The sequence below is a fragment of the Crocodylus siamensis genome, chromosome 1 (genome assembly GCF_052110815.1).
Source record: "Crocodylus siamensis isolate JL-2025a chromosome 1, ASM5211081v1, whole genome shotgun sequence".
NCBI classification, from domain to species: domain Eukaryota; kingdom Metazoa; phylum Chordata; order Crocodylia; family Crocodylidae; genus Crocodylus; species Crocodylus siamensis.
In genome coordinates this window covers 240767712-240839800 of record NC_143395.1, presented here as the reverse complement: position 1 = coordinate 240839800, position 72089 = coordinate 240767712, and the positions used below count along the sequence as shown (strand labels likewise).

General features: G+C 42.9%; 1 long non-coding RNA gene across 1 annotated transcript; it reads left to right on the top strand.

The window, feature by feature from the left end:
• The first annotated feature begins 53958 nt into the window (after window positions 1-53958).
• Window positions 53959-66031, top strand: LOC149874313 (uncharacterized). Its single transcript, XR_016440053.1, has 3 exons — window positions 53959-54004; window positions 60874-60990; window positions 65917-66031. It is a non-coding gene; the product is annotated as an uncharacterized LOC149874313 (long non-coding RNA).
• The last annotated feature ends 6058 nt before the right edge of the window (window positions 66032-72089 follow it).

Here is a 72089-nt window from a genome sequence, read left to right as displayed (position 1 = left end):
ATGTGCACTGCCCTTGTCTCCTAGGAGTTGGTTTTGATTAAAAATAATATTCCAAAGGGTGAAACTTCCTCTCTCTCCAGGCCAAGGAATAATTACTATCTGATGTGTTTCAGCAACAAAAGTTTAAAAATCACAAGCTAAAAATGACCAAAAATAAGAAGCTATGGAAAAGAGTCAAGTATCTAGTCAGTTAAGATTTGAAAAGATAATCTCAAATAAGAAAGAAAAAATCATGTAAATTCTTCTCAAAAAGTTTGAGAGATTGAGAAGAAAATGAAGGAAAGCGAACTGTAGAAAATTATTCTAGATAGAAACTTATTCTATTAGCAGATGAAGAAATCAGTGATATCTAATTATTGGAGAGGCAGGAAGGCAGGCAGTGAGGGGACAGGTGGTATGGAGAGGTCCAAGAGCTTAACCCTTGCTTCTGCTTGCCCCCCCTCCCCCGCCCCGCTACCTCTGCCCGACCTCCTGCAGTCTTGGGCCTTCTCTTCCCCCTCCACCTTTGCTCCCCATCCTGTCTGTCCCCTCCCTTCTCAGACTCTGCTTCCCCCACCCTGCCCAATCTCTACTCCTCCCTCCCTCCCCAGCCTCTGCTCTCCATTTTCCCCTGCCTCCTTATCCTTGCTCCATGTCAGCAGACTGCATCTATATTTTAGCCTGGGCCACAGAGAACAGCCCCAGCCCAGTCTCCATAGCAGCCATGTGCTATAGGGCAAGGCAGGGACCATGCTCAATGCCCTAGGCTGTAGAGTGGATGGAGGCTGCCAGCATTAAACAAGACTAAGGGTAAGATGAGGGGGAAGAGGAGCAGGCAGGGCAATAGAAACTTCATGGTAGGGAGAGGGGCTGGAGCCTGAGCCACAACAGACACCTGCCTCCCCCCCACTGCTCTCATACTCAATTTTAAAATAAGGGGCTTTTTTCCCGTGTGGAGGACCCCCCTCCCCTCATCTTAGAACTGAATAAATATAGTATGTAGCAAATATCTTGCTGACAGAATTTATGTTAAAAAGTTGTCTGGTACACTTGGAAAAACTGAAACCAAAGAAGTCATCAGTTCCAGATTATATGCTATTTGGGTATTAATGGAGTCAGTTAATGAACTTAATTTAAAAAGTGACAGTTATTTCCAAAAAGTCATGAAAATTGTGGCAGTACCATTATGAAAAGGAAATGAGTTAGTATTTATGTATATTGGCAATTACCCAATGACAAACATAATTTCATTCTATAGTTACTAATTCTTTATAGAATAGTAAAAGCAAAATCTATTTATACTGTTATGGCACATTATCACAAGCATAATTAAAGTTTCACCTGTATATTTATGTTAAGAGGAGTTAGGGAATTGGCTTCAAAAGTTTGTTGCTATTTATGAATTTTCGTGAAATGTCAAGGGTGTTTTGAAAGACACAATCCAAATGCAAGTCTAATTTTAACTATTTTTTTAAGTGTTCACTGATCAAAAAAAATGTTAATATAATTTCTTCTTTCACAGAAATAGAATTGGAAGGGAGTTCCTGGGCCATCAAATCCAGTCCCTTGCTTTTGAAGAAACTGTGAAATATATGATTGATTTGGGACAGATGCTTGTAAAAAAGTTTTATCGTCAAGTTTAAAGTTGGTATGAACTTTTAGAAATGTTGATACAATATTACTGATTGTGCCGGCTATTGTGACATACAATATATCAGATACACTACTTACTTAGTTATAGTGAATTGCAGAAGACTTGAATGAGAATTTGAATTGCTGTGACTTCTTAAGCTTACCGGTGGTCCCCCTAGTCAGGAAAATTCAGTTTTTCCAAGTGTACCCAACTGACAGACTGCTGATAGCTTAGCCTTGCAAATAAATTTATGAGTCTACTAACTCTGAACTACCAAACATAGCTATTTTTTTTTTACTTCAAGCTGAACAGAGATCCTTCAGAACAACAGTGTTTTGAGGGTTGGGTAGCTTTTCCCTACTTTGTTCTTTCCAATTTTTTTCAAGGAATTGGGCAGGTGTGTACAAGGTATGTCATACACATTTAGAATAAGTTACAAAATGAATGCACGCAATAACGTGTCTCTGGAGTGTAAATACTCCCTTTTTAGGCAAACTGAAGGACATTGATCCAATTGATAGGATGCGAATGGGAAGGTAAGAAGCAATATTTTCAGTGTTTCTTCCATTCTGTAGAAACTTCTCTGCGGCTGTTCCTTGGGGCAGTGATTCTAGCAATACATAGAGATTGGGGGATTTTGCTCTCCAAACTGTTTACTTATGGGCTTCATGGCTAGCAACATTTACTCAGCCCTTCAATAGTGAAATAGGATTCTGCCCTTAAGGTCTTCTGTAAACCAGGGCCATATATACAGAGGCTTAATTAATGGAATGGCCCTGCTTTACAGAAGTCCTTAAGGGCAGAATCCTATTTCACTTTTTGTTCTCAGATGGAAGTTTTCCAGCTACATTAGTGGCATTTTTTGCACTTACACACAGTTTGTGATTCTACTCCCCTTTGCAGTTGGACGTGAGGGCAGCTCCTGTGCTTTAACCTGGTAGTCTTTTGGTTTTGGCACCTGTCCAAGAAGCAAGAGAGCCAGGTTATAGGTTCCTATACAGTGGGTTTGGATCTGCATCTTTAGTACTTGGTAGCCCAGTGCCATTGCAGATTCTAGGAACACTTCCTCCAGCCCCACTGCTGCATGTTCCACTGTGAGTATACATCAGGTAGATTTTATTTACCTTCAGTTGACTGGTCAAGCCAACTGATAGTGGGGACAAATGCAAGAGTGCATAAATCTAGTTTCCCTGAAAACCTACATCTTTATACATACACTGTTCTTTGAACCATCCAATCACAGACTATACACATACACACAGCTTGGTAACCCCTTACTATGTTAGGGCATTAGCTTTTTTTCTGTTTTCTACATTCCTTGGATATCTTGTTAACTTCAGTCAGCCAGGAAGGCACACCTGTATTGGAATAGTTTTGACAAGAGTCAATAGAGGGTATATGCATTTCATAGTTTCATAGTTTCTAGGGTTGGAAGGGACCTGAGTAGATCATCTAGTCCGACCCTCTGCCATGGCAGGAAAGATTACTGGGGTCAAACAACCCTAGCAAGGTATTCATCTAACCTCCTCTTAAAGACCCCCAGAGTAGGAGCCTACACCACTTCTCTTGGAAGTTGGTTCCAGATCCTAGCCACCCTGACCGTGAAGTAGCGCTTCCTGATATCTAGCCTAAATCTACCCTCTGCCAGCTTGTGACCGTTATTCCTGGTTAGTCCTGGCAGTGCTCGGGGGAACAGGGACTTCCCCACTGCCTGCTGGTCCCCTCTGACTAGTTTGTAACAGGCCACTAGATCCCCCCTCAGCCTTCTCTTGTGGAGGCTGAACAGGTTCAGGTCCTGTAGCGTCTCCTTGTAGGGCCTGCCCTGCTGCCCCCGATCATGCAAGTGGCCCTCCTCTGGACCCTCTCCATGTTGTCCACATCCCTCTTGAAGTGTCAGAATTATTGATTCTTAACTACTTTATACCTTTAGGCAACTTGTAGACCTTCTAGGTTGTTCACTACTTGTTATATTCCAAGGTGAGTTTGACCACCAAGTGAGCCTTAATTTTGGGTATATTAGCCTTTTTTGTTGTTTGAAGGGGACTTAGCTCCTGTCCCAGAGCACAGATTACACATTATCAAGGCCCATCTCCAGCCATCTTCTAAACTGAGCTCTAAGTAGTCAAGAAAGGAAGAAAAAGAACATGCTTTTTAGCTCAGAAAAATTGGTGCCTTTCTAGAATAATCCTGGGTTCTAGCATGAATCTTTGTCCCTAATGGGTCAGAAATTCCTGGTACTCAATACTTACCATACATTTTGTCCAGTAAATGCTAAATACAAGTTGTGGTGGCTGATCTTCAAGAGAGGGGCTGAAGAGGGGAATAGATAATGTTTGACCTATGGCCTGGTCATTCGAGTACAGTTCTGTGAAGTCAGAAAGTTGTGAGAAAGGTGGGACTATAATTTGGTTTCTTGCTTTCTAGACAAATACTCTAACCACTCAAGTGTCAGGCTGAAAAATAAGACAGTCCTTCTCCACCTCCATCTAAAACCTGGTAGTCATGGGTTTTTGCAAGGTGGAATGTTGTGACTTAGGCTCATCCAAGTACAGGTGGAGAGAGTTGCATACTTGCACCGTTAGTGTGTAATCTACCTAGCGTACTCAGTCGCTGTGTGGACACTTACATACCTACACTGCACAGGGAATTGCAAAGTGTGCATGAATGCCAAAAATGATACTTTTGCATCTGGAATACTGCTATCTGGGCAAGTAAAATGAAATAGAATTCTACCCAGAGGGATCCATTAATTCTATGGATTTAGCCTCTGCCACTTGCACAGTAAGGTGAATATCACCTGTGCCTGGAAGAAATCCATTAACTCAGAAGTATAGCCAAAGAGTTTCCAGTCTGCTATATAAGATATTCCTCATAGAGGACTATAAACCCCTAAATGGACATGTTGTAAACAAAGTGTAACACAATCATGTATTAAGTGATGAAAAGGAATAGTGGAATATCAGGACAATATTCTAACTACTAGTTGTATTAGGTAATTCCATAGGCTCCCAAGAGAAATGGAGGAGGCCATTTCATTTGAATTATTTATAACTGAACTAGAAAAAAACCCACAAGCAAATATGTCATAAGAAACACTCCAAAGTTTGTAAGGAGAATCTACAAATTTACCATATATAATAAAGTGAGTCCATGATTCCTAAAGATTGTTTTTTTGCCATTTTTGAGGTAAAATGTATTGATTCATTAAAGCAAGAAAAGCACCCAGCACACTTTTTCAGTCATATAATCAGATCTTCTTCCCGAAGAGTTAATTCCTACCCACTGCAAGGCAGTAGGCGATTTGTATTTTCTTTTCCTCATGTTTCAGAATGGCTCTTGCTGGTACGGATGCTTCCAGATTGGCACTTCTGCTGAACATACTCAGCAGCTTGCCCCAGCTTTTGCTTATATGTAGGCCATTTGAATATGTTGTGGCTCTTACCAAGAGGCCTTTTCTGCAAATGTTTACCCATATGCTATCAAAATGAATTCAGTGAGACTACTTGTGTAAGGAATATTCATATGAGTAATGGTTTTAAAGATGATACTACAAATGCTTTCCTCAACCTTCATGTTCAGATTGACTAATCAAGAACTGGCTTCTTAGGTGTCTTCACCAGATAACACAAAACCATCAATGTCATTGGTATTAGGGGTAAAGTTCTCAGCAGTGCAATAAGTCTGAAAAAGTATATCTAAAGTATAAGTAGATGTATCTAAGAAAGCCTGAATGTTCTCTTAGAGGAACAGGGGGTCCCTTTCCTTTTAAACGCTCTCCCCATACTTGCATGCTGCAAGCCTTTTAGTTTATGATGAATACTATTAAAGTGAGAGATGAGACATTTGAAGGTAAGATCAGAAATAGAAGGGTCAAATTGTTTACCTTAACAGGAAGGTCAACATAGGGTGACAGCCTGGTCTCTCTTATGTCAGCTGGAGTTTTGTCATTGTCTTCTATCAGGTTGGGAATTCAGCAGTAATATTTACATACAGCTATAGATTTAGACACTTTAGGATATTAGTTTCAGTATTCAACAAAATGCACTTGTGATTGTTGCAAACAAAACATATTGAAGAAGCAAATGCAATATACTGGACCTATATTACTATGCTTTTATGTAACCATATTTCATTCTGTTGTGTTCTAGTGCAGAAGCTGTCAACCTTTTTGGACTCGAGGCACCAATGACCCCTTCTTGGGCTCAAGGCATCTCCTCCATAACTTTTGTAAATTGAATGGCACCCAATGAAAAAAATGAATACAGGCAACCCCTGCTTAGTGCTCTTAATTGGTTCCTGAAAAACCGAGTGTTAAGTGAAATGAGCATTATGCAAAACCAAAAGTTTTTGATGACCCAAGATGGTGACTGCAAGTGTTTTTAATGACCCAAGATGCTGACTGTGAACATTATAATGAAACTCACTGAGTGCTAAATGAAATCAGGTATCAATTTAAAATGAGTGTTATAGCAAAATAGTGTTAAGTGAAACAGCATTGAGCAGGGGTTGCCTGTATATATATTATACTGCTTACTTCCTTACACAAGGGCTAGGCACTAGGGATGGAAAATTGCCTAGGCAGGGACAAGTCACCATACTTCACCATAAAGTGCTGTACAGCAGCGTAGCACATTGCTACATCACTGTAGGGTGATGTGTAGATATGCCCTGTATCTTCAATATCCACAGGCAGGAGGTTGGCTATATGTTTTGTATTATGATGTTCTTCTAACAGCATGCCAGAGCATTGATTCAGCACTGACAGGTTGAAGAAATTTGTTGCTTGCTTATTCACATCTGAAGTAAATTATTGAATCAGGGCTTTGATATCTAAATGAAGGCCTTATTCCATGCTTTATCTTCATGCACTGAGAGTTCTCTTTGGGGATGAGAGGACTATGTAGTCCTAATTGCATACCTTCATTCTTTCACCTTAAATAAAAAACTAAATTTGATATTTTTCATAGAATAAGCTTCATACTTTTGCTGTGACTGTTGTAGACCTTAAGGGAATGACAAACTAAAGGAGCTTGTTTGTGAAATATGAAGGGGGAAAACAGGCCAGAGATCTTCCCTTCTTTTTCAGGGTGCACAGAAGAGCTCAGGAGCCTTAGTACTAAGAAAACTTTATGCAGGCTATCTGGTATCTTTGGTAAAAATGAGAAAGCAGAGGTTGAGATTTAGATTTTCCAAGGAGTCTGCTAATTCTGGGTGTCTCTTTTTCTGAGTGACCAGTCTGAGACACTAAACATTTATTTGTTGGAAGTGCTGAGTACTCATTTAAGTTGACAAGTGTTATGGGTATTCAAAATCTTTGAAAGTCAGGCTTATATCTGAAATTGGGTTACCAAAAATGATGGGAATGTTTGAAAAAAATCCCCTCAGTAGATTGTCTGTAGCTACCCAGTAAATCAGTGATCAAACATGCTTATTAAGTGAATGTTAAGGTAGGTAGTAGGGCTGGATTGCCTGTAGGACCTTGTCAACTTGTATATCACATTTCTGACAGAAAATGTTGTAACCATTACAGTTACAAGTAACATCTAAGATTATTGAAATGAAGAGATGATTGCAATGGAAGTGCTCTTTGTTAGTTTACTCAATACACTTGTCAGTATTGTGAATACTGTTACTTTCAGTATTTCCTTTTAATATTCAATTAATCACTTTTTCTCACCTGAAAACAAAAGGAAACAACAACCAAATGTCAAAAGAGAAAAATAGAGGACAGAAAAAATAAGAATGTCTAAACAAATACATTTACAGAATTATAAAGAAAGATATTCACTTATAATTCAGTTTGTCAGTATCCTTCCTTCTCCATATTTCTGGTAATTCCAGAAAATAACCATCATCATACCACTATCAGCAAAAACAGGGGCACAGCATCTCGGTCTCCCCTTCTGTTTAGTCGGCTTCAAAGCCGCATTTTCCCACCTAAATAGAAAAGGAATTAGAAAGGAATAAAGGATGATATAAATTGTCACTGAGTAATTTTCCTTTGTGATTTATAGACCACTTCTCCAATCTTTTGGATGTTTCTAGACAATCAGAAGAGGTAGCCAGCAGACCCATAAAGGAGGTGAGAGTAGCAGAGTGGTTTATTTCAAAAGAGCTAAGCCTTTTTTCTGAATCAATGCCCACTAAGTAGTGTCTGTTAAAGGTGTGAGGTAAATTTCCTTCATGGTAACATTAATTCTGTTGTCTCAGAAAGAAAGAAATTCCCCAGATAAGCTATACTTTTCACTAGCAGAGATGAAATATAGCCTATCTTTCTGCAAATCAGAAAATACACAGTTCTTTTTAATAGTTAACAGAAGCAGAAAAGCTTTCCACGCCGGTCCTTAGAAGCCATGGAGAATGGCAGGCGGATTCCATTGAGTGGTAGTACTGTATCTATATTAATTTATCTCAATAAGGACAGGGATTTGAACATTTTAGCATTTGGGGACTGAAAGCAAACAAATAAGGATAGGTGACACCCCAACTCTGGTACAAGAGTGTCAGGCTCCAGTGCACTAAATTGAAAGACATACTGTAGGGAATAAATTAAAGGGGTTCCTTGGATAGCACTTATAATATTATTGATGTGCTGAGGAAAATACAGGCTGATACATCAGTGGTAAAGAGAGGTTTATGGTGGGAAGGCCATTGAACTGTCTGCTCTGAGAGGCAAGCACAGCAAAGAAATGTAGAGAAAAACATAATTTCATATTTAACTAAGAGAGACTAATCTCCCTGGGGTTCAGCAGAAAGCTGTAGGGGAATTTAGCAATGAGGCACAGGTGAAAGGAAAGCTAAAACCCAGAAACTGATAGAAAAGCACTCAAATAGATATGTTTTCTTTTATTTCCTTAAGCTGCTATGCTTGGGTACAAAAAGGGAAGGAAAACTTTATTTTATAGCGTAGGGAATGAGAGAAAAGCCCTGTCTAATGAATGAAACAAGAGTTACATTTCAGGAAAAAAAATAATAAAAAAATCATAGCATTCTGCTTTTGCATTCTTTCATAGGGAAGAGATGAGAAGGCCTAACTCCCATGATCCCATGCTTAAAATTTTCTGAAGGAAAGGAGAGACTGTAAAGGAGGACAGGCACTGAAGGCTCCCCTGCCATCATCACAATCCATAAGAAAAAGATCTAAGCAAGTGGGGTCAGGCCAGTATACGGCCACATCCAGTGCACAGCATTGGGCCACTCATCTTGCCTGCTGAGCTGGATGCCACTGATTTAGGGGAACAGTATGAAAAACAGGGCACATGCAGAGTGATCCAATCCCTCTTATACACTCATGTTGCCAGCAAACATAGGTTTAGGGATGTCTTGACCTGTGTTACATACCTGACTGTGCCTAAAAGCTGTATTGGACCTACCCTCTATTGATTTACCCAGTCCCCTTTTTTGATCTAGTTTTACCAGTGGCCCACAATGTCCTGTAGTACTAAGTTCCACTAGGTATTTATGCCTTTTGTAAAGTAATTCCTTTTCTGTGTTTTAAATTTAAAACCTTATGATTTTCATGGGGTGAGCCCTAGTTTTGGATATTATAAACTATTCACAACTATAGTGAATCTTAGTTCCCTATTTAGTTTTAATAAAGCAGAAATGATTTTGTAGAGTTCTATCATATGTCCCCCGTCAGTTGTTTCTCTCCCAGAGTGAAGAATCCTACTCTTCCCATAGCTCTTCTCATATGGAAGCCTTTCCAGATCCAGTTTCCATACCCTGCCCAATTTGACTTAATTTGGAAAGGCACAACTGATATATCCTTAACCACAATACAGTAGTATGAACATGCTGAATTGTTATATCTTTAGATTTTTCTCAATTTCAGATTGCAGCAACATTTTATACACTGAAGTTAAAGTGTTCTCATGAAGATTAGATTGGCCTATATCACAAGATTAAGGTTGATCCAATCTAATCAGCCTATAGCACTGAGGTATATGAAATGACTGATGAATAAAACAACTGATAAACCCTGGAATTAAATTCTAAACAGCACTGAGGACAAAAATAAAACTTTACTTGGCTTGAACAATTCTCATTGGACTTAAAATTTCCATTTGAATAAAAAATATTCTATAGAGAGAATTGCTATGGAATGTCAGTTGTATTGAGCTCAAGTGCATTTTCAAAAAGAAATGTCCAAGTATAAAAAAATTTAAAGCCAAATCCTGCTGCCATTGCAGGCAAGGCTGACATTTTCAGTGCCTTCAGCAGGATTTCTAATGAAACTCATATCTTGACATCATTTATTAAAAATTTTGGAAGGAATATTTTTTTCATACAGGCTGTAATCTGACATCTTTAGCATATACCTTATTTTATTATATAAGTTAGAGAGAAGGACTTATTTTATCCAGGAAAAATAAAACATAACAAATTCTTCATCTTTAGCTATAAATGAAGGGGGAAGTTAATATTGTTTTCTGGGTTATAATTGATAGATACTAACTTCAAGAGAACAACTTGAAACTGCTGGTACAAAGCTGATAAAAATACAGCTAGGAATGTATCATATTCTCTATATACCCTATCCCCTGAGAGATGTACATACATTTTTAATAGGGACTATAAGTATCATAGTGTCTGCAGCATTGCACAATACCTGGCTATGGCTAAATATATCTCTTAGAAAAGTATGTATTTTGAAAAACTAGATGTGTGAACAATATACAAAAAATGATCAATACAATGGCTTTAGAGTGAATCATATTTAGTTTGAGATAATATTTGTCACTTAGAAACTTCAGCCATTTGGTATAGGAACAGTAGAAATAGACTTGAAAAAGACTTGAATAGACTTCTGACATTTTACTGGTAGGACTGGAAGATATATTATGTATCAGATTATCAGCGAAAAGGTTACAATCATAAATAGCAACTTCTAGTAGCTATTTTTTTCATTAGATATGTCTACGTGTGCATTTAGGTATGGCTTAATTTACTGTGCATTAAGCTAATACACAGTAAATTAATTTGGGTAGGTGGCTACATGTTCAGTGACCTGGCACTAAATTTAGTGCCAGGTTCATCCAGCCTAGCCATGTGCCCCTGTGGCTACTGGGGGCAGCTTCGGCTTCTGGCCCCAGCTGCCAGCACTTGGCAGCCATCTTTAAAACACAGCCCTGCACTGTGTTCTCTGGACAGCTGGTACCTGTGCTCAGATGAGCAGTAGGCACACAGAGTGACAGCACATGGCAGCTCTGTTCATGCTCCCTCTGTGTTCCTGAGCTATGGCTGCCACAGCCCATGGCCCTGCCAAGTGACAAACACGGTCTCCTGATCTTGCTAGCCACCTTAGTTGTCCTGCTGGCACAGTGCAGTTACCATCACCTGGCCCATGGGCATCTCACTTTGCCCAGCTCCCCCAAACACAGTGACCGCCTGACTGACTGCTGCTTGCCCTGCCAGGGCCTCCACCACTGTGCAGTTCCTCCCAGATCCCCCTCCATTGCCCTTCTGGGTCTACAGCTTTATCGCTTCTGGGCCCACCATAGCAACCAGGACTAGTGGCAGTGCCTGGTGCGACACAACTGGGACGATGAGCAGTGGGTCAACACCTTCAGGATGACTTGGGCCACCTTCACCAATCTCTTCTGCCAGCTCCAGCCCCACCTGGAGTGCCAAGACACTGGCATGCACCTGGACTTCCCTGCCAAAATGACCCTGCACCTGGCTTCCTCCCCACCCCTCTGCCCCTGGCACTGCTTAAGCTGGCCATGCCTGCTAGCCTATACTATGTGGGTCACTTGTTCAGAGTGGGCAAGGCCACCACTGGGGAGATCATTTTGGAGATGTGCAGTGCCCTCCAGGACATGCTGGTGGATACTGTTCTCTGCATCTGTGACCACAGATGTGGAGGACAGTGGTGGTCACAGAGTACCATGCACTGGCATTCTCTCAGTGTATCAGTGCCCTGGAAAGGACACATATCCCAGTGACCTGCCCACCCCCTGGAGACTGGCCCTATTATAGCTGTAGGAGGTTCCACTCTATGGTCCTACAGGTGGTTGTAGATCACCAAGGGACCTTCACCCATGTGAGTGCCAGCTGGGCAGGCAGCATGCATGATGCCCACCTGTTCAGGAACTCTGGACTGGGCATGCTGGTGGAGAGCAGGTGCTTCATGCTGGGAGTGAAGGACCTGCAGATAGGTGCTGTCATCAGCCCACCCTTGCTCACTGAGGACCCAGCATACCCATTTCTGCTGTGGCTGATGAGGCCCTACACTGGACACCTGGACCAGACCCACACCCTTGTTGAGTGCACCTTTGGCTGCCTCCAAGGTCACTGGTGCGACCTCACTGCCCACCTCAAAGTGGCCAAGAACAACTTCCCCTAGTTAATTGTCACAGCTTGTGTTCCACACAATATTTGTGAAGCCTGGGAAGAGTTGTTCCAGGAGGCCTGGGTAAGGAGGCATGCCAGGCAGGGATGGCCTGGTGGTGGGAGCATGAGCTGCGGTGGCAGCGGCAGTAGTGGGTTTCCCCCAGTGAGAACCCAGACAAAGCGCATACCCACCAGCAGAAGCCAGGTCACTGGGAGTGGGAGGCTCTTGCAGACCACCTCATGAAGCACTCTCCCCTCTTGCCTGCCTGCACTGCCACTCACACACTCCCTGCCGACCACCAGCACCACTTTCATGCCAGGCACATATTGAAACAAGAAAGCTTTATTCTCCTCACAACAACCATTTTCATCCCTCCCCCCTCATGCAGAACCCCCTTTGTCCTTCCCTCCCCAACACACTGAATGCTCTCCCCTTCAAACAACAGAGCCCCTCACCCTTCTTTTTCCAACAGAGTCCCTTCACCACCCTTCCCACTCACCAACAATAAAGAAACTCTCTTCCCAGTTTGAAACCTATGTACAAAAGTCTGCATCTGTCTTAGTGGCCCGGAGTGGTGGTCTGTAGTGTGGGGGTGCCTATGGGGCAAAGTCCGGGGGCAAACAGCCAGTAACCCCACCTCTCACCATTCCCCCCTGGGCCTGGGGGCTACAGCAACCATGGTGGGTGGCAGCTTGCCCATAGGTAATGGTCGCCAGTGCTCCTCTGGAGTGGGTGGCTCCCACTCCAGCTGCTGGAGTCCAGAAACAGTAGGAACAGTGTCCAGGTCTGGTGCCACTCCAGGCACCTCCAGCACATCTGCAGGGGCATAGGTGGAGGCAGGGGCTGGACCAGGGACTCCTGTGGGCAGGAGGCGCCAGAGGATCTCCTCCCATGCCCAAGCAGGGGCCTGCTACAGTGTGGTGGGCAGGTACAGTGGGCCCTGTGGGGCTAGAGCTGGGGGTGGCAATGCACACCACCGCCAGGCCCAAGACATGTCCATTGGTGATAATGGTGGTCATTATCAATGGCCTTCATTGCCTGGACCTGGATGGCATTTTGCTGCCTGAGGAGCTGGAGGTGCTCCCGATTCAGGGCCAGGAGCTTTGCCTGGAACGCCCTCTCTGTTGGTCCCACACGTCCTCCTGAGTAGTCTCCTGGGTGATATACTCTGCAGGCTACCTCTTCTGGTGGGCCAGGTCCTCCTCCTACCAGGCCTGAGCCTGCTTCTCAACCACAGCCACCAGCTGCTGAAGCAGGAGGGTCCTCTCTTGTGTGCACTAATAGCACAGTTGGTGCATGTAGAGGGCTCCAGCACTGGGTGGCAGCGACCCTGATCCAGCATCTCTGCTGGGGATGGTGGTCTCTCCCCCACATCCAGATACTGACCTTGCAGAGAAAAGAGACAGAAGGCTTTTGTGACAGTTTGTGACAATTAAGAGATAAGAAGCTCTGCACCAAGGACCATGCACTACCTGGCCTCAGATCAGGGGTCAACTGTGCATGGATGCCTGGGGACCATGGTAGGTTGCATGGGTGCCCAGGCAGCTGCCAGCCAATTCCCCCATCCCTGTGCACTCTCCTTGGGCCAGTGGCCCTCTGGGTGCTGGGTGCAGGCAGCCTGCATTCCCCACCCCGTTCCTAGGGCAGGAGAAGCCAGGCTGCTGGCAGCACCTGCTGCTGCAGCTGCAGAACCCACTCACCCCACACCCTTTCCCCTGGAGGCCAACTGCTCTGCTGTGCTGCCACCCAGCCCATGATGCCCAGGCTCAGAGGGCATGGGACTCCTGGACAACTGGGACAGGGAGCTGGTTATGACCCCTCCCTCCCCACTGGGGGCTTCTCTGGGGAGGCTCTTTCAGGTTAGCTTCCCAGCACGCTGCCACCGCATCCTGAGAATGCCCCCGCTGTGTGGGGGTCCCATCGGTGCACAATGAGCTTTGTGTAGACTGAGGGGTGCCCAACCCCACTATGTCCTGCTGCCATTGATCCTCCTGGTGCCCCTGGCACATGTGCTCTCTTGGTTTGGGTCCCTGAGCTATGATGGTTCAGGGAGCAAGTTCAGGCTGCTTTGCAAAATCCACTGCCAGCTGAAGGCCTACCCGTGGTAATACTACATGTACCTGCCCCCCCACTGCTGAGGAGGGCATTGCCACCATCATTGACACTTTCTTTGGGGTGTGAGGCCTAGGCCCACCCAGCTGTGGGGGACATGGGATGCTCAATAAAGTTTCAAACTGTGTCCTGCCTTAATGTAGCTAGAATTTCACACAGATCCCCCCAAATATATATTTTTTTAACATAACATAACATAGTTAAATTATTCTAACATTTTTCAATCAGTAGTTACAGAAAGAAAAGTTATCTGAGCTATTATTGCTTTAAACATATATACCTGTAAGATACTAACATTTTTAGTCAGGATCCAATAAACCAATGCATCATGAGCTTAAACTTAAGCACATTGATAGTGTCATTGAAGCAAATGGGATTGCTCATGCTTAAGGATGAGCACGTGGTTAAATGATTTGTTGTATTGGTTTAAGAGTGCTTAGCACCTTCCAAGGTGTAGCTACCCTTTAGCTACTAAAATGTAAAAAGAACAGAAAACAGTAATGCATATTGAGTTATTTTTCTAGTTAAATGATTTGACCAATCTCATATTGGATTTTTGTCTGGATTGCCTCAGTCTACATTTGCATTATGGATTTTTATTCCTATTTGTGTTAAATGGATATGTAATATTCTCATAACTGTAGCAATCAACTCCCAAGCTCACTTATTTTGGTTTATAGTTCGGTATTATAGCAGAATGTGAAGCAAATATTTTGCTGTAATGGTTATGCTAATTGACTTTTAATGTTATTTTACTTTCTAGTTACTCACTAGTAATCTCCAAAGTTTAATAAAGCTCAAAACATTTAATTTTATTGCCTTGAACTATTGATTATCTGTTTAACACTAAGAAGAGTGTGATTTGCTACTTTTGCCATACTGATTGAATGAATTATCTTACACAAATAAGAGATGTGCACTAGAAGAAGGAATTCTAATTCAGTGAAAAATATAACTTGTATGCATTACTCATGACTATTTTACAAAAAACACACAAACCTTGAATCTCAGTCTTGCAAAGGAAAGAAATTTTATTGCTTCACAACTGAACTAGACAGTCCCTCGGGCATTACGCCACCATTTAGGTTTCTACTTCTTGATTTTATTGCCAACATAAGCTTATTTAAAGGAACGAATAACAGTGTCTTTACTTTAAAGAAGAAGAGAAATATTAAGAACAATATTTAAAAAAATAGAATTACCAAGAGGTTTTTATCTTTTTTTTTTTTAGAAGTCATAGTTTATTGTATAAAGAACCCCCCCCCCAAAGAATGTTAACAATCCTAATACAATAAACAAAAAATACAAAGGTAAATACTATATAAAGCTATAGGCTTACTGCCTATTCTTGTTAAGAAAATCCAGAAAAAGAACTGAAGAAAAGGGAAAAGTGAAATGAACCACTGGAGTTTTTCAGAACAAAGAAATAGTATAAGGACATGTTTCAGAGTATAATTGCATGAATCTCAAGCATTATTTCTTTGTTCATCAGTATTGATGCATTTTCTGTAAATCAAATGATTACAAAAATGATTAATGAGCATCAAGTCCATGAAATTCTACCCTTCATTTATGTTATTTTTCAAGAGCTGCTATATTAACATTTTTTCTGTAATGTATCAAGTCTTGAGGTATACTTAATTCTTACTGTAAGAGATATCAGTGAGCTCATAGGAACATCATTGTTATGAGTCAGTAACTGCTATTTAGGACTCAGTGAGTTGGAAAAACATCAACATTCTCTTATGTTAATTCTTAAGTACAGCACTTTCCAGCGTTTGTAATATTAGTAAGATATGACTTTGGCTTGGGGTATTCTCCATATCTCTAACACATACCTGTGTAAAGAATGTTATTCTTACAAAGCTTTTTTTGGTGTTTTATTCTACTATGGTCAAGATTCCTGTTTTCTGGTAGGGAAAGAGCAGGGAAGATAAGACCATTGCTAGTGCCTCAGAATACCTTCAGCATCCTGTTTGTTCCCAGTTATGACTGAATAACCCAGACTGTTTAAATCTTAACCAAAGTGTTGGTTTTGCCAATAAATTAGACCAGACCTTAAGTCACAGTATCAATAATTGGTGATCTTTCCAGTGTGTAAGTATAACATATAATACTTAGACTTCAAACAGACAGAGTGTAGGTATTGCTATTTTAAAATGACTCATGCTAGGGAATTATGATTAAGTACTGTTGGGAGGCCTGACTCGAGAGAAAAAATAAGATTTCCATGTCACATGTGTAGTAATGTCTTGGTTCCTTATGGATATTCATACACTGTCCTTCTCTTACCTGTAAGAAATATTTCAGCATGTGCCTAATTTCTTAAGTATAAATGAGGAAGGAAAAGGATCTTAGTACCAAAAGTGTGATAACAGCCCACTTCCCAATCTCAGGTGAGACTGCGGTGAGAACTCCTAGAAAGGAGTTGTAGGAGAGGGTTATATAATACCTTTCCCATGCCAAATTGGATAGTTGCTGAAAAAAAGGAAATATGCTACTTTCAGTAGGGAGATGGGGGGAGAGGAGAAGAGCACACATTGGAGTCCCTTATCTTTTAGTGGGTTTCACTGTTTCTCTTTGCTTAGCTGGGGAACTAGGATGGAAGCTGACTAACTCTCTCATTCCCCAATCCTTGACAATTTAGACTGTTCGACACTCCTATCATTTGTAGATGCCCCAGCTTTCCTTTCGGTAGTAATAGGAAGTAAATCTGAAATCTTTGCAGGTCAAAGTCCTTCATAGCTTTATCTTCCTTACCACTGAAGAAGCCTTTGGCAATTAAAAAATGAACTGAGTCCTGGTAGGCTGTGGGATCTCCTTTGGGCTATTAATAATATCACAAGAATCAAGTACTGGACCCAGTTAAAAACCCAATATATTAGATGGCAGACAGGACCTACCACCTAAATTCCATTCCAGTATATTTTATTGACCTGAATATTGTTAGTAAGGTGTTTGATTTAGTTACCACTTAGCTTTCAATACAATGGAATAAAGCCAAATATGATCTCTATTGTTTGTACTCATTTTTTATGGTACAGTATGCATTGGTGTTAGAAAAACAAAAATTTCAGCTACACTTTCTTATAGGTTAATTGAGGACAAAATGTTTACTAGCCAGATGAAAAGTCAAGTCATATATCAGTGTGTAACTGGAGTATTGCAGCTTCCCTTACCCTTTCTAATACTTTAATTTTCTCTGCCTTTTCCACAAATGGTGCTGGTATCCATTCCCATACTCAGATATATGAATTTATAGAAGGGATATCAAATTGGAACTAAAAACTATTGCAGGCACATATTTTTCTTTTGATTCTCAGCAATACTTTCTTGCTCTATCCTTTGTATTTAAATTCCCTTCTATTTAGAATGCCTGCTTTCGGCAAGTCCAGTCAGAGCATCTGACAAAGTAACTGTTGCTTATGAAAGCTTATGTTTCTCTGAACCTGCTAGTCTCCAAGGGCATTTATACACATACTTTTTTTCCAGCAACATGCTGGAGATCCACTGCTTCAGAGCAGACTTTATTAATCAACTTAATCGAGTCTGCTCTGCATGTGAGCTGAAGCAACCTGCAGTGCGCTGCATACAGTTGTATAAGTGGCAAAATGGACATCAGTGTATAGGAAATGATGGTGGTACACTTTTGAACTAAAGCACCTCCAAGGTATTTTAGTTCAAAAGCACACTGCTGCCATATTCTCAGTGATGATGTGCATTTCACCGCTTATACAGTTGCATGCGTTGCAGTACCAGGTGCTTTTCAAAGCTCTTGGTGCTGCGATGCGCACATGTGTAAAACGCCTCAAGATGCCACCTACCCTGCATTCTGTCTGACTTCAGACTAACACGACTAACTTCCTTTTTGTATAGCTGTACTGTAAAGGAAGACAACCCAATGCACATTCCTGCTTCCTTCACTGCTTAATAGAAGCACTGATGTGAAAACACAGATCATACTGACACACATGTTGTGTCAGTTGAAGGATCTGTATATGTATCTGTATCTGGCAATTCAGGTATCTGTAACCAGAGGCTTCTGTTATTTTAAGGGGAGACTGCAGCAAACCAAGTTTGCTGTGTGGAGCAGACAGCTGAGCCAAGGCCAGCGGCTAGAAAGCAAGCAGGCCAGAAACAATAGGAATAGGAGCTTCACAGGGAGTGAGCAGCCTGGAACTAACTGTGCTGCAATACGTATGTGGCAGGTTTGCCAACAGGTGCCCTGCATGCCAGTTTTCAGAGAGGTTTAAAGTGATTGGTGGGGGCATTTCCCCTCCCCAACAATAGGTGATGGAAGGGGAAAGGCTTGCCCCACCAAGGCAAGGTGAAGAAATGGACCAGAGAGGGGACTAATTCTGCCTCTCTCTGATTGGTCCATTTTTAATTTGGGGTTGGAGCCTCCAAAAAGGATAAAAAGACAGCGTGTCTGGCATACAGATGGCTTCAATGAGGGACAGTGAAGACAGCTGTGAAAAGCTGGCTGGGTCGACCACCAGGGTGCAGTGGTTGTTCCAGAAATGCTCAAAAGTCACCTCGTCAGATGGGGAGCAGCAAGCGGCTGTGTTGCCAGCCCTGCCATGAAGAGAGCATGGTGATGGTGCACAGTTTGCTGCATGGAGGCCCTGGCTCTGCACAAGGCAGCTTGGGTGTCTAACCCCTGCATGAGGCTGGGCAAACGATGTGCAGGTCAATACTCAGAGGGTCTCGGAGTGGGCTGAAACCCCAGTGCTGCATGTGGCATCTTGGGTCTCCAACCCTTTCACAAGGCAGGGCAAACAGTGCACAGATCAGTGCACAGAAGGCCTAGGAATGTGTCAAAACCCTGGCACTGCATGTGTCAGCTCAGGTCTCTCATCCCTGCATGAGGCAGGGCAAGTAGCATACAGGTCAGTACATGGAGGGTCCCAGTATGGGCCAGGACAATGTTGCGGCACAGGGCTGCTTGGGTCTCCAACGCTCCTGCACAGAGGCTATGGGCATCATAGGCTGCTCCAGTTTGGAAGCAGGCCATCACTGCACATGATGGTGCACAGTGCATTGAGCAGGCTGACCAGCAAGGAGAGCACCCACAAAGTGACTGAGGTCTCTGCAGAGGGAGGAGACACTCCACCAGTGAGATGAGAAGAGCCTCAGTGAGTCCTGGAAGTCATGAGTTGCCCAGGAAGGGGATTCCCAGATGGGAGGAGGGCCCTTCCCTCAGTGACGAACAGCTGGGAAATATCCAAAAAGGTAAACGGGGGTTTAAGGGATTAGGGTCCTGATCAACAAGGTTATTTAAATAAGATTAAAGGGTGAGGATGAGATATTGGGGCATTCTTTTTCTGCTTTCCTCAACTGGGGCCCATTTTCCCAGGGCACCAACATTGCATCAGTGCAGCTTGCTGCCCTCTTCACTCTCTTTGGGCTCTGATTCCCATGTTTTGTAAAACTTGCGCCTCATAATTTCATAGTTGGTAGGGTCAGAACAGACCTAAGCAGATCATCAAGTCTGACCCCCCTGCCATGGGCAGGAAAGGATGCTGGGGTCAAATGACCCCGACTAGGTGATTGTCTAGCCTTCTTTTGAAGACCCCCAGGGTAGGGGCAAGCACCACCTTGATTGGAAGTTGGTTCCAGCTCCTAGCTGCCCTGACCATTAAGTAGCGCCTCCTGATGTCCAGCCTGAATCTACTCTCAGTCAGCTTATGGCCATTATTCCATGTTACTTCTGGTAGTGCTTGGGGGGAGCAGGGACTCTCCCATTGCCTGATGGTGCCCCTTAGCAAGTTTGTACATGGCCACCAGATCCCCTCTCAGCCTTCTTTTGTGGAGGCTGAACAGGTTCAGGTCCCATGCCTCTCCTCATAGAGCCTACCCTGTTGCCCTCTGATCTCTCCTTTGGACCCTCTTGATGCTGAAGTGCAGAGCCCAGAACTGGATGCACACATTTCAACTGCAGCCCGACCAATGTCACATAAAGGGGCAGGATCATCTCCTTGGACCTGCTCGTGATACATCTATGGATGTATGAACAGACATTTACCTTTGATTTAGGAAATGCAGTCACATGCCTTAAGTGACTCAGGCCAGATGCCAGGAGGCACCAGAGCACAGCTCTTCAGCTGTGCATTCACTTCCTTTTCCTGATGCCAGGTCTTGCTATAGTATATCAGTACTTATCCAGACTCACAAGTTTGAGACTCTCTCTAGGCTTGCATGAAAGACTTGACTTACCTGTAAACAGGTATTTGGTCATTAGGTCTAGGGGGTCCTTCAGATATCATGCTAGCCATATCTCTGCCTTTGACATTAATGACAGCAGAAACTGCTTAGTCAACCATGGTAGTCCAATGTGATGGACCTTTCATCTTTTTTACATTAAATGGACATTACACAAAATCCAAATTCTTGCTCTTTATAAACAAAAAATAAATAGATTTTTTTACTACATACGAAATGTTATGCAAACTATCAGTGATTCTGTGTCTTGAAAGGAAAATCAACAGTTTTGCTTCCAGTTTGTCATTGTCTTTTGAACATTAGAATAGACTTTTGAACATTAGAATAGACAATCTATTGATTTATATTGTTGTTTTGTTGCATGTCTTTCATCTGCTATAGTTTTAAGAGAATCTAGAGCAAAGATAGATTACTTTGTTAAATTTTAAAAATAAAGTCTTTCATATGAATATGAAACTTCATTCATAATTTATAATTAAGGTTGCCTAAGAGTGAGTGAGTGTGTGTGTGTGTGTGTGTGTGTGTATAGATAGATTGATTGATGAAAACTTTAAAAGGCTTAGCCTGTCCATCTGTGTATCTGTCTGTAACACTCTTGGGGGTGGGGAGAGTGGCTCCAGCCAATGTTGCATCAAGATTGCCTGTCAAGAATGACAGGTGGTGTGGGCAGGGATGGAGCACTGCCACCCACCACCCCATCCCGCCACTGCCTCCTGGGGTAGGGAGTGTGGCATGGGGCCAGATGTCGGACAGTGGGAGGAGTTGGCATGGGACTGGATGTGGAACAGTGGCACCATGGGGTGGTGCATAGCAGCAGCCACCCCCACATGCAAACTTCCCCCAGCCCCACTCCTGAGAGGTGGTGGTGGGTGGTGGTGCTCTGTCCCCAACTCAGTCCCCCCATTATTCTTGATATGCAATTTGCTAGTGTAGTTACTAAAAATCAAGGAAATTACCTGTTAAACCATGTTGCTATCCATATCAGATCAACCCCATAGGTCAGTGTAGGAGATGGGAAACATGGTAGAGTTCAGGCAGCTTTCCTGCAGCCAAGCTGATTTGGAGCTGGAAGATTAGCTCTAGGTGCCAAGAGCATGCCAGAATCTAGGGTGTGATCATTGTATCAGCTTCCATTCTTTGCTGCCACCACTTGACAAAACTGGGGATAATTTACATTCCAAAACATTTTTGTCAGACTTCTCTAAAAACATTTCTTGGCTCACCGTCCAAAAATACTACTGCTTCAGATACTCTGAGATTAGATACTGTTTTTGGGGAGTCTTCAGGGTGGGACAGAAAAGTTTGGTATTTAAATATCCCAATCCTCCTGAAAGGGACCTTTATTAAAGTTCTTAACTAAAAGGTCTACTCAGTTTTCTTAATAGTTTCATTGTTGACTAGTTGCCCCAGATTTGGGATCCCAATTCTATCCTTAAGTTTCAAAAGACTGTCATCTCTATCACACTTATCTGGAAAGTGTATTAAAAATGGCTGGTAAGCTGTTACTAACCAAATAGAGGGTAAACTGTTTAATTGCATCTGACTCTGAGCCAAAACCAAGATGACTATGACCTCAATCATTAAGATCCAGTATGCTGATGATGCTTTAATGTGTGCTTGCTTGGAAGCAGGTCTTTAGGCAATCATCAGTGTCTTTACAAAGGCATACAAGAAAATGGAACTGACACTTACCATTCAGAAAACTAACGTCCATCAACAAGCTCTTAATGAGTTCTGGTAATTCAGATTTATGGTGAAGATGTGGAAGATACTGAGTATTTCCTGTACTTCAGAATCCATCTCTTCCAGAAGGCTGACATCAACTTATAAGTGCAAATGTAGCCTTTAGCTGCCTGAGAAAATGCATGTTCAAAGATTGTGACATCAGATTCGAAACCAAGCTCATGGTTTATCAAGCAGTCATGATCCCCATCTTACTGAATAAAAGAATCCAGAGCCCCTCACCCCACATGGAAACACATGATGAATTGTAATACAGTTGATCCCAGATTGGCTTCATTAGCGATCTTTGGACCCACTGATAAAGCAATCATTGAAGACAATCATCCTTGACTGCAAGAGATTGCTGATATATACTATATATTTCTATATCTTTTATATCTATTGCTGTCCTTTTGGGCCAGGTCAACTCTCAGGATCTCAATATTGCATTGTTAGGTGGGAGGGTGTGACAACTACACATACACACACACAAAAATCAATTAGGTGCACACACACACTCTAGATGCATGCACCCCCACCAGATATGCACACACACACTACCAACTCAGGCACATACACATCCAAAATTACCAGCCTAGGCACACACATACCTATCACCAATTCAAGCACCTATATACTATTGTAACCTGGGTGGTGGCCCAATAGTTCCCACCCCTGCCCAATATTAGGGATGGTGTGGTGAGAAAGGGGCCGAGCTTCTGGCCAGCACCAAATTACTTTTCAGTCGGCCACTACTCCCCACAGAGCAGCCCATGGTCCCAAGAAGGTCTGACATTTAATTGACTTAACTATTTACACTTTATTTAAAAAACAAGAATAATAGGAAAGGTTATTTACAAGTGAACTTAAATGGCATAACCAAAATCACAAAACAAACCAGAATGCATTAGTCAACCCCTGAGTCAAGCACCACATGTAGGGTAACTGGCAGCTTTCAGGCACTGCTGAGATGCTACCTCAAGGAAGCAAGGTGCTCACTCCCAGCAGCTCCAACAGGGTTCCCAATTATCAACAGACTGCAACAGGTTAAACTCTTCTGGTCTGCATCAATCAAATTGTATCAAACCCCAACCCCCCAAAGAGGCTGAAGTCTGAGCATCCATGGCAACCAAAAAGGAAAGCAACAAGCAACAGAGTAGGCTCCTGCAGCAATCAGCATGTCCCAAGCTCAAAACTTAGGGACTCCATCCGCTGACAGTCAGCTGCAGAATAAAGGACAGGACTGAGTCCCCTCTGGGGCAGCCAGTGGCAGAGGGTCAGCAGCACAGGCAGCTCCCAGGGGTCATTGCTCTAAACCCTTGCTCCAGTTGACTGGCCGGACACCCCACATGCCTTGCAGCTTGCAAATCCCGCTCCAAGCACTGATCTGTGCCCAGAGCTCCCAGGGACCCTTGTCCTGGCAGTCTGCTGCTCCTCAGGATCCCAATACCATGCCTACTGCTGTCCCACTTCCCCAGTAAGGGGGAAGGTAAGGGTTTTCCTCAACTCATCGGCCCAGCTCCCTGCTCCAGATCAGAATGCTGCCTGTGCTCCTGGCTACTGCTTCTTCTCTGCAGTGGAGTTGGGAGCTAACTGCCACCCCTAGCCTCCAGGATGCCCAGCATGTCCAGCACACTGCGATGGGTCTTGGGGCACCAGCTCTCAGCCCCAAGCCCTGGCCACTGCTCCTTCTCTGCTGCAGGGCTGAAGACATGGCTGACTGCCACTGCCTTCTTCTCCCAGGGCCTTCAAGGTTCTTCAGAGGGGTCTCTCTGCTCCCTCTGCTAGGTCAGCTCACCCCAGCTTTTCTTAGGCCTCCTGCATTGTTCCCCGAAGTCACTGCCAGGAGCTCACCACGCCAGTTTGGCTGCTGCTTTTATCCCCTCTGGCAGTCCCTCCCTGGCTTGCAAACTGGCCAACCAGGGCTCAGGGTGACTGCCCTGCCAACTCTGGCCATGCCCCTTCCATGTGAATGAAGAGATTGAAAACCCCTTCTTTCAATTGGCTTCTCCTTTTCCATAGTGCAGGGCTCCCCTGCTGCACCCTTGGGGTCGCTCAGAGTTCATCGGCACTGTTTCTAGCCCACAATATGTATCTCAAACCAATCTGGTAATCCCACATTGGCAGTCTGTTACACTATACACACCAAAAGTTAGACAAAAATCAATTTTCCATACCCAATACACATACACAGATCACTAATTCATATATCACACACACAATGACATATATGTATATTCATCAGTTCACACACAAACCACCCACCTACATATACACACAGGTGAGTTCCTAACTTCAGTGGTGTGGGGTGTATGTGTGTGCTTAAGGTACTTGAAAAACCTGGGGTGCTTGGTGACTTTGGGAGGGGAATCAAGGGTCAAAGATCTCCAGAAGGAGGGAGATGGATGGGGGTTAAAATGAGACAGTGGAAGTGCCAGGAGTGAAAGTTTCTGGGGCCAGGATTAAAACCAGCAGACTGGAGGGGAAGCTGGGGTTACTTAAGGTCAAGTGGCCTCAGGGTTACTCAAGGTCACTGGTGCAAGAGAAAAGCCTGGTGGCAAGGAGGAGACAGCCAGGAAAGAAAGAGAAGCAGAAACCTGGGAGCTTGGGGCTGGAAACTGAGGCAGAAAGTTGGGAGCTTGGGGGTGGAAACTGAGGCAGACATCTGAGAGATTGGGGCTTGAAACTGAGGCAGACAGCTGGGAGATCAGGGGGCAGATAAGTAGTGGCAAGGGGGAAACAGTCAGGAAACAGACAAAAACCCAGCTCAGGGTTTCAGAATAGCAGGTTTATTAAACAGACAACACACTACACAGTCCCATGAAGTTATTGGTTCACACACACACACAAGCAGTCACAATGGCAACAGGAGAAAGATTCAGTGGAAGTGTTGGAGTCCAGGTAGGAAAGAGAAACAGAGTCCAAGTCCTTTGTTGAAGAGAGGGTGGGGGTGACAGCTATCTATCAAGACCAGTTGTGATCTTTGTCCAGAAGGTGTTATCCAGAGTGGGGGGGGGGTGTCACGAGCAGGGCCTCTGGGTTCATAGGCAGCATGACATGGAGCAGGTCTGGTCCAGGTGAAGATAGCATCCCCACTGGGTCTGTCTTCACCACCCCCTTTTATAGGGGCAGGCCTTCTGTGACCCCAGTGGCAGTGGGCCTGCCCAGGCAAGCGCCAGCCCCTAGTGCATTGGGTCAGGACATGCAGTTTCAGATGTCTGTGATGATGGCTTAGGTGGGATCTGCAGCAGTCTTTGTCTTTCAAGTCTTGAGCCAAGGAGGGTCAATGCAGGGTGATGGTTAGGTCCTGGAGTTGATAGTTCAGTCATTCAAAGGGAGCTATTTTTAGACCTACTGCCATTGTCTCTCAAGTACCCTCATTCATCCCCATTCATTCAGGAACCAAGTTACATAGGAGGGGCAGGTATGAGTCACACAGTTACAACAGAGTTACGAAAGAGTATGCCTGGGCTGGGGACACAAGATGGAGACTTGACAAACAAAATTGAAACTTGACATAACTTATGCTAACTTACATATGGTGGCCTAAATCATATAGTATCAGTAAAACAGTAATATAGAACAGTAACAATCAATATAAACATAATAATTATACAATATAAAACAGTGAATATCCATAACAGGGCACGTATTTGAAAAGGAGAAAAAAAAACCCAAACCCAAAACAAATACAACTTGCTACCAAAATAAAATGCTGAAGCTTATCTTATGTCTTAGTTCTCTTATACGTATCTATAGGGAATAGAGAGGGAGAGAAAAAGTCACAAATGGTTAGGGGAAGGGAAGGGAATACTTTTTTAAATAAAAAAAAAAACAACTGGGGCTTTTGCTATACTATACCTATAGATATAGATTTATAGATTGATTTATATCTATCTCTATATATAGATCTATATCTATATGATACCACCTCTCAATAATACAATAAAGGACTGATTGATTTCTATGCTCTTAAGTGAAGAAAATCAAATAGAAAGGATACAAACCATCAACTACCACCGAACTGTATGCCTTTTGAGAAAAGTAAGGTTTCCTTTATATATAGAGTGAGATTTCTTATGTATAAAGGAAACTATTTTTCTCAAAAGTTATACAGTTCAGTGACAGTTGATGCTTTGTATGCTTTCTATTTGATTTCCTTCTCTAAAGACCATGGAAGTCAGTCAGTCCCTTATATTATTCAGAGGTGGTATCTTCATAGTGTTTGCACTGTAATTCTTTTGAATATATGTTATGTTATATAAGTGCATAAAAGAAAATGATAATGTTCCGTCAGCTGCAATTGCTTATTGAACAAATTGAGTAACGTTACTCAATTTTCACTAGCTGAGTAACATTAGTGAAAACCTATTGAGCTTCTAAATGTTTATAGGAACTGTGAAAATGTAAAGCATGTTTTGTAATGATAATGTAGCATCTTACCTATTAATCACTGGATAATATGAGAGTGTTAAAACTTATTTTTGTTCTTAAGACAGCATTATCATTATTACTATTTATTATTTGTACTTTCATTTCCACCTAGATTCACTGGCTAGAATAAAAGAGATATTGTATCAGATAGTAACGACATGAGTAAAATAGAATTCATATCTACCAAACTTTCATTTTAACTAAAACAAGATCAAGCGTAACAAACACAGGAAGAATCAGGGAAAGAAAGAAGGAAGAAATGATCCTTCTTCCAGTGTAGTGGTTCTTATACCTGTTTAAAACCAAGTATGTCTCACAAACCACCTTGCCCTGATGCATGCCTCCAGCATGTTCCTATTTAATCTCTTTATGCAAAAAGTTAATTCCTGGAAAACTCTTACTGTATATTTATATTTATGTCATGCAATTTGGCAGATAGAAACAGAAGAGCATCCAGCATTACTGATCAGCTGCTTATGAAACACCTGTTAAGGAGGGGGTTACCAAAAAGTAAGAACTTTGGTTTTGTTCCTGACTTGCTTTCTTGGGCCTTTGTACCTGCCACAAAATTGGACTTTAAAGAGGCTTAAATGCCCATTTGCACTGCTTTCATGGCGTTGCTGTTTGCATGCTCGGCGGCGTATTCCACTTTAAATGACTTTGGTATGTAACAAAATAAAATGCCTCCAAGGTGTTTTAGTTTGCTACCTACTACCTAACAAAGTGCAACTCAGGTGAAGATAGCATCCCCACTCAGGTAGGCTCTGGAGTGGTGAGAGACACGTGGGTGAAGCCCGCTGCGCCCCCACTCCCCCGAAGCCCCCCAGACACCCCCTCAGCAGCCGCCGAGCCCCCTGCCAACCCCCGGCACAGCCGGAGGTAAGCAGGCTCATGGTGGGAAGGGGTTAACTCCTCGCTTGCTGGGAGGAGGCCGCTGCCTGGTGCCGGGCCGGGTCAAGCCCCCGCCCAGGCCCCTACTTGGCCCAGCCCCCCAGGGAGCCCCGCGACCGGAGCCGCGCGAACAGGCTGCGTAAACAGGCGCTTGAGTTAGCGCGGAGTTCGTGCAGGGGAGGGCGCGGGAGGGCACGAGACCCTGCCTGCGACCCCCCCCAGCCATAGCCAGCCCCAGCCGTAGCCAGCCTACCAGAGGCATGACATGGATGGGCATGCACCACACCCCTCGGGTCCCCTCGGGCTCTGCGGCCCCCCCATTGGGCACCTCAGAGACAGCCACCCAGACGGAGCCCATGGTTCCGGGCTCCACACAGACAGAGCCCCTGGCTCTTGGCTGCGGGGGCTGCCTGTCCCTTTTTCAGGCTCTGGGGCCCAGGAGCATGGCCCCCTCCCCTTGCGGGGTCTGCTCCCTACTGGGGTCTCTGGCGCGCCAGCTGGAGGAGCTCCGGGCCACAGTCCAGAGACTGCGTGGCATCAGGGACTGCGAGCAGGAGATAGACTCCTACTGTCAGGCCCTTCTCCCCCGGGAGCCGCAGGGGAGAGCTCCGTCTCCCTCAGCGACTAAGGAAGACTCTGGGACCTCCCGTTCTGCCCAGTCAGGGGCATGGACCAAGGTGGTCAAGGCCCGCTGCACCAAGGCCACTGCCCCACCGGAGCTTAGCAACAGGTTCACACCTCTTGCAGCCCCAGCAGAGCCCACGCAGTTGCCAGCTCCCGCAGGCAACCCAGGCTCGACCGCAGCTACTGGTCCCGCTCTCCCCAAGACAAAGCGTAAGGTGTTTGTTGTGGGAGACTCCATCCTGCGGGGCACTGAGGGGGCAATCTGCCACCCCGACCCCTTAGCCTGGGAAGTCTGCTGCTTCCCGGGGGCCCACATCCGAGACATTGCGGAGAGGATCCCGCAGCTCCTCCGGCCCACAGACCACTACCCCATGCTCCTGATTCATGTGGGCACCAATGACACAGCTCGGAGCACCCCCAGCCAGGTCATGAGGCGCTACAGGGAGTTGGGAGCGGGGATTAGGGATCTGGGAGCTCAGGTGGTATTTTCCTCGATCCTCCCAGTCTCGGGCTACGGACTGAGGAGGGAGAGGAGCATCCACGCGGTGAACCAAAGACTGCGGCGCTGGTGTTATCAGGAAGGCTTTGGCTTCCATGACCACAGCCCGCTCTTTGAAGAGAGAGGCAGCGAGCTGCTGGGAAGAGATGGCCTCCACCTCTCTTCCCTGGGGAGGAGGCTCTTCTCAGCCAGGCTGGCTGACCTGCTCCACCGGGCTTTAAACTAAGCCTGCTGGGGGATGGGGGGACTACTGCCCCTGCTGGCCCGCTGAACAGCCCTTGCAAAGCCAGTGGACCAAGGCACTTAAGGGGGCACTTAAGGAAGCTCACCCCTGCCCCAGCCCTGGCACAATCTGTGGGCAAGGCAAGAGCCCCCAAGGGCACACTTGCCTGCCTGTACACTAATGCCAGGAGCCTGGGCAACAAGCAGGACGAGCTCGTCCTCCTGCTCAGTGCAAAGAAATATGACGTCATTGGGATAACGGAGACCTGGTGGGACTCCACCCATGACTGGACCACGGGTATAGAGGGCTATACCCTGTACAGGAGGGATCGTGTTGACAAAAGGGGGGGGGTGTAGCTCTCTATGTGAAGGAAAGCTACATGTCCCTGCAAGCTGATGTTGGCGACCGGCATGGACAGCTAGAGACCCTCTGGGTAAAAATTCGTGGGGAATTCAGCACAAGGGACACAACGGTGGGAGTCTACTACAGACCTCCCACTCAAAGTCCCGAGCTTGACCAGGAGTTTGCCCGGGAACTGACTGAGGCCGCTTGCTCCAGGACCTTGGTTGTCATGGGTGACTTCAATTACCCGGACATCTCGTGGGAAGATCACTCAGCTAAAACTGAGCGGGCACAAAGCTTTCTCTCATGCGTGGATGACCTCTACCTGACCCAAGAGGTCTATGGGCCAACGAGAGGCAAAGCGCTGCTTGACCTGGTACTGGCTATGGGGGATGACCTAATCGGCGACCTAGTGATCGATGGGAAGTTGGGCGACAGCGACCACGAGCTGATCACCTTCACCATCAGCCGTAAAGCTGGCAAGTCAGTCAGCAACACAGAAGTCCTTGACTTCAGAAAAGCCGACTTTGACAAGCTCAAGAGGCTAGTCGGTCAGGCCCTCAGGGACCATGACCCCAGGGAGATGGGAGTTCAAGAAGAGTGGTTGCTTCTCAAGGAAGCGATCCTCAGTGCACAAGCTAAATCTATTCCAACATGGAGGAAAGGCAGCAAGAAGGCACAGCAGCCCCCCTGGCTCTCCAGAGACCTAGCGGACCCACAGTGGCTAAAAAGGAAAGCCTACAAAGGATGGAGGACGGGATTCACCTCCAAGGAGGATTACTCCGCGCTGGTCCGGTCCTGCAGGGACCAAACCAGGAAAGCCAGGGCTGCAACTGAACTCCAACTAGCTTCAGGCATCAAGGACAACAAAAAGGCCTTTTTCAGGTATGTGGGGAGCCAGAGGAAAAGCAAGGGCAATGTTGGACCCCTGCTAAACCAGATGGGGCAACTGACGCCCAGGAAAAAGCCAACCTATTAAATAGGTACTTTGCATCAGTCTTTCATCAGTGACATGGGATGCCCATGCCTGCTATGGGACAGGGAAATCTGGGTGAGGGGGATCCCCTACCCTCCATCAATGCTGACCTCGTGAAGGAACACCTTGAGAAGCTGGATACCTTCAAGTCAGCTGGCCCTGACAACCTGCACCCCAGGGTACTCAAGAAGCTGGCGAGCGTCATAGCCCAGCCCCTGGCACGGATCTTTGAAAACTCCTGGCGCTCTGGTGTAGTGCCCGAAGACTGGAAGAAGGCCAGTGTGGTGCCGATCTTCAGGAAAGGGAGGAGAGTGGATCCGGCTAACTACAGGCCCATTAGCCTGACTTCTATCCTGGGGAAGATCTTAGAAAAGTTTATTAAGGAGGCCATCCTTGAGGGACTGGCCCAGGCTAACATTCTAAGGGACAGCCAGCACGGGTTTGTTGCGGGTAGGTCTTGTTTGACCAATCTCATTTCCTTCTATGACCAGGTGACCTATCACCTGGACAAGGGAGAAGAGATTGATGTCATATATCTTGACTTCAAAAAAGCTTTTGATCTGGTATCCCATGATCACTTCTTGGTCAAACTGCCCAGTTGTGGCCTTGGCTCCACCACGATCCGCTGGCTGGGAAATTGGCTCCATGGTCGGACCCAGAGGGTTGTGATTGATGGCAGTCAATCATCATGGTGCCCTGTAACCAGTGGGGTCCCTCAAGGCTCTGTCCTGGGACCCATACTGTTCAACATCTTCATTAATGATGTGGACATTGGAGTTAGGAGTGGACTGGCCAAGTTCGCCGATGACACCAAACTTTGGGGCAAAGCATCCACGCCAGAAGATAGGCAGGTGTTCCGGGCTGACCTGGACAAGCTCAGCAAATGGGCAGATGAGAACCTGATGGTGTTTAACACCGAAAAATGCAAGGTTCTCCACCTTGGGAGGAAAAACCTGCAGCACCCTTATAGGCTTGGCAGTGCTACGTTGGTTAGCACTACAGAAGAAAAAGACTTGGGGGTCATCATTGACCACAAGATGAACATGAGCCTCCAATGCGATGCTGTGGCTAGTAAAGTGACCAAAATGCTGGTGTGCATCCATAGATGCTTCTCGAGCAAATCCCAGGATGTCATTCTCCCCTTGTACTCGGCCTTGGTGAGGCCGCAGCTGGAGTACTGCGTCCAGTTTTGGGCTCCACAATTCAAAAAGGATGTGGAGAAGCTTGAGAGAGTCCAGAGGAGAGCCACGCGCATGATCAGAGGTCAGGAAAACAGATCTTAGGATGACAGGCTGAGAGCCACGGGACTCTTTAGCCTGGAAAAGCGCAGGCTCAGGGGTGATCTGATGGCCACCTATAAGTTTATCAGGGTTGACCACCAGGATCTGGGGGAACATCTGTTCACCAGAGCGGCCCGTGGGATGACGAGGTCGAACGGTCACAAACTCCTGCAAGACCGTTTCAGGCTGGACATAAGGAAGAATTTCTTTACTGTCTGAGCCCCCAAGGTCTGGAACAGTCTGCCATTGGAGGTGGTTCAAGCACCTACATTGAACACCTTCAAGAGTAAATTGGATGCTTATCTTGCTGGGATCCCATGACCCCTGCTGACTTCCTGCCCCTTGGGCAGGGGGCTGGACTCGATGATCTCCCGAGGTCCCTTCCAGCCCTAATGTCTATGAAATCTATGAACAGTGCACAGGGTGCTGGAAGCCAACGTGCTCGGGCCTTGGCAGGGCCCATGCACCTCAGGCTGTGAGACCCAGTGGCAGCCCATGCAGGCTGGCTTCACTGAAGGAAAAAAAAAAACCTGGTGAGTCTGATGTTTTTTTCCCCTCAGAGCCTGCCTGGCTGAGCTGTGTGGGGGTCCGGTACTTCCCTCTGCTGCTGCAGGGGGGCCAGTGCTTCCCTCAGTGTCTGCAGCACTCCCCAGGACCACCTGGGGTGAGTGCCCACCAGCAGCTCGCCCCTCCCTGCCCCCTGTTGCCGAAAAGGCAGGTAAGGATTGGGCCTCCACCCTTGTGTACATGCCACAGGGGTTTAGTTTGGCTTAATTGTCCCTAAATTGAAGCAGTGTTTATTAAAACCTACTGTGTCAATTTAGGAAGAACTAAATCGAATTAAACCCCTGTGGCATGTATAGGCACAGCTTGACTTTGGTAAAGATCTTAATCCTGTGGTGCCTTATCTACCTGACAAATATTACATTTATGGTGAGATGAACATAATTTTTGATATAATTAAAGTGTTCATCATGCCATAAATTGGAGCATGCCAAACATTCAACCAAATTATGGCAAAATAAAATGGCAAAACATATGCAGAACATCTTTGTGACTGCTTTATATGGCACCTTAAACTGAATGTGTCACTTTTTTCTAGATGCAGGGCTTGTTGGCAATCATCAACAGTAGCCCCAGACAATCTCAGGTTTGGGTTTGAGATCTGGAGCTGCCTTGGTCCCATTCCTGATGATCAGCTAATTGTCTGCATCAGACCTGGTACAACTGGGCTCAGGCTTGCCCTTGGTAAGGCCAACATTAGTTGATCATTGGTATCATTCACTGTGCAACACTGGAGTCTGGGAAAAAGCTCCCCCCCTCCCTAATCCATAGGTTTGGGCTGGGGGCAGCCCCAGGACAAGGTTTGTCCCCAGCAGCCATGTGATTCAGATCTGACAAAGGTTATGCCCCATCCCAGAAGTCCCATGTCCTGTCAGACATTTCGGTATTTCTGGGATGGGGCATAAAATTTATCAGGTCCTAGTCATGTCATTATATTAACAGCTGCCAGGTCGCTATTAGTTTCACCATAAAGTAAGTGGTGGAAATAATATATTTTACCTGTTCTTGTGATTGTGATAACTAATCACCAGTATTTGCCAGATATTTTGAGATGCCTGGTTAAAAGACACTCTGTAGGTACATCTATAGATGTGACTTACTGAAGAGTACACTACTTAGCTCTGTAGTAAAGCATCACCTTCTACATGTGTACTAGTGTTAGGTACATTAAACTAATTAACTGTGGTGTAGGATAGAACTGTGTTATGTCAGCATAGTATTGACATACCAAAATGCAATGTAGACAGTGACCAGGGGTGTAAATTGTGCCCAGTCAGCCCAGCCAGCCAGGGCCCGCTATGCCCCAGCCCAATTTGCTGCTGTCCCACGTGCACACATAGATGCTGCACCCAGGAGCAGTTGACTCCAGCTCAATCCACTTGGGAGTTTAGTGGATCACACTAAATGCATGTGTAGATGCACCCTGTAAGTGCTAACTTGGTAGGAAACATCCTGCCAAGATGTGGTGTTAACATCTTCCCACTCTTCCCTTCCCCACCTGCACTAATTTTCCAGCATATATCTACACTGTTCTGACAGAGTTGCATTAGTCTGGAATTTGTACTTGACTATTAAGTTTTTCCTTCTGAGAGCTAAAGAGGAACATTTTTTTTCCTTTTATGCAGACACTGTGAAGAAGAGTAAAGAGTTCCAGGGCAAATGGAAGAAAAATTCTGTACCTGGCTTCTCTCTTATTTCTCTTTTGGACGAGGATAGAAAAACACAAGGACCAACGGAGCTGCAGAGGGAGGGGTTGTGATGAGATGTATAATTTCCAGTGAGTAACTGACAAGAAAGTTAGCAATATTTCCTCAAGAAAATAAATATACCCGTCTCCTTGTTTTAGATCAAGACTCAACCTTTTACAGAATTTCTCACGCTGTTACAACAGTCTAAAAACAGTAAGACTTTGGGCCATGCGATAGCTTTTATAGAAAATATTTCACCATTCCACTGACACACGTCTGGCAGTTCAGAAATTATATTAATAATGACTGCATGTACCAGAAACTGAATAAATGAGGAACACAGAGCTCCCAAGGTAAGTTGCAAAGATAGAAAGTTCTGAGTCCAGAGAGGTAAAATGAATCGACTCACTTAATTTCAAGCATGAGGCAAGCCAGCAATAGAACCCATGTCTCTTTTGTCCTTATCTAGTGGTGTTCTAATCCCTTATGCTACAATGCTTCCCAGAAATAGTATAAAATTCAGAAATACAATTCCTGTGGTTACATTAACACTGCCACCTTTCTTACCTGCATCCTGAGTAGATCTCTGATACGGGCTTCGTGATGTATTCTTCAGCATTTCTATTTGACATGTTCACAGCTCGTCTTTGCAGTTTAATAGTTTTACTATCACCGAAAGGAGCTCCCTGTTAGGGAATACTCAGTGAGCCTTATCTATCTGCTTGTAGCATTTCTCATTAAGAGTTAATTTTATAGTGGAATTAAATTATAAACCACGTCTAAACAAATCAACATCAAACTATAACCAGGTGCAACTTGCTTTCAGCAGAAGCACAGTTTCAACCCAGGACTGTTTTTTTTCTCTCTGTGTAGCATTTAATTCCAAAGGAACTAGTGTGATTGCTTTCTAGATTCATTTTGAAAATCATTCAGCTTGTGAAATAAACAGACATATAAGCTTAGTGATTTACTTGGAAGGATGACATTTAAATTGCTATTGATCTGCAGAAAGTTGAGCCTGCATGAAAGGGGAAGGAAAAGTTGTGCACTAAAGGTGGACACACAAGTTTAGATATATAACAAAACTTCATGGAAAAATCTATTTTGCATGTCAGAATTCATAATCTTTTCTAAATTTATTTATTTCAAAGTGGCATTGCTGCTAAAGGACATTTTAGACTGCTGCTTAATTAAAAGTTAAACTAAAGAAAGAACAATTATCATGAGTCTCAAAGTTAATTTAGAAATACTGCTTTATTATATTAACAGTGCAAGATATCAATTAAGAATGTATTTTTTAAATCAATCTTAATCTTAAAACGCTAAGAGCATGTGTAGTTTCCCAGGCAGTCTAGTGACCCAACTGGTAATACTAGGCACTATACTGAGAGATAGTTGAGTTTGATTCTTGTACTAAAAATTTACTGTGTTAGACAACAGGTGGTAGGATTACTCTGGATGCACTGGGCTAGCATCATGTTTACAAGAGGCAATGCCATGTACTGTTCAAGAGTAATATATTCAGACATTTAAAGAGTGCCTCTCAAAGTACCCTTGTCTTGGAAGTTTTCCAGTATTCTGACAGTGACCTTGGTGTATTCTGTTCAACAATAAGTGAAATTCTTTATACAATGTTATGTTCTCCCCTTGTCTGTAGTGATCATGCAGGTATAACATATGATTATTTAGCTTCCACTATGATTAACTGCAATTTTTAAAATAGCTTTTGACTGCTAAACTTCTTCTCTAATTGTTCCCATCCCTACCACAGTAGGATCTGAACACCTCCCCATGAATTGTGGAATATAAACATTAAATATAAAACATATGCAAATATAAAAATCTTTCTTAATTCTCAACTTACAGGAATCATAGAGTTATGGTAAGTAATGATGGAAGGTACCTCATTTGGTACAATCCCTTGCTCAAGGCAACAGGAGGGAGAGAAAAAAACTGTTCCTGGTGCAATATGGTCACTGGCAAAGTTCATAAGCATGGGAAAAACCAAAACACCTCTACTCTGCAATTCAGTCTGGGAACTATGAGCACTAACTCCTTACACCTGAACTGGAGAGTCATAGCTTCCCTTTCTGTCATTCTGTTCCCTCCATGAACTTATCCCAGTTCCTTAATCTTCCTTCATAACCAGACCATCTGTGGAGCTCTTCTTCATTCTCTTGCTGCTGAGCATGTGTGTGTCAGATCATGGCCCTTCACCCCTGGTCAAGGTGGCCCTGCCACCTTAGGTCAAGTCCTGCATGCACAAGATGGATTAGTTCCTAATACTACTTATGTGTATGTGTACCGCATGTATATAGAATTTACTGAGGAAAATCTAAGAATCAAGTCTTCCATTTAGATAGGAGGTCTGTGAATACTTTTCTCTGTCCTGTATTTTGATACTTGCTTCTTTCTTCGGCACCTCTCACTTTCTTATTGCACTTCTCCTTCGTTGTGTTGTTAGCTTCTCTTACTCAGGGGTGCTCAACCCCAGCCCACAGAGCTGTGATCTAGCTCCTGGGGCTCTAGTAAATGTCCAGAAATTTGGTGGTGGGTGGGAAGGGAGAGAGGGGAGTAGGATCACTAGCAATTAAGACTGCCACCATTCCCCTACTAATATATTTTCAAGCTCTATGGGCTTGAGCATGGTATCTGACAGCACACAAGAACAAGGGGCTGGGGTGGTATGCCCAATCTGATGCAGGCCCAGGGCCATTACCACAATATGACATGCCTGGGGCCTGATCCAGAGTATACCACCTTGGGCCCCAGCCCCTTGTCTATCCAGTTGGGCTACAGATTGGATCTGGTCCACAGACTCACCAACTCCTACTCATCTAGCCCATGGGGCCAAAAGTTTGGTCACTACTTCTCTAACTCAGTTCCATTTGCCCTTCTTACTATTAACTTTTTTTTCTTTTCCATGCATTGCACTATAGTTTTGTTAATACATCATGCAGATATATGTTCTGACTCTTGCCCTCCTTCTCTGGAAACACCTGAGTATAAATGAGTAAGGGACAATGGACTAGAAGAATTTATATGGCAAAGTTATAGGCTGAGCAATTTCAAGTCCCACTGTTTCCATATGATATTTTGAGAGCCCAGCAATTGTGAAAATGAGGCCCAAAATGTAGCAATCTTTAGAACTCTATAGGCTTTTAAACATACAAATACAGGAAACCAATCCAATCAGTAGCTTCTTATGTCAAAATATTGACCCCATTGTTGCATGACAGTAAAACTTCAGATTTCCCTGAAACAGAAGGGGAGAAATGGAGAAGGGAATCAAGATGTGCAAGTCTTTTCTGCTTTCAATATACCTGAATTGAATTGAATTAAATGGGACAGGTACCTTTTGTATCTGTGTTTACAATGCCAAGCAAGAGGACCTTGACTGGACATTCTAGGCAGCTTTGCCTAAAAGATAAAAAGATTTAATTCCCCCCAAATCCTTGCCTCTCACAACATCCACATAGAGGCGGTGACAGTAAGATGCTCAGCTCATTGGTTTCCTTTCATTTTGTAATGCATGAGTTAAAATGTTGTATAATTTGGAGACACTTTGCACTTTGCACTTACCTTTCATTTAGACATAGTAGAATCCTAATGCAGTTTCCCTGGGTGGCATTACTAAAAAGTGTCCAAAGTGTTACCTAATTTACTTTGATGGAAACAGAAGTTAAAATGCTAGGAAAATGTGAGAATGAAAAGTCAAACTGAAATGACCTTGTTTTAGTGGGATTCTGGAATGTGAGGATGGTAGAATATGAGATATTAATCAGAGAGGGAGAAGTTGTTATACTATTGCAAAGATACATTGATGTACTGTACAAATGAATGGTGATGAGATTTTTATTACCCACACATTTCTTTTATATCTTAAGTGGGATGAGGCAATTGACTAACTAATGAGATCTTAATGGGAGTAGTGGTCAAATGTAGAGGAGTGTAACTGTGTCTTGATTTAGTCCAAGTGTGCCTGTTCAGAAATACAAAGTCACTATGGACTTTTCTTTTAACGTTATAGAGCTAGAGTTGACATCCTACATTTGCATATCAGTCTGAGATAGGAACCAAGGAGCAAGGTGGGAAATAATTTCAAATAGAAGCATTACTGGCAAATATGATAAAGTAGCTGCTTTCTTCATTTGGCTATTTATTTTTAGTCTAGCTATCTTTACCTGTTGCCATGAGTCTCTGATGTCTCTTCCTTTTTTACTTCCCAATTAAATAATTTTCTATTGCATAACCATTTTGTTTCCTATTATCTACTAGCCTCTTCTGATATTTGCTTATTACTCCATCTTCCCTGGTCATGATTGGGCATCTCCAGGATGGCTTTCTGTGTTTTTTACTTGCCTTTTCTTCCGCCTGGCTTCTTAGATAAGATAGTTCAGCAATGGTTAAAAAATCTTACAGTAGTAATTTTATTTGTATTTTAAAGTGCAAATCCTAATACCTACTATCCTATTTTCATTAATTAGCTGAACTGGTGCATCATTTTAAGATGTCATGAGGCACAGTGAAAGTGAATATCAGGGAAAAAAAGCTACTTTAAAAAAGAGAGAGAAACTTTTGCAGGGTATCTAAATTAATTACTAGAATATTACAAACTCATGTTTCAAGTCTTAATTAAAATCATTAGTTGAAGGGATGATGGGCAGAAAGGCAAGAATATTGAGTGCCGATTTCTAATAAGCATAATTAATTACATGAAATAGAGGGCTATAGCTTATATTCAGAAAAGGGCATGGACAACTAAAGTGGTATATTGGGATAATACCTAAATACTGAAATCTAAGGGTGTGTCCACACATGCAGGCACATGAGCCTGTAGCAGCTCAGATAAGAGCAATACACATTTGTGCCGGGGATTTTTTCCTCGTGCTTGTGCCTGTACATGTACTTTGGTGTGGTGCAAGTTGTGCCACTTGAGGCAACCCTCCCCCACCCTCCCACACCTAGCTCCTCCTGGATTTGCAGCCAGGGGGAATTAGAGCTGCCCTGGCCAGCAGCTCAGGGGGCTTCTAAGGCCCAGCCAATTGGTATCTGGGGCCCCTTGTGTTAGCTGGACTGCTGAAGCAACCATAACCTGGAGTGACTCCTGTACACTCTACCCACTGCAGCAGTCTGGTAGTGGGGGCTGCTGCCCGGCTATGACCTACTGCCACCTGAAACAGAATCTGCCCCCTTGGACTTGTGGCTCCATGGCTACATGCCTGCCAGACCTGGATGGGGTGCCCCCTCTCTGTCATCTGGGCAGCTATCACCCAGAAGATGTGCTTGTTGTGGTGGCCTGCTTTGTACTGTCAAAGTGTGTCCTCTTGGCCCCAAATGGCCAGGAGGTCAGCCACATCATCTGCCCTCCAGCCCCTTCTGAGAGCATGAAGAAGCCAAGTTTCAAGGAGATAGGTTCGGGGGGGCGGGGTTTGTTGTGAAACTGCACCTCAAACTATTTAAAGCAAAACTCATGGGGGTGTGTGTGTGTGTGTAAGGCAGAGTGTGATGAAAACAGCAGGCATAGTAGCCCCTTCTGAGGCCATGAAGCCTGCCAGGTTTCGAGTAGATTGCTGCAGGGGTTTCTGTGAAACTGCACTTCAAACTGTTCAAAGCAAAACTCATAACGTGTGATTTTTATGTGAATTAAGGTGCAGTGGGATCAAACCAGCAGGGATGGTAACCTGTAACAGGGGGCCTTCCAAGTTCTGGTTAGATCTCTGCCTGCTCACATTTTTCTGGGCCAACGATCTGCCCCTCTTTTACTTGCCATGCCTTGATGGAAAACTGATTCAGATGTTTCCCAGATGGGAGGCTGCCCATTTAGGTGTCTTGGGGTGACATCCATTCCACAACTCTGTACCTCCCTTAACACCATAGCCCATGCCTCAGACATTGCATCTTTCACCACCTCCAGCTGTGGTCTCCTCTCTGGGACTTTTGGCTCCCCCTTAGGTCCTGGCCCCACCTTCAGGCAAGTCAGAATCCCAAGCCTTTTTCTCTGGGCATGATCTCCATCCTGGCTGCTCCAGGTGTCTGAGGTGAAGTGCAAGGCTACTTGTGGATCTGCCTTGCACAGCTCCTCCCTCAAGTACTTCCCGTGTGCCTCATACAGGGAGGACACCACCATCCTGCTAAAGGTGGTGTGTGCCAGCACTTGGTAGGATGGGGCCATGAGTGCCATGAGCCACCTGAATCCTCACCGCTCAACTAAGAAGGGCTGGCCATCCATAGCAAGCATCTCCCAGTGCTCTGGGTGACCTTACTCACCTTGGGAACGTGCCTCCCCTTTCCCTCAGCCTTTCCTCCACTGGTCCAGGGTGCCCTGCCTCTGCTTTTGGGTTTTGGAGGCTTTGGAGAGAGAGGGGGATTTCCCTTTGGAAAGGGAAATCTTTGGAAAGGGAACCTGACTGGTGCCAGGCTGAGGAGGAGAAAGAGCAAGAGCAAGGGGGTGGTGCCTCCTGATCTGTATCAGCATCCCTGTGGTGCTGAAGTGTTTCTTGTCTTTTCCCCAGCTGGTCTTGGATCATCAGTGCAGGCAGATAGCGTATGTGGGATAATCTACCACCTCAAAATGATCCCACACTACACTGCCCCCTAGCTTCTGGAGTGTGGGGATGGGGATTCTGTCTTATCCCCCTCCTCAGCAGGCTGAGGCACAACAATAGGGAAAGCTGAGACACCTGCACCCACAACCTCTTCTGCAGTGCCTTCTGTAAAAGGAGACCTGGCTCTAGGGGAACTTTGAGAGGTATGGAGCACAAATTCAGATTCCCCTTCCTTCCCCAGAATTTCCCTGGCTGTGGAACTGAGCTCCTCTGGTTCCACATCCAGCTACTCCTTGCCCTGGGAGGCTCACACTGGGAACTGAAATTGGGGTGGAGGAGATTGTCATGCTGGTGCTTGTCATGCTAGTGGTGCTGTGGGTTATTATTACTACTAGAGTTAGTGGAGGTGGGGCAAATGCAGACACCTGCTTGCTGCCATTAGCAGCAGAAGCCTCACGCCTGCTAGGGAAGAGGGTGTGTCTAAGTTTGGCAGTGGGATGTGGGGGGAGGAACTTACAGCTCTCCTTTCCCCCCAGCACACTTCATAATGTTTGTTGTCCTGGAAAATGTGTGCATGTGTGTGTAATGTATCTTCTATGTGTTTACTATATCTTCTTCTATCTGCTTACTATATCTTATATCTGTAATATATCGGAACGGTGTATCCAACCCTTTTCAAAAAGAGAGACTAGCAGGATACTGACTAGGAAGCCAGTCACTTCAGCCAGCAACAGTACCTTTCAGATGCTGTTGATTCTAGAGAGACAACTCACAAAATGGACAGAAAGGCTTTACACAGAACCTTATATGCTGCTTCTCTGTCCCTCCCCAGAGCACTGGGATTAGAAGAGATCTAAGGGACAGATTGCAGACACTGACCAGTTACAGCTGTCAATATCAGAGCAGTCCTTCCTCCCACCCCACGCACCTGCTATCTTCTGAGTTTCTGTTTCCCTGAAATCCCAGCTCTGAAACTCCAAAACGTTACAAAATGTTTTGGATGGTTTTATTTTGTTTCATTTCAGAGCCTTCCATTTTGTTTCAGATTTGGTCTTTCAGGCCCTGAAAAGAGCCAAAACACCTCCGAAACTAAGTGGCTGCTGAAATTTCACACCACCCTAATAAGCATGTAAAGAGTTATTTTGTTTTTTGAAAGAGAGGACTTAGATGCCTTACCCAATGAAGGTTTTATAATATGGATTTGACATGAATACCTCCCTTCTACCCACTGTGAAAGGCCAAAGCCTTCTCAACATTCATATTGGCAAGCTTAGGACACCCTCCACCCAGTTTGCTGGCTATATTGAATCCTATTCTGAGGTAACTCTGCCCATGAATTAGGTAGTGAAACTGGGTTCCCTCTACACATGGTGATCCCAAGACTTCTGCCAAGAAATAAGTATTACCCCTCTTAGTTCCACCTCACATGTACAGCTTGTATAGTCACTTTTGAGTGAGTGTCTAGTTATATACTCAGTACCTCAGCCTCGGATGTGCACTTGGAAGTACTACTGGGTATACCTAACATTGATCTTATAGCAATCACACAACATTTTTTCAATATGTAAGCATACAGAGAAGTAAGCAAATCAAGCAGACAGAGCTTGTTTTCAGGTAGATAGGTCAGGCTTGTTATAGAAAGAGCTGGTGCTGAATTCTCTTCAGAGTAACGCATTTATACTGTTTAAGTTATCTTCTATTTTCTACATTTTCATATAATTTTATTTTTGGCATTTTCCTCTGATTTATTTGAGAAAATAATATATCTACCAAAGCTCATTTGTTTATTTATGATTTTATTTATTTTAAAGTTATGTTTAGAAGCAATAACTATGATCAGTGTTCTGGTATACAAGGTGTGGTCCATACCAAGAACCCATCATCTAAGTGGACAAGACAGATGAAGGTGAAATAGAAAGGAAGTGATCTGCATACAATTATCTAGAAGGTTGAAGGCAGGAAAAAGAACAGAGTCCAGAATCAGTATCTCCCAGTAAAGTACCTTATTCCTAAGGTAACATTATCCTTTAAGAAAAACCTTTACTTTTAAAGTTTGAACCTGAAATCACTGAAACCAAAGGCAAGTGTAGCAGGATTAAGCCCCAGGGGTGGCTGTGATGCCCCCTGGTGGCCACATTGCTTCTGCACTCACTCTGACTCCCTGGGTCCCTTCTTTTTACTTCACCTACCATACCTTGATGTAATGAGTTGATTGATGAAAAGGGAAGCTGCCTCAGGGTTTTCTGAGTGAGCCCTCATTTGTCCTTTTGGCAAGCTGGTTCTTCCTGGACCCCACTGGTCCCAATCCAGCCCCTTGAGCTCTAAGTGGGCACGCTAAGTGGGTACTCCATGCCTCCCAGGCACCTGTTGCCTGAAGGGATATTTGTGGCTTCCAACCCCCCCTGTAGCCATGCCTATGCCTTCCAGATGTTACTAGTCATCACTTGGGTGGGGTATTTTTGCCTCTTGCAGGCCACCTCAGCCTCTATTCCCTTGTTAGGGTTTTGGCTCTTCCAGCTTCCACTCCTTTCCTTTTGCTGGCCCCTTAGCAAAGGCCCACTGTACCAGACCTGGCTTTTTGGATCCAGCACTAGTTTCACGCTCAAGCTCTGGTTTTGCTGCTTTTGGGCATAAGGCCCCTGGTTCTGCTCACATGCCTCTTAGACTCCAACCCTTAGCCTTTCTGGCTACAAGCTGCTTCTATCACCAGGCTTTAGCACTCAGCCACAGCCTGCCAGTGTCATGAGCCCAGCCCCTGGCAGGGCTCAAAAAATAATGTGCCCCTCTAGCACTATGTGATCTCCTTCTTTCCTGCTAGTCTCTTCTGGTCCACTAGCAGTGTAATTAGTGCAACAAAATCCAAGTCCCCTGGCTGTAACTCAAACTATCCTCACTCTGGATCCAAATACACATTGGGTCACTGGCTGTAACTAAGCCCCTACTGCATTATATTTCCCTGCAGACTCTCAGCCCCTTCTTGATGTTCCAAAGCTCAGGCAACAGTCAGACAGTCTTCTGCAGCCTTTCTGCTTATGAGCTCTTCCCCTTCTGCCTACACAGCTAGACTGACTTCATATTTCAGGTACTAGCCTGATGTAGGAAGGGGTGGAACTTCAAAGGCACCAGGTGACTCTTCAGCTAAACGGAAGCCCCTGGGGTCACTGCATACAGCACAGGAAAAGAAGGCAGGTTACCTATCAAGCCTATCTGCATTTATCTTCTTAAATAAACAGGAAGAAAGATCAGATATATAACTTATGCAATTACTTTGATAAGATTTTATTTTCTTCTGATGCATAGTCAGAGCAAACATAGGCCTTTATTTCTTGTTGTTCCAATGCTTGCTTAGAATTCTTCCACCTGCAGTTTAATTTTGTGTCACTATCCAGCAAAGAACGTACATAATATGTAAGCATACACACACTCCCATTCAAGTCTGTGGGACAGATAAGATATGCTTAAATTTAAATCTGTTAAGTGTCTTGCTAAATGAGAACTCTGTTACATTCATTTTTTAATCTTGAAAAACCTAATGTGGAGTAAAAACAAAGAATGTGTTCTGAAGCTCTGTCTTCTATTATATGATATGAATAGAAGTCATGAAGCTGAATTTTTTTCTGTACAAATTACTGTATTTTATAAAACCATTATCTTCAGCCATGTCCTCTATTTGTTTAAAATGGTAGTTTTCAACCCAAGGTCTAGGGGTCTGTGAAAAATGGCTGTAAAAATTGTGGCCCTGCCCAAAAGGGGAAAGCACAACTGGTACTGCTGCTGCATCTCCTCCTGTGAGCCAGTAGGCAGAGTATGGCCAGGCAGATTCACCTCATCCTGCCACCACCTCTGCTTCATGTGGCACCTGGCAATGCTACGGCCTGGTGAAATCATTCTACAAACTGGGATGGGGTGCGAGTGTATGTTCACTACACATAGACTTCCAGAGGAGTCTGTACTCCCATTCAAAATTTTAGGCATCTGAGAATTAAAAATGGTTGAGAACCATTGCTATAAAACAGTGTTGCTTCACTAGAGATAAGATTACATCCACATCAGTTGTGAATGTACCTAGTTGTATTTTGGACAACTTGAAAAAGAAAAATAGCAAAGTGAACAATTCATAATCTCAGTCTCATTAAGTACATTAAATAAAAGTTCTATATCTGCATTGATGGTCAAGATTGCTTAGTTAGAGAAAGGTAATATAACCAATTCACACGATAGGAAAACAAATTACCCAAGAAGGCAGCTACAGGATATAACAATGTGAACCTTACAATCATAATGACTCAAACTTACCATTGGGAGCTTTGGTGGAACTCAGTTTTATGAAGAGAATATAGTGGGAATACAGGACAGTATCATTAGTTCAGAATCAAACAAGATACCCAAGCCACTACAAAATCCCAGGTATGAAGGATTGTTTTAGGCATTATTAGTTATATTAGCACTAATTGACTTATGAGGAGAGGCTGTGGGAACTGTCTTGTTTAGTCTGGACAATAGAAGACTGAAGGGAGATTTAATAGTAGCCTTCAACTAACCTGAAGGGTTGTTTCAAAGAGGATGGAGCTGGACTGTTCTTAGTGGTGGCAGATGACAGAAGAAGGAGCAACAGTCTCATGTTGCAGCAAGGGAAGTTTAGGTTGGATATCAAAAAGAACGCTCACTAGAAGGGTAGCAAAGCACTGGAACAGGGTACCCAGAGAGGTTGTGGAGTCTCCGTCCTTGGAGGTTTAAGACCTAGCTAGCCAAAGCCTTGGACTTGGATGATATAGTTGGGGACAGTCCTGCTTTGAGCAGGAGGTTGGATCAAGTCAGTGGTTCTCAACCTTTTGTACTAGGATCAATGTATAAACATTGATGGCCAGTACCAACACAGTAAATAGTCCAAGTAGATACCACAAAAGTATTTTGGACCTAAAATACTTATTACACACAAGTTAGAGCAGCTCAGTTTTCATTTTGAAAACAAATCAACACCCACAGGAAAACATTAGCACCAATATCAACACATGGTCCTCCATTACTCCCAAGTGACATTCATCACTGTGCAATTTGTTCAATGAAAGTTACCAGTGCCCCTCACTCTTGACTCACCACTCCCTGGCCCTGCTGGTACCCCTCAGTCCCAACCCACATCCCTTCAGCCCCTAATCCTACTTTTACTGCTCACCCACAACCAGCTGCTCTCTACCCTAGGCCCAGTATGGGGCAAGGGGGAACAAGGCTGGCCTCCCTAGATTTATGCACCCAGTGGGCACAGGGCTGCAGCCTGGATGGACTGGCATGGGCATGAGCTGTCTTCATGGCCCAATGGGCAGGACCTGGCATGAGATGGAGTGGGGCAGCAAGACTCATTGCTGCTGGGACTCCCATGCCAGCTATGCCACCAGTAGCACAAGAAGTAATGGATACTGGTGGGGTGGGGTGTGCCCTGCAGCTTGCATTCTGCTCCCCTCAGGCAGCCTGAACTGCCTGCCAGCCCACCTCTTCCCTGGGTAGAGCTGCAGCCTGAGGGGAACGACAACAGGATACAGCCACAGCCTGAGGGAAGTGACTAGAGGTGGGAGGAGGTGCAGGTAGTTTGGCCATTCCTGTCCGTTACTCCTCATGCTGCTGATGGCACAGCTAGCAAAAGGGTTGCCAGCAGTGGCATCAGTGAGTCTTACTATCCCATGCTGGCTCCTGCCCATGCCAGTCTGGCCAGGCTGCAGCCTTGTGCCCACTGTGGGAGCACAAATCTGGCGGAGGCATTCCCCCGCCATGCTCCCTGGTTGCATCACTCCCACCCGCCCCCCCCAAGCCCATAGCCTTACTTACCTGTGGGAAGCTGCAGGAGCTGCTCTCCATGATGCCTGGCTGCCACGTGCATGCACAAATGGAGGAGGCACTCCTTGCCTGATCATCCTCCTCCCACTCCCTCCAGACCTAGGCAGCTCCTTGCAGGCTGGAACTCTGCCAGCTTGCAAGGGTAAGCCTAAGGTTTCCCCATGATTTAAAAAACATTTTCCATGATTGTTTGTAACTCTTCCATATATTCTTGTGACCCCTTCTGGGTTGCAATCCATAGGTTGGAAAACACTGGACTAGATGACCCGAGGTCCCTTCTAACCCTAATTTCCTATTAATTAATATAAAGAAACCTCTGTAAAGTCTTTTCAGAATTACATTACACCATTGTTATCATATGCCAAAAAATTAAACCATTACGTATTCATAAACTGTTTGGCTAGCAATTACGTTCAGTTGTCCTGTCTATTTTATAGTAAGGATGGTAAAAGTGCCATACTGGGGCCTGAATATAGCTAAGCTTTTTGCATGCTTAAGTCCCCAAACACACTCTTAGTTGTTTGCATCCTTAAACACTTTGCTGAGTATGGTTACTGACTACTTAAGTACATAAAATTAAACATGTTCTCTGCTGATCTGAGATCTAGCAATTTAAATTCTACAAGCAAGACAGAGCTCATTGTATGAATAGGGCTCAAGTGATCAAAAGGGCCATTTTTAATTGAAGACATCACTGGTTTTGAGCCATAGTTCTGCTATGGTACAGTGCTGCAATTAAAATTTTTATTTCATTCAATGTCAAATATTTTGAAGTCTATTTTATTGGGATGTTTTCAATTTAAATTTTTAATTAAAATTATATTCAGTTAATGCAGTGTTAAATTTAGGATTATTATCTAGCAACGTTAATAATTTACCACCATTAAAATGACAATTAATTTCTCATTATGGAATCCGGGGTATTTGAAAGATGTGTCATATTACTCAGTTTAAGATGCTATTAACATTCTGTTCAACAGGTTGACAGGAAAGGGAGCTTTGACAGAACTACAAAACCAGCTGCAATTCAATATCCTATCAATTTAAAGTTAGATTGTTGTCATCTGGCATCCTAGCCTGCTTTGTGGCCCTCCCTACACCTCACTTGCAGGGAGGTGTGCTGCTGGAAATCCTTGGAAAGTTCAAGGTCATGGGGGTGGCCGGGGCAGTGGAGACCTTGTCACTCTGGAGCAGGGGATGCACTCAGCTGGAATGAGAGGGAGAGCCACGTGCTAGGACCCATACCAATATGCTCCCACCATTCCTTCCATCCACCTCCTTGCAGCCAGACTGTCACCCATTCCTGGATGCTGAGACCCCCATGGGCACTACTGTGGACCATATAAAACCCTGTCTTGCCCTTCTCCAGTACCCAATCTGAGTCACAAAAAAGAAACAAACCTGGGGCCACGGAGAGATATGGGTTCTTATTGCCATCTAGAGCAATAAGATGAGACAGCACCAGCTCCACAAAGGGTACTGCAAATATATTCAAGCACTTTGCCCAGCAGATGCAAGCATGGGTCCACAACAGGGACTGGGTGCAGTGTTGGGCCAAGATGAAGTGGATGAAGATTCAGTACAAGCACATGCATGACACCAATAAAAAGACTGGGAGCAGAAGGCACAGTATACCCTTCTATGAGGAGCTATTCCACTTTATCATTATGGACAGAGCCATCACAAGCTGGCATCACCAGTAGGCAGGAGGAGAGGTTGTCAGAAGGGACCCCACCATAGGAGGAGTTGCAGGAATGTCCCAAGATGAGAGGACATCTGGGTACTCAGGATCAGGTCCTCAGGGTGCCATGTGACACAAGAGCTGCTGCTGGCAGAAGTCCCTAGGGATTCTGGCTAACTGGAGTTTATCCTCAGAACAATGCAAGGTTTAGGAGCAGAGGTGCATCTTCAGCTTGGCCTGTGGTCCCTTGACAGTCTCAGGTATGTTCCTGCAATATCAACCATAGCACCCAAATCCACCAGAGCCAGGCAGAAGGGCTGAAGACTCTGGCACCAAGCAAAGATGCCTTCCTGCTTGGAACAGTATGGCTCTACCCTGCATCATGCAGCTGAGATGGGGACCCAGGCACCAGGTAGAAATGCAAAGCCTCTGAAGAAAGAGGCAGGAGGAACCATTATCTCATCCAACCTGGTCCTGCTGCCAGGGTGACTCTCAGGTTGTGCATCTGGAGAGGCTTGCAAGTGGCATTCCAGAATTCTCCCCACCCCCGATCCAATCTACAAGTCTGTGGGAGGCAGGTGACAGAGCCTCACAGCATAGGCAATAACTGTACTGAACCATCAACCTCCCCCAAGCAACCCCTTGTAGCAGGTTGCCAGCTAGCCTAGATCAAATAGTCTTTGAGCCCTTTAATTTGGTCCCACCAACAGTTTCTCTCTGGGTTCAGAAACTGTAATGCTGCAGGTTCTTCTTTTTCCCAGGGCTCAGGCAAAAGCAAAGAATCCACATGAACATACCTGTAACATATACCCAGCAACATAAGCTTCAAAAACCCAGGTTAATCTCGACCACAGAGCTCAGTTGCTAATACAAAACAATTACAAATAAACACCCACAGCCATGGTTAGATCTCACCTTTAAGTCTTCCTCTGAGGAGTCCCCCTTCCCTATACAAACATTGTCTCCACTAGGTACTGCTTCACCTTCCTGTCCCGGTTTACTTCCAGGTCAGCCAATCAACTTCCCCTCATTGCTGATTAACTGATTAACTGGCTGTGTTCCCTTAGGTGGGTGGGATGTTACCAGCTGGTGAATTAGTGAATTGCTCCAGCCTGCAGCCTGTTACACCACAATTGCATTCCCATCTCAGTCCCAGACAGCTCCCCCCATCACCTAAACCCTTGAAAACAAAGCAGTCCACCTCCCCCCGCACACTACATTCAAAACAGAAAGAAACTGTCGGAAAGCCAAGGGCAGCATATACGCAGGAATCTTTTTAAGTAACCAGGGTGTGAGGAACCTCTCTCTGTCAGATCACAATGGGTTCAGCACCATAAATAGTTGTGGCGATCACAAACAACTATTTGTGGATGTCAGCTTCCCCTACGTGCCTTCAAAGCAGGCATCCTATCCCCTCCTCCCCAACCCTTCACCCCACCAGGTGTCAAGCTTCTCACAGAGGACTGTGACCTGCAACAGAAGCAGGGTGTATTGGCTGGCACCCCCCTAGAATAGTGATAAAGCTAATCTCTCTGAGCCTGGCTGACTTTCACAAGGGAAATGTTGGGAGTGACACTGCACTGAAATGTCTCTCCTGTAAGGGAAGGATGGGCAGTCAGGGGACAGTAAGAGCCCTTGTAAGAGACAGTATAAGTATCAGTCCCTGCCTGCTTCAGGAATGATCTGAGCCCTGGGTCCCTAGATTCTCTGTGCAAGTGTAGGAAGTACCTGCCACAGTTCCTGGATGGGGACGTAGATCCCTCCCTCCCTGGCAACCCATCCCAGCACCCAAAGAACAGCTGAGACCCCAGTCTCTATTTCACTGGGTGAAGAGCAGAAGCACAGTTCTCAGCCCCAGGATGGGGAAAAGGACTGAGGCAGAGGTACCATATCTGCCTTCCCATCTCTGTATGAAAGCCCAGGTGAGTGTTGGGGGGGTCTCCCTGTCAAGCTGCAGGAACACTTTATGTGTGAGAGAGGACAGTGCACCGACGATGCAATTTTCAAGCACAGCGGGCTACACAACTGCAGAGTGTATGAGGGTTGTCTGTAGAGGGCATCAAAGAAGCAAGGAGGAAATGCAGCAGGCCTTGGTTGTTGCCTCTGAGATCCAGACACACACAGCTGACTCCTGACAGCAAGAACTGCAGGAGTGGCATGAGGAGAGACTCCAGATGTGGAGGGGGGACATCCTCAGGGTGAGGGATGCCCACACTCAGGCTGCTGAGATGCAGGAATGTGTGGTCAAGATGGCCAGCTGCTGTTTTGAGGAGGCAACCTACATCTCTGTGAAACTGGCAGAGCCCCAACACAAGGAGATGGAGCTTATGGACATATCTTGGACCGAATTGTAGCTACGTACTTACAGCACCCCTGACTGGTGCTAGTGTTGCCTCCCACAGGCAGCCCATAGATCTCAGGGCTGGGGTTGCATAAAAGGCTGTCACACAGGCCCTGATGGCACGCTATGCCTCATTCCAGGGTGTCCTGCCAGGGATGACAGGAATGGGGGTCCCACAGGAGGGATCTCTGAATGTTGCCAGTGAGGAATGGTCCCTACCACACCCTTACTGGCAGCAAGAGGAGTAGGAGGAAAACTCCAGACAAGAGAAGTGGAGTGAGAGAGCTGGTGACCCATTGTCTGGGAATGGAGAATGGCCCGTGAAGAAGACTGCTGTGTTGAAAGACAGTGGACAGAGAGCAGGACAACAGTGCCTGAGGCCCAAGGCCAGAACCATGAGTGACTGGTGCCTCCTGAAATTCGGGAGGCACCCACAGAAGCCACCAACGGTGGTGGCCCTGTCAGGGGGGGCACCAGCCCTACCAACAGCATCCATGTCAGCCACTGGGGGGTCACTGGCCTCATCAGAGGCTCCCATGCACCCCCTACCAGTTGCCTATGGCCAGAGCCTTCCATGATGCCACCCTGAGCCAATCCACATCTCCCTCCAGCCCTGGTAGTTGCCCCATGTATGCAGGCCCCCCAGGTAGTCTCAGGACAGTCACAGTGGATTGCAAGAATGCATGGAGCCAGAGGGAAAGTGCAGCCCACCAGCCCACCAATCCAGACTGTTATTGAGACAGTGGTTGCCTTCTTGCCCCAGCTTATCCACCTACCGGGTAGGGATTCCAGGAGGGACCTTTTCCACTCCTGGCTTGGTTCCCCTGGGAGCATCTCAGCCATGGCAGGGATTGGTAGCCTCTGGGCTTGGTCTTGCCATGTAATGTGGGCCCGGGAGCAGGTAAAAGCTTTTTGACAGGTTTGTTTTGCGGCAGCAAGTGGGAGAGGCATTGGCAGCATAGTTATGCATATAGCATTCACTAAGACAGATATTACTTTTATTTTACTCAAGTCAGTTCACAGACAAGTTAATGACTTGACTTAGACAACAACCGAAGTGAGTGATTTATTCCTTAGATATATCCAGTCACAATACACATAACAAACACCCTGGCACACAGGCCATGTGTTATTTTAATGTGGATAACAGTGCTGTATGGCAGAATCCCATGTAAAAATCATCATTAATAAATATGACTATTACTTTGTCTGGTAAGGTGCAGCTTGAACCTCTATACAGGGGACAGGTGTGAGAGGAAAAGCCAACTTTCAAAACTTACAGAGAATAATAGAAGATTCCCAGTTTGTAGAAAAACTCCCTGATTCCCCCCACCACAACTCTTGCTTTTCCGAGCTTTGTGCACTATCAAACATCCTTATCCTTCTTTCTTAATTCATTTGAAACTCTACTACTAGAGATGAAATTATCCAATAATACCTATGTAAAGTGATTCAAAATAAAGGGTGAATGTTATTTTTAATCAAAACAGTTTTGTTCCTGAGTTTTTAATCAAGTTAATTGGAGATTTAAATTAATTGTTGATTGAATTTAGAAGAAGGCATTGTATTGGCTAAGTTTTGAACTGATTTTAATATTGTATCTCTAGTAGGAGTTTCTAAAGACCCTCCACCATTCTTAAGGAGCACTTTTCTAAAGACGTCAATGTCATTTTCTCTTTTACTCATTTGTCTTTGATGATTCAGAACAGTGCACTTTCAATATTACTTCTTAAGTAAATCTTAACTGGTTGCCCTTGATTTAGGCTTCCTTTGTACTTTTTGCTCCATAATCAATATATGCACAATGGAAACTATTGCATTTTTAGAAAACATGTTATAATTTAGTGCAAGCTGTTACTGACCAACCCCCACATGCCTATCTGGCTTTGATACTGATTCCTCTAATAATCTGGGGCAAATATTTTACCCCTTTACCTAAGTTTACCTTGTAGTAAAATAAAGGTATTTTCCAGTCCTAAGAAATACTGCAATAAATATTCTTGAAATAGATAGTTTTTATTAAGCCTTTACATACTGTCTGTGTTAGACCCTGACTCCATGCGGCGCCCAACAACCAGGGAGATGATGGTCCAATTACTCATGGATCCTGGTACTCAGTAGCCAGAGCAAGCAGGCAGCAGACACCAGCACACATTGCTTGCAACAGCTTTATTCAGAATGGAGACAGCTTTGGGCAAAGGTCCCAAAAAACAACAAACTGGGGACCTGCATTGAACATTAGTTCTTTTCACATTTTATACACCATGGTTCATACATATTAACATTTACTCTGCCTTCGTCCCTCCTTTGGTTCCACCCATTTCTCCTCCCATCTCAAGCTCCACCTCTGTTTACTGTTTGCTTCCTTAGCATGGTATTGCCTATGCATTTCATTCATTTATATGCCTCCCTGCTAAAAGCACATGCGTAAGACTTTGACCCCATCTTCTTTCGGTCACTTGCAGTTTCTCGCTGTTTCTTTCTGGTTTTCTTGCTGACTTCAGCACCATCTCCAAGGCCATATTTCTGCTTTGTCTCCTGACACTGGTGGGCTGTATTCTATTTTTACTCAACACATCATGTACTTTGCACCCTATCCTTTTGTTAAGAATCTGCTTACTTAAGCATTAGCTAAGTTAGTTGCTTTTAATATATATCTAGCCTTGTGACCAGCAGCTTTTGCTGAGACACAGCAAAAACTTCATTCAGCTGCATGCTCAGCACTCCGCAAAATCTAGATCGTTACCCCAACACCCAAAATCCATATCATTACCCTAACAGTCTGTACCACTTCTGCAGTTCTCTTAGAAATGCTACCCTAAAGGATATTGTGCCTACCCATTTCTGCTCCACACACACCAAACCTGGAAATGAAGAAATAAAGTTGCTGCAAAGGCATCTCCTGCATTGTCAAACATGCAAGAGATGCTGATCTTGAGTGGAAGTAGGGAGCATCCTCAGGGTAACCTCACTGCCAGATGTCCAAAGATCCCAGTGCCCCTATTTCCTGCTGCTAGTTCCTGTGTTTCTCTTTTCGCCTGGTTTTTGGTTTGGTAGCAAACTGAACACCAGTTTGATTTGGTGAACTATCTTCAACGTCACTCTAAGTTTTTGTGTTTTTTGGCAATTCCAGGTATAAACTTTGTAAGTATTAGCAATCCTACAGACTCTCTAATGTCAATGTATCAGTGTCTGACTCTGTTCTGTGCTGTTTTTTTAAACATCTATATAATTTGGCTTCCTACAGAGATAACTGTTATTTTTCAAGTGAAAGCTTTTATAGTGGAGAGAGGAAAGCCACTATGTTGTGTCTTGGTGAGTATACCCATACTCATTCTTTTTTTGTCTTTTCTTTTGTTCACATTATTTAAAATAAGTAGTAGAGCTAAATAGATCATTTTGGGGGGAAATTTTTTTTACCTGAACAACGAGACTCTTCATGGGAAAATTACTTTCCTTTTTTTTTGATATGGTCTAACTATTGGAACTGCAAGCACTTTTGCAAATCGAAAGTGTAAAATAATATTAATTGAGAAATTATTTCATCCATTTATTTGAAGGATATTGTGAAAGTAATCCAAATTTACATAACTTGGAGTTGAAAGTTGGGGCAATTATAGAAACAGTTTTACCATTTGTTAGAAAGATTAAAGTATCATCTAACAGAAAATAAGAGAATTATTTCACCTCTAGCATATAGTTGGAACCTTTTATCCAGTGAACATGGTTTGTATTTTATTCATAGTTTCACAGGTATACACTGTAATTTTCTAAAGAAATCAAAACCAATATCCTGATCCATAGAACAGATAATCTAAAATAAAATCAGCAAAATGTGAAAAGGTTGCAAACAGAAGAACACTCCAGGAAAAAAATATCTCAGCCTTATGTATACATCTCAAAGTCTTTTACAGAGGAAATCTGTATCATTGTTCCTATTTTACAAGTCACTTCACAGAAAAGTTAAAAGATTAACCAAAGACTAGGATGAAGTAGTGGGGTAGTAGCAGAGCCCAGAAAAGGACCGAGATATCCAGAGATCCATGCCAAGGCCATTTACATAGCCATAATGTAGTTCAGGTAAGTAGCATATGGACCTTAAAGGTTACCTGCTGTGTTTTTTTTAATGCATGAAAGACTATGGACTTGATTCTTCTCTTATATCGGTTCCATCAAGAATATTTAAATAAAGTCATGAGAGTTCTCATTTACTGATAAGAACGATTTTAAGATAGCCATTATCATTCTCCTTTAAGAAAAAAAGTGAGCAAAAAAGGAGCGTGTCAGTGTGGCCTATATGAATACAGAATGCAGGATTCAGGAGTTGGAAGCTACATGTAAAATGCACATGGTACAAGAGACAAAAGGGAGTTAATCAGATAAGCAGTTTCGTCCTAGTAAAGAAGTTGTAAGGGGAGCAATGAAAGCAAGTAAGAACAGATAAGCTTATGCTCATTAAGTCTCTATGATCAGGTAATCAGCTGTTAATATGATTACAAGGTAAGCATTTTGGATTAAGGATTTTAGACCTTTAAAACATAAGAAGATGAATCCCCAGAACATAATAGTGAGAAATATTCTTTTTACATTAAGGGGAAAGGGTTATCTGTCATATTAGCTATTCAAGAATTGGAAACATTGGTTTTACATTTACTTGCAGGATCAAGTGGAAATAAAAGATTACCAGTAAGCAGGAAGGTTTCAGGGGAAAACAGCCAATGTCACCTTTCAAGCTACAAAAGCTATAGTGAGCGAATTTTTATGTTGCCTCCCAGGTCACTGTGATGACTTACAGTTAACATTCTCAGCATAGCACTGGTAAGAACTAAAGGCTTACTCAGCAGAAGTAACCTAAGGTGAATACGCTTGCTTCCTCATGTCGGGTCAGTGTGATCTGAAAATGCTTCATACTGTGCCACCATCAATATTACTCGATAGGGAATACAACTAAATGAAAACAGGGCTAGCAATGACCTTGGGGTAAGTGACAAACACCTTATATTACAGCAGTTCACAAGTGGCAATAAGTAATGGGGCTGGCAGTAATTAACTGAAGCAATGCAGAGAGAATACATGAGCCTGGGAAGTGGGCCAAGTAAAGAATAGAAATAAGAGATTGAGTTGAATAGGGAGAAAAAAGACATTTTGGTTTGGGATAGGAGACATATGAAGGATAATAATAGTGTTGTGGGCTATCATTGGGAAATGGTGACAAATTGGATGAATACTATATAAAAATAAAGATTGTGGGTGGTGTTGATAGCCACAGTTAACATGATTTTATATTTTTGTTTTTCTCTCAAGCAAAACATATGGTTATGATTACTAACAAGCATACACACACATGCACACACATGTTTGAGATTATACAAGATCATAGAAAAGCAGGCTTGGCTGGAAGAGACCTCATGAGGTCATCTAGCCCAGCCCCCTGCAGGACATCCCTGGCTAAACCATTCCAATGAAGTGTCTGTCCAACCTGCTTTTGAAATTTCCAGGGATTGTGATTCCATACCTTCTCTAGGTAGTCTGTTCCAATGCTTGGCCACCCTCACAGTAAAAAAAAATCCTCCTAATATCCAACCTAAATTTCCTCTGCTGTAGCTTGAAGCCCTTGATCCAAGTCTTGTCCTTCATGGCCACAAAGACTATCCCATCTCCATCCTCTCTATAATCACCCTTAAGGTATTTTAAGACTATCATCAGTTCCCCCAACACTCATCTCTTCTCCAGGCTAAATAACCTTAACTCTATCAGCCTTTCCTCTGAAGTCACTGTCCCCAGGCCAGTAATCATGTTTGTTGTTCTTTGCTGGGATATTTATAATCTGTGAACAACCTTCTTGAAATGTGGGGGCCAAAATTGAATACAGTACTCCAGGAGGCCTCCTTAATGCTGAATACTGACAAGCTACATTTCCTTAGCTTGTTAAGCAGGATATTGCTGGAGACTGTGTCAAAAGCCTTGCTACAAGTCAGGGTTATGTCACATCCACTGCTCTCCCTACATCCACAAAGCTTGTCGCCTTATCATACAAGGAAATCAAGTTGATCAGGCAGGACTTGCTCTTGGCGAATCCATGCAGGCTCTTCCTAATCATCTTGTTCTTCTCTAGGTGCTTTACAATAGAATCCTTGAGACCTGCTCCATAATCTTTCCAGCTATCAATGTCAGAATGACTGCTCTGTAATTTTCTGGAAACTCCTTCTTCTCTTTCTTAAAGATGTGCACTATATTTGCCCTTTTCTATCTATCCAGGACCTTCAATGAATTCTCAAAGAGGATAGCCAATGGCTCCTAAACTACTTTGGACATTTTCTTCAATGCCCCAAGGTGCATCCCATCCCTCTGACCTGAAAGCATCCATCTTTTCTAAGTAATCCTTAACCTGTTCTGCTACTATTATAGGATCTTTGACTCCTTCCTTTTGTTACCCAATGTGCTTGTGATCTGGTAGCCGGTATCTGTGGACAGTAAAGTAAAAAAGGTATTAAATACTTCAGCCTTCTCTGCATCATCTCTGACTGGATTGCTTTCTGCATTCCACAAAGGACCTACAGTTTGTTTGGTCTTCCTCTTCCTCTTGGCATACATGTAGAAACCCTTATTACTGCCTTTTATTTCCCTTGCCAGTCATATCTCAAATCATACCTTGGCCTTCCCAATTTTATCTCATATTCTTCAGGATAAAGAGCAGGGTCAGATAACATGTAGATCCTAGAGTTACATTGTAACAATGGAATTTCACACTTTATGTTCTAAATAATATGTCCCTAGTCCTAATGGTTATGAAAAAGAAAAGTTTAAAGTATTTTTAGAGTGTCATTTCAGACTCAGGTCTGTCTGGGTGAGCAACAGCCTGAGACAGTATCTCTGGGAAACAAGTATTGTCCCATGGATACCAATGAGTAGGTAAATTCAAGAACACTGACCAAAAAAAATCTTACTACTATTCCCCAGCCATGGGGAAGTCTCCAGTGATGGTAAAAGTGGGAAATCTAGCTCTTAATCTTCTTCCCCATAACCTCCAGAGTAGGGTATGTTGAATGCGGGAGAGGGTAAAAATAGAATATGCAATACACTGATTAACCCTAGCCATTATTTGATCCTTAGGAGAGCATTGCAAAATGGCATCAGCATGCAGCTGCTTTGATCTGCAGAAGTGATTGGGCAAAAAATTAGAGCCTGTTAGTTGTTAGTTGCCTCTAACTCTTTTTTTCATTCCTCTTTTTTTTTTCTCCTTTCAGTTTTAAAAATCACATATATAACTCAGGGAAAACACTTGCAATTTATAACCAAAATAAAACTTTTCATTCTAGTTTATGTCAGTTTTAAAGCCTCAAGAATCATCATTAATCTATATAGGACACACTTAATCTGTATAGCAGGAAATCTGTGTGGATCTGGCTTTGTTCTAATGTGTTTAGATACTGATTTTGAAACAGGGCCAAATTGTCAAAAGTTCTCAGAACCAGCAACTTCAGTAGAGATGCATGGATTATGATTTTTTTTAAAGAGCTCAGAACCCAGTGTGTCAAGCACTTTTGCAAGCAGCTACTTCTTTTGATATCTAGTTGGAAGAAGCTTTGCCCTGCAAATTGGGCTTAGTCAACACCTTGTTGTGAAATCATAGACTCCATAGGGTTAGAAGGGATCATCTAGCCAACTCCCTTCCATAGATATGGATTCACTTTTCCTAAAACATCCTAGTCAGATGCCTATCTAGCTTCTTTTTCAAAACCTCTAGTGAACAAGACTTGTACAACTTTCCTACATGTTGTACACATTTTTATAGATAGAAAGTTTCTTTCCTGAAATTTAATCTAAATCTGCTTGGCTGCAATTCAAAATTGTTGCCTTGTGTTTGGCCCTCTGTGACAGGGGAGAACAGTTGTTCCTCTTTGTTGTGGCAGCCTTTCAAATATTTGAAAATTGTTATCATGCCCCAGCTATCATGTCTCCAAACTAAACATCCCTACTAGTTCCTACAAAATCTCTTCGTACAGCTTACTTTTCAACCCTTTTTCAAATTTCTTAATGTGGTGGCCAAAACTGTACACAGTATTCTTGCTGGGGCCCAACCAAAGCTGAGTAGTGATATGCGTATTTTCATACTTCCAATGCCTTGTACACAATGTTTCCATTGCAACCAAGTGTTACATATTTTCTGAAAAGATCACATCGCTGACCCTTGTCGAACTTCCATTTCACTGTAGGACTGTGCAAAGCTTCAGTTGCCGATTCAATTTGAAGGAGATTTGGCCTGATTCAGCAGCCAAATCTCCAAATCTGAATTGAATTGGGAGACCCATTAAAAGGTCCGAATCAAATCAGAAGCCTCCGAATCAATTCAGAGAGATTTGAAGATTTGGAAGGCTAGCAGCAAACAGAAACTGAGAAGAGGGAGGGGGATGAGGTGATCTTCTATGTATGGAAAAGGCTGGGGTGGGGGGGAAGACTGCTCTCATACTGACATTTGTAGCTGGCCAGTGACTGTGATCTTTCTCTGAGTTCTCTTCCAATCACAGTGCTGTGTGGGCGAGACATAGAAACAGCATATAAAGCTGTGTCTGAAGTGATCTGTGCCTGCTTTCAACAGTTGGAGGGGCACTTTCACAGAAACCCCTGCACCTATCTCCGTGAAACTTGGCAGGCTTCATGCCCTCAGAAGGGGCTACCATCTTTGCTGTTTTCATCTGAATCTGCAAAACAAATGACAAACTTATAGGTATTTTAGTGAGTCCTCATTGTACTTTATGGCCAAATCTCTGAATTGGTGCCAAATCTCTGAATCTGAATTGGTTCAATAAATCAAATTACTGTCCCTCCGAATCAGCCAAATCCAAATCAGAAGTGAATACTTGCTGCTTCACACAGGCTTACTTCACTGTAGTCCTCATATCTTTCTCAGTTGTGCTACTGTTAAGCCAGTTATCCCAATTCCTGTGTCTACATTTTTTTTTCCATTCCTATGTGCACTACTTGACTTTTTATTTCTCCTTGTTATCTATTACTTGTTGCTCAGTTCAACTATTTTCCCATCTTCTTGAATTTTAATCTTTTTTCCTGAAGTGTTTGCAATGCCTCCCAGTTTTGTGCGTGCATATTTGATCAATATGGCATTATGAAACCTTTCATTCATAAAGGATAAATAAAAAACACTTTCATTTTTCTGGTCATAGTAGAACTATGATTGTGAGGTCTAGAAACTAACTGTCTCAGACTTCAGGTTTTTAGCTTGCCTCTAGAAGTAAACAGTAAGATTGGAATATTGTTATAGCTGTGATTGTCCAGGAAATCAGTGAGAAGAAAGACTATTTGGTGTTTTATTTTTTATTGAACCAAATATATGGTGGGAGAGATGTTAGACAAGCTATTGTGCACAAGTACCCCAAATAACAGAAAACACCAGAGAATGTTGAGGATCTTTACTGCTAAAGGAAAAGGTCCATCTGTCTTTCATAAGATTAAGTGCTAGCTAAAGATATTTGACTTTAAGAATAACCATATAGTTATTTATAATTTTATTATATAAGCATACAATACGAGCAATATATTTATTGCTTCTTCAACTATATGCCTTCAGCAATTTTCAGTTACTTGGACAATGATTTTGGACAGTGATTATTCAAAGACATTTCTTTATTGGATGGCCCTTTTCAGTATACAGCAAGAAATTTTATTGTTCCTATAAAACCAAGGAACAATGCTACATGTCCTTAAGTGTCATCAAATTACATCTTATCAATTAACTGAGACATTTTTAGGGCAACTTCCTTTTATTGAGCACTCCCGCAGCACTCATCAACCTCCCTGTAGCCCAATTTTTGTGAGAATATTTTATATTTGAAATTTCAAATCTATAAATCATCTTAGATTTCCTAGAAAACAAACCTAGGTAAAAAAAAAACATGCAGAAGAAAATAGTTCATTTGTCCATGTTCATATCATGTGTGAGATTGCTCAAAATTATGCAATTTAATGATCCTCTTGTCATGTTAAGCAGTACTCTCATAGCAGGAGGTTACGTGTTCTGCAATCTTTCTGAAACTCATTGCCAATATTCTGACTTACAGTCAATAGTAATGTCCTGTAAGCCATTCCTCTAAGCTCCTTCACTGTCTATATTTTCTGTTAGAGACAGGAGTCAATGAACTATAACTGAATATGACTTCACTATTATTTGAAAACCTCATTGTATTTCATGACACTCATTTCATCTAATATGCATAGTTTCCCAAGAGTTGACAGAATTTCATGTATGTATATTTATGGCTCCTCCCAAGATTGGCATCTGTTGTAAAGAAAGCAGAACTTTTCATAACGGAAAGTAGTTGTCAGTATGAAAACCATTCATGGCATTTGTTAGAGTGTATTTCCAAGTACAGAACATGTCCAGCTGGCAATGTTTGCAATTTGACTGCCAACCTTTGCCAACCTATATTTTAAAGACTGAATAAGATTCTGTGCTCGTAGTCTTCCAATAGTGCTTTACATATTTTCATATGCTCTTTATTTCAAATGCTTCAGCCAGATTGGTTTCCTCATTTGTCTCTGAATCATTTCATATTTCTTTCCATCCTTAAAAGGTAGGTTAGTAGTGAACCATAAACTATAAGAATTAATAGTCAAAAAAACTTCCTCTGCATGTGCATCTGGTTTAATTCTTTGAAATTATGATAGTTTCTTTGAATGCAAAGGTGGTCCCATGCTTGGTATTTTTTGGCACGTTACCAATCCTGCTGAAAAGTTGAAGCCAAATACATATTCTTCAGCTGAGTTGCTAGAACCTTGTGTTATATGAATTTGGCACAGTCTATACATTTTCTATGTTCTCATTCCTGGCACTGTTTTATATGTAGAACATTAACTTACATGTGGCTCAGCATCTACTCTACATGATAATATAGTTTTTGTCTTTATGCTTTTATTCAAAATGTTTTAAACAGACATAGACCAAGGCTCAAGGACATAAATAGTGTATCTGGCTTTGATCCTTCAAGATACTGAGCACCCTAAATTATCCATGGGCAAGAGCACGAGCAAGAGACATGGAATATAAAAAAGTATGTGGATTGCTGATAAGTAATTTCTGCCTATGGTATATGTGAAGAATCTAAGTAGCAATTCCCATGGAAAACACCGTTTTGAATATCATGATTTCTATGTGAATAGCATTCAAAGATTCTGTTATACTAATGTGATAGATTTGTTCTTGTTTTCATTTTGTATTTAAATGTCATGATTTCTATGTCGATAACAATTCCAGCATTCTGTTGTACTGTTGTGGGGTATTTGTTCTTCTTTATTTTGTATTTATTAGATTTATTTTTTTCATTTGCACTGTGTATTGCAGATGCAGATGTAGATCTTACTGTGTTAGAAATACAACTACATGTATAAGTAATTTTTTATACTTCATTATACTTTTTTGTAATCTGAGATAAAAAAAGAGAACAAAAACAATTTCATCACACAACTGTTTGTTTACCCTACTATATTTCCCCATTATAATTTAGCATTTTTCTTTTATAACTGCAGCCCAATAATCATAACTGCCATTTGTTTAATAATTATATGCATTATTGTTTAGTTCATATATCATCCTATTCTATAGGTAGTGTATGATGGCTATCATGGGATTTGCAGTTGGAGGTTTATCTTGACAAATCTGTGTCCTTCCAGTCCACAATAAGTCTTATTTTTTTAAAGGTCAAATATTTCTTTTATTTTCCTATCAGGTAAACCACTATTTTCTACACTTTTTCAATTGTTCTTTAAATAATGGAACCTCAAATCTGTACCAATTATGGTATTGCCATTCTACTTCAATCCAGCAAGTTCTCAGAAAAAGAGAGCAGAGGAGAGTCAGGGACTTCATTTATTCTTCTCCCGTTCCTCCATCAGCCCTAGATAAATGCATTTGATAACATCGTTATATATTTTAAGGAAGCAGTGATGGCACACATAGTTTAAACAAATGTTTTTAAGTTTATCTTTCAACAAGACTCCTGAAGTTTGTCATTAGATAAATCAATGGTGAAATGTTACCTTTGAGTATTCATCAGTTTTCAGTGAACTTACCTTAAAATGGCACAAAAGGAATAGAGAAAGTGCAACATGTATTCCTGTAGATTTTTTGCATTGAGAAATCTTCTTCCATCAGATGATCTTTTAGAAGTAAAAGCTTTCAAGACTATACAAAAAATTTCTTTCTTAGGTTCTTTTCTATATCCAGTTCTTAGGACTGATCATAAGTCAAAACCAAAAAAGTATTCTAAATATCATTATGTCCATTATATTGTCTATTGGCCTTCAAATATCATAATTTAAAATAATATTTCCCTTTAATTCTACAGAGCAGCCATAACTCCTTGCACAAGTCCTAATTTTTTATTTACCTCCAGATGTAGTGGATTTTCAGACTTAATCAATCCCATCATGCTTGTTGTTTTCAAGAAACTTTGCAAATCACCTCAAAAATTGTTTGCTCTGTTTATTTTTAAGCCGTAAATCCACTGTTTGTTATCTTCTCATATTAGGGAAGGCGCTTTCCAAAGTTTTTATGGGATTTAAGATAACCAGTGGTACTCAAACTTCTGTGTCCTGTGGGCCAGTTGAGTATTGCAGGGATGGTTTGCAGGCTTTATTAGGATATGCAGTAGCAAAGGCTTATTAGTACTGTCGCGATGAACCCGGCAGAGCTGGCAAGCCAAGCTCGGGGTCGCGGTCACGGTGGATTGGCCGGGTGGTGGCTATTGGCACGGACAGGTGGGATTAGCGGCTTTGGAGTCTGAGAAGTACCCAGGCATAGTGGTTTAATAAAGATGGTTTATTTTACTCATGCTTTGAAGCGGAGGCACACAGTTGCTTTCTTCGGTTACAGTAATAACGCACAGACAACAAAGGGGTCTGTTGGCCCACGAGGTTCAGTCCGAAGACCTAGTCCCAGGGCTGGTCAACAGCTCATTAATGGATGTAACATAAAACGAACTGTAATGCATAGGTAACGAGTCGCGTGACGCCAGTCCACAGCAATGGACAAATCGGGTGGTCGAATACGAAAAGCCAAGGTCGGTAGCCAGAAGATGAAGCTGCGAAGATGTCAGGTTAGAGGGATTGAGCCAGTCGTAGTCGAAAAAGAGAAGCCAAGGTCGATGGTCCGGAGCCGGGTTAAACAAAGTCCAGAGGGTGATCCAAAATCGTAAGCCGTTAGTTCGCTCAAAGGTAAGTCAGAAGCCAGATGAGTACAAAAGCGAGTATCAACAGAGTCGAAGGAGGAGATCAATAGGCCCTGAAGCCTGACTCAGAGAACAGTCCCTGCAGCAGCAGCCTCTGTCTCTAGTCCACGCGATCTCCACCCTGAGGGAGGGGCTCACAGAACTTTTATATCAATTTGATAGCCAATCAGCGTGCTCTCCGCAGAGAAATTTCTAGTCTGATTACCTCATGTCAGGTTCTGACTGAGCATGCTCTCAGTCAGGAGCTGACACAGACTGAGCATGTCTGTGGGGAAAGTAGGTCAGGAATGATTGACAGCTCCACAGGTCACCCAGGGGGCAAGGACTGGGTGAGCCTTGGAAATTTCCACTCACAGCTTCAAACCGCGCATGTCAGTTTAACCTCTTCTGTGTTGGCAGCATATACTCAAAGTTTTTTTCCATGACAAGTACTAATAAAGACAATGCTTAGGCTACCTTGTATTCAGGAAGAACAGGTCTGCTGGCCAGGCATCTCTGCTTTCTTGGCGACTCTTGCTGAGTTGATTTTTTCATTCTGAGCTTTGGGAAAAGGTTCAATTTGTTGCTTGACCCAGGCCCAAAATTGATTTGATGGTTGATTTGACATGCTAATATTTGATCAACAATTAGCTTTATTTAAATGTATTTGTTTCATGGAGTTTTGGAACTGGATGGAACCAGATTTTAGTGCTCTGGGAAAGGGGTCAAGGGATCAACTTAACTAAGGCTCTTTATTTTTAGGTGGCTGACCCCAGTCTGTTAATCATCTTGTAATCTTTACTTTAATCAAGATCTTGTTAATCAGTTGAAATTTATAGTTGTATTTCTGCTATAGTTTTGAGCTAGCTGAAGGACAGATTTCTTATCTTCTTTCTGGATTGCCTTTTGGCCCTTGGTCAGTTATTTACTAGCTGTGCTCTGTGGCCTGACAAGGCTGCTTCACTCTTTCCAATCTCAAGGCTGCCTTTGTGTCATAATCATTTGAACATCCTAGCAAAAATACATTTATGATAGCAAAATAACTATGAATGCATTTGGTCACCTTAGTTATTAATGTTTTAGGATGCAATTGTAATACACAGTAATACACAGGCCCTCGGCTTGCTATTCAGTTATATTTCTGCAGCTTTGGTTTAGGTTCCCTGAAAATGGCAAAGCCTGGCATCCACACTTTCCCTGCAATTTGGTTATTCTTTGGATAGCATGTTTGATTTAAATTATAGTGCTGTTTATCACCCATAACTCATGCTGTATATGCTTACATAGCCTCAGAGTGACCCTGTGCACCAGCTCAATCTAGCAACCATAGCCACAACATCTGGCCCGTAGGGCTCCACAAGATCTAGAAATTTGGCAGCAAGGGAAGTGGTGATTAACACTAGTATCCTTCCCCTTCTGCCACATTTCTGGATCAATGGGGAGTCCCATAAGTCAGATGACACAGCTCTGTGTGTTGGATATAACCCATTGATTTGAGGTTGATTACCATTGAAATAAGCTGAACTGATCCACCCAGGCTTATCTTTAATACTTTGAGATCTTTGGCCTTGCTAGCAAAAGAAATGAACATTCGTATTATTTCTGGTGGATTTTGTCATGTCCTGGAGGAATCTAAAGAGCCTTAAAACACCTAGGTGCACAATTTGTCATAAGTACACCTGGGATACTGTGTTTTAATGAAACAGTAAGGTAGGGAGCATGAAGAGAAACTATGTAAAAGCAGTTAGCCATAACGTTTCATTTTCAAAATATATTTCAACATTTCTAGACTACCCTTGAGTACCATTCTGGCTGGGACAGCTTGAAGAAAATGTTTCCTAATGGGCAATTATCACTGTTTTGTTAAGGCGGAGACATTGAAATTTGGTTTGAAAATTTGCGAATTTAAAGATTTTTAGAATTACCTGTGAACTATGTGGACTCAAGCATAGTACTAGGCAAGTAAAATGGAAAACAAATGATATTTTCTAGAGCAGTGATTCTCAGCCAGGGTGCCACAGCATCTTAGAGTGTCTTGACTTTTTTTCAAGGGTGCTATGAAATGTTAGCACCGTTAGGTGTGCAAACATATCTCATCGGTAAACCCAGTGATCCCAAACAGGAATTTATATGGTCAAGAACATTCTGCCCTTTTGTGTTCTAGCTAAGTTTTTTGCAGCAGAAGAATAACTATTATTATTCTATAGTAAACAATTCAAAAAAATCTGAGTTGCTATTTTCAGAAGGGTGCCTCTAGTTTAACAAGGGGTGCCTTGAATCTATTGGGGGGTGCCTGGAGCCTAAAACTGTTGCGAATAATTGTTCTAGAGTCTAAGCACACCAGTGTATGTGGAAACCACCCAAAAGCATAAAAATTTCATAATTTTTTATTACAATAAATACAGCAGTAACACTTCGTACATTCTAAAATACATTTTCAACAGTCCAAGCTGCAACAGGCTTTACAATGTTTTATGCTGAGTTTTCTTACTTTGAAAACATAATGTTTTTCATAGTTTGTCAATGAATCCACAAAAGTTACCTTCATTTTCACAACCACTGAAGTCACAAAAATCTTCCTCTTCAGAACTTTGATTTTCACGTGCCTCATAAAGAATGTTATGCTTACTGCTAGTAAGTGATTTCAAATTTTACATTTCTTAAAGGAATTAATGACAGCTTTGAATAACACTTAATCCCAAGTTTTTTATACACACATAATTTTGTATAATGATAGGTCTTTTGTGACTTGTATAATTATTGTTGTAACAGGGTGAGAGGAGAAGAGAGGATATCTCCACTTGCACTCTTCCCAGACTGGGAGCAGGAGGCAACCTTTACAGCTGCCACTGCTGTGGGGATGTCATGTGCTTTGGCACCAACCCAACTGTTCATGTCAGGATGACCTAAATCCAGAAGGGACCGTTTTGTGGCTGGCAAGGTAATCCCCAGGCAGAAGCACAGAGGACACTGGCAGCATGCCTGAGCTGCAGAAGCTCTAAGTTCCTGGCAGTATTGGGAACTCCCTTGACTTAACTATATTAAACTCAACTTAACTATATTAAACTCTATTTGTAGGCAAATAGGACTTCACAGGGCCAGAGGAAGCCATCACTGATTGGTTGAACTGTCTGGTTCAATAAGAGAATGACAGTAGTAAGAGGAAGGGGCTGTGGACTGCAGATGGAAGGACACATACCAGGATATGGTGGGGGGCAGACATCCTGCCCAAGTTTTCTTTTATTTATGGAGGATGGACACCTGGGGATTCCAGGTGGGAAACCAGGACCCTATTTCTAAAGGATGCTTTCAGGCTGAGATGGAAGGGCCAGGTGTCCAGTGAATCCTTTCAGCCAGCTCACAGGAACCCAAGTGACTACATGTAGATACTGCAGTTTGTGTGGCAGGAGTATAGGGGAAGATGACCCAATAGTACCCCCATCTCTGGTCATGCCAGTTTGTGTAGATAGTGTTTCAAGACACCAGTGTGCTATACCCTAGCAGTATAGAACCAGCAGACTAAGACTGCAGAGAATTCAGTGACCTCTGGGGACCCAAGATTGACTCAAGATAAGCCCAGCCAGGTGGCGGTCCCAGTGAGACTATTCTATCATTTACTAGCAAGTCATGATGTGTGAGTCTTTAGCAGGGACCAAACCCTTGCCTGGAAAAGTAACAGGCAAGCTTAACCCCAATGGGGGCCCTTGTTAAGACTGTCCTTGCACGTATTTGCAATTCATGGCATCTCATAAATATGTAGCACCAACTTACACTTCTGCCGAACTCTTTTAGGTTTCTTTCTTCTGGTGAAAATGACAATTCCATTTTACCTATTATTAATCACCCATGAAGCACTCAGTCTTCCAGGCTGGGGTGCTTAGCAGATCTCTTTAGCTGCTTCTCTTTTATTAGATTTGTGATCAAGTCATTTTGTCTCTTCAACAACAATACTTTTTAAATTCTGAGTAGAGAGCCAATATATCTTTTTTTGCAGGTCTATTTTCTTCTGTGTATTTTATCACTCTTAATTTGAAACCCACTGTATTATAATGTCTGCATTCCTGATCTGTACTGGTTACTACATGCTAGAAATGTACCACATTACACATTATAGTATCTTTTAAAGAATAGTTATCTTTAAGATAACATAAGGAACTACGTTTTATATTCATCCACCACTAAACCATGTAGTGTCTTACATTTCAGATCATGTTGGCTACCAAGCTTATGGCATTATCTTTAAGTTGCCAATATTTGATTTCAGTTATTTTTTGTTACTCTGCTTATAAGGTATAGCTTATTTGTATATATTTTTGTATAGAAAAATGCATTTTGTGATAGAAAATACAGTATTCATGACTATTTTAATGAATTAGAAACTAAAGTGCACTTCATGATACTGAAAACTTTTACATTTTATTTTCACAAACTTTAGTGCAATTTAAAGCAATTTATGCAAAACAGTGTAATAATTCAATATCTGACATGCAAAAAAATTCCTTTTTTGAAAATTTGGGGTCCATCTTACAAGTTTGTTTATATGGCTTCTATGTGGAGAAGGATATAGAATAGGTAATAAATGCAGCTGGGGGGAAAGAAAGAGGAAAGGTCCCAGTGCATAACGGGGCAGTGAAAGAAGAGGAAGGAAAAAGAACAGAAAAGGTAAAGGCAATGACTCAAGAACTGTGATGATGAAGATAGAAAAAAATGACAGGGTTGCGAAAGCCCACTCTTCACTTATGTGAGTCCCTTCTGAGCCTTGTGAGAGGCAGAGAACCAAAGGTAATGCAGCTACTATGGCTACTCTTGTAGAATCACACTGGAAGGTTCCTTCTTCCTGTCTTCAGTAGCTGGGGTGATCACCCCCGGGAAAATAGCAAGAAGAATTCTAACACAAGATCCTGTATCCTGTAGGAAGAACACATGAGCTTATGACATTTGAAGTCTGCTGACAAACTATTCATGAAAACTGAAAAGAGCAAAAGCCATCAAATACATGGTTTATTATAGGGAGTTCACCCAGTTCCATGCAAAGCGAACCAATGTTCACCAAGCACATGTTTGTTATAGGCTGGCTTTTATTGAGATGTGAGAACTCTGTGTCATTGATACATGGACTAACAGAGTAATAGATTTTTAATTGAACTGAGAAAAATACTTGTGAGGTCAAAGTTTTTAATGAATGAGCAGATTAAATGTTCTGTGAAAGATACCATATGGCTTTTAAAAATCTCAAAATTAGTTGCAAAGTCACAGTTAATTTAATTATATGGTCTCACTGTCTTGGGATAATAAAGCAGACTGAGAATTATAATAGAGTTAGTCTGAGAATGAAACCTTTACTGTTGAGATACATTTTGCAAATGAAATGTTATGGCTAACTGCTTTTAAATGACTCTGCTTACATTCATAAAGATATTATTTTAAAGATAATGGCATATTTAGATCATAATACAACTGATTGTGTTGTGCAATCCACTAGCTTGCACTTTATTGCTTTGTTGCGTTTCTCCATTTAACATCTGTACACATGCAAATTTTGTTGTTGATACATCTACGATTCTGTTGGAAAAATTTAGCTTGCAAACACCACTGGGCCACTTAACAATCCAAACAGCCTGAAAAACACATTGGTTGCCTCTAAAAGGTTATAAATTGCTTTACATAACTGAAATATCTTCAGAATGTGAAGTGGGGTACATTGAGGGAAGTACAAGGAGATATGCAGTTACTAACCAGATATTTTCTGTTTGTATTAAGTAAACTCGGTCTAAGGGGCAGCCCTGAAAGTCTAGTCCTTACAGGACAGCCTTGTTAACAGCTGCTGTCAGAGACATGTGCAATTAGCATAAAAGACAATAGAAGCTGTCTATACATAACCATATCAACCATGTGTTTTAGATCAACAGTATGCTTCTATCATAGTACCTTTCTTGTCTCCAATTGTAATTCAGTTTATGGAATTCTCTTGAGTTCAACATTGTTTCTTTATGAATGTCACAGATGCACAAATTGGCATCCTTCCACTAACTGATCTTTATCCCAAGCCCTTCCTCAGTTGAAAACATCGTATTTGTTTCCAGTGTTTTCAGCTTGACTGTTTTCCTGCTGTTGGCTAATACTTCTTGAGTCAGATCTTTATTTGCTTCATTTATTTTCGGTACCCTTTGGCACCCAGGGGAAAATTGATATTGTGGCAAAAGTACAGGACTAGAAATACAGAGATCTGGGTTGTGATCTTGCCTGTGTCACAAACTTCCACTGTGATGTTGTACATTTTGTATATGACTCTTCTAACCCAGGTTTTTTCGAGCTTCAAAATAAGAATGGTTCAAAATAAGAAACTTCCAGCTTCAAAATAAGAAGGTTTTTTTTCCAGCTTCATTTCCTAACTTACAGGGATAGTATGAACCTTATTCATTAATATTTGAAAAGTATTTAAAGAGCTTAACGAAGAAAGTGCTGAAAAAATATGGGGTATACTACAAGGCCATGCAAAACATCAGAGAAGAATAAAGAATGCCTTCACACTTAGTCACTTAGCAAGTGTGTGCCTGGGTGGCAGAGAACCAACAAGCATCTGTATAACTGGACTAACATTAACACATTTAAAAAATCTGCTTTTTTTACAGAGGAAATTAAATGTGAAGAACCCAGTACAAATGTAGGGCAGTGATCTTTTTTGACTTGTAGGAGCTTTAGCAAAGAGTATCAACAACTCAAACCAGATAACTCACATGGGCAATTGCTCAAACCTACAGTGAAAATTCTGCACTCGTGCCTTAATGGAAATAAAAATACTGTTCAACCAACCATATTTTATCCTTTCATCAATATCAGCATGAAAACTAAAATTGCTAATAATGAATAATTCAGGATTTTGAATGTTGTAACATTGGGGGAGGGTTGGGTTTTTTTTGTTTTTTGGTGGGGTTTTTTAAGCCTATTGGCTTCTCATAAAACTTGTGTTTAATTTTTCAGTGTACATTTTTTTAGACATATATATATTTAAAGTGGGAGGTATTTCTTCTGTGAATACATAGGCTAAATTAGGAGTTGGAAATTAAATATTTACGGGGTATAATGCAATGTAATATAATATATTGAATGCACATACCAATAAAATGAAAAATGCACCCATCACAAATATTCTGCAAGCAATTTTATTCAAAAACAAATTTCATACAATCTTAAATGACTTAATGCTAACTAAGCAGCAAAAAACTAAAACTTCTACAGCTCTTTCTCACATTTAATAAAAGCCCAAGTAAAACTCAAACTCACAGCAAATTAGAATGATGAGCAGAATCTTTAATTACCATCCATTCTGATTTATTATAATTAAGTCCAATGATGGAGAAAGGCTAGAAGTTATATGTAGCTCCAGCATTTACTGAATAGAAAATGTGCCAACTTTGAGGAAAAGAAATGTTGAAAACCAGAGGAAAGCGTTATAGATAATCTGAATCATTAAAAGATTTTGTAGATGCAGATTTAAAATTTATGTTGTCTCTTTTCTAGTCATATATTCAGGAACAAAAGAGTCCTATAATACTGTACCTTATATTTAAAAAAAAAATCCCTCAAAATATATAACTGGGTCTCTACAAATAATGTGTAGTATTTTTTTCATTTAAAAGTGAATATATTAACTTAGATATTTTCTTTCAATTCTTATAAAAATATTTCTTTTGCTTATTTATTCAGGAAATTTTAATACATACTATGACATTTTTCTGCATGTTATGTGTGTATGTTAAGCTTGTGGGTCTGCCCCGACACCTGATGACCCCTGGATGCAGACCTGCCTTATGCACTCTCTGGCTCCATCCCTGCTGTCATTCTCTTGCCTGCCATATCTTTGCTGTTATTGCTAATATACTGGGGTTTTAGTCTCTAGTGGTCAGGAGTAATTTCTGTGGTGCTCCCATTTTTAGCTCCTTCCTTGAGCTTCTCTGCACAAACTCAGTCTTGGGGATCTCTGTGCTTCCAAAGGGTGCTTCCTCAGGCCTCAAAACACTTGTTCAAGTTTCAGCCATCCTAGGCTCCCTCTTACTAGTAACAAATGTAGGGAGTTCCCTATTACTGTCCTTTAGGGGTTTGTGAAACAGGCCGTGTTCAATTTGGATTCAGATTCAGCCTGAATCGGGGTAGTGATTATCTATATGTTGATTTGGATCACTGTCTGATTCAATTCAGCTGAATCTGAATCTGAAGATTTGATGATGACTCAGAGAATCAGTGATTCAGTCATAGACACAGCTTTAAATGTTTTTTCTACATATCTTGAAATACCAGGCATGGCTGATGAATGCTATGATGGTGGGGCAGATGGAGCTTCCCACAGGAGCACAGGGGGAAGGGGGACATGTGCTCAGTAGTGTACCTGGCAGTAGACTGGAAGTAGTTCCAGTTCATTTCTGGGTCTGCCACTGACCGTGCAAGGGACCCCCCCACACCCCCTGGCTTGGTGATTGGCCATGAGGGGGCCCCAGGTGCACCCCCCACGGCCCAGGAAGCACTAGTTGTCAAGTTGGGGGGTGGAGGGGAGTCCCCCATGCACTCCCCAGTGGACTCAGAAGTAGACTGGAAGCGCTTCTGGTCCACTTCCAGGTCCGCTGCCGAGCATGCTGGGGACCCCCCCACAATGTTCCCATGGGATGCTCCATCTGCCCCAGCATCTCAGCATTCACGAACCACCTGGTACTCTGAAGTATGTAGAAAAAACATTTAAAACTGAGTCTATGTCCAAACTGTCAAATCTTTCCGAGTCTCTCCAAATCTATTTGGAGGGTTCTGATTTGATTCAGAGAGATTAAAGGGTCTCCTGTTTTAATTCACATTCGGAGATTCAGCTGCTGAATCAAGCCAAATCTCTGCCAAATCGAATCAGCAACTGAAGCTTTGCACAGCCCTACTATCTATATCTATATCTATATCTATAT